This window comes from Pseudophryne corroboree, chromosome 1 (genome assembly GCF_028390025.1).
Source record: "Pseudophryne corroboree isolate aPseCor3 chromosome 1, aPseCor3.hap2, whole genome shotgun sequence".
NCBI lineage: Eukaryota > Metazoa > Chordata > Amphibia > Anura > Myobatrachidae > Pseudophryne > Pseudophryne corroboree.
In genome coordinates, this window is record NC_086444.1 from 1,015,230,662 (window position 1) to 1,015,302,750 (window position 72,089).

Here is a 72,089-nt window from a genome sequence, read left to right on the forward strand (position 1 = left end):
CAGCCATTTGACACAATTTAAGACCCCCAAATTCATCTATTCATTCACAGCTTCTCACCTATGTCTTCGTGAGGATCTGTGTTGAATGAATTGATGAATGTCTACCTCTGATGGTCATTGCCAGTTGTACCTATAAAAAAATAAAATAAATAAACCCAAAAAACAAGCAGCAAAAAAAAAAAAAAAAAAAAATTAGCCCCCAAAAAAGTCTCAAGCAACCATCAAAAAAATAAAGCAACTTGAAAAAAACAAGCCCAATTCCGCTTGTTATAAACTGAATTGGCAACTATGGCAGTAACCAAGCGTCCGTTATAGCCAGGCTATGGACATTTAGCCAGTAACAAACATGTCCACTTCTATCAGTTAAGGCGTTCTCCCCTTCTCACAACGCATTTGCCAGGCCGGGTCACTTCCTCTTCCTCTCTGGAAGTGACGTGTTATGGAGAGCCGCTAGGGCCAGACAGAGACAGCTCAGCATTAGCAGCAGTTCCGCTTGCTTCGGATTTTGTCCCCGGGCACCGCTACATCTGACAGCCGCTCTCCGCGTTCTGCTCGCTGCGGTCACCATGAACACCGCACTGTCCCGGGCCAACTCCCTGTTCGCCTTCTCGCTGAGTGTTATGGCCGCGCTCACCTTCGGCTGCTTCATCACCACCGCCTTCAAAGACCGGATGGTGCCTGTGAACATCCATGTGTCCCGGGTGACTCTGTGAGTGTTGCCGGCTACCCAGAGCTCTGTGTGCGGTCACCCGACATGACCAGTGCCTGCAATAGTGATTACACCGAGCCAGGGTCACTGCATCCTCATGTGTGCCTGTTCCAGGCACATAGCATAATACAAGGGTGCCAGTTGGCTAGTATCCGGCATGCTATGCTGGGCATCTGGAGGGCGCACATCACATATTCCGTATTTGCATAACATTTATGCATTGTTAGGTTACTCTCCATTGAGCACACCACATATTGCAGTTATACAGTAACCAGGTTTTGCATGTTTGCAAGAATACATCATTCTATTTGGGCTATTCAGTTGTTTTTTCCTGCCTGTAGATCCAGTCTGAAGTAGGGTGCTATTGAATTGTTTGTGTTACTGGTGCATGTTACTAGGCGCCCATCACGCATGTCGCACCAAAAATGCAGTTGGCTCAGATGCCTAAAGCGGTTAAACCTGTGCAAACTGCGTTCGACTCGCCTCAGGACAGTGCTGGGCACAAACGTTTGAAATGGCACAACGGGGAGCTGCGGCCACAGTGAAACAATTGAATGCCCCCCCCCCCCCCCCCCGAAATTATCACTGAAAAAGTAAATTCCCTCCTCACTGCCATTTATATAATTGAAATACATAAGAGCGGATATCCACCAAAATGGCCACATTCACGACTGAAAGCTTATTTGTATAGTATCGGTTGAGTAATGTAGACAGGAGGAAGCCCTCAGTTCCTGATAAGGTTACCAGATCAGCCATTTAATTCAAACACATATGTGCTGCACTGCAGTTCATTCAGATGGTTGTAAGTCGCTGTCAGTGCAGCCATGCAGCCTCTCCAATTCATGGGGCTGATGTAAGTTAGGAGCAAATAATAAAGACTTTGGGCCAGATGTAATGACACCCGAGATTGAGGGATGCCAGCTGATCTCTGAATGTTTTTTTTTTTTTTAAAGGGTCAATCACAAGGCTAAACCATGCCTTTTAAGTGATTGTCCCTTTAAATAACGTCAGATCGACCGGCATCCCGCACCTCTGGTGATCTCCGGCCCTTTGTTTTAACACTGCAAAGAGCATAGAAGTGGGCTAGTGGAGAAGTTGTTCATAGCAACCAGCCAACTTTGAAGTAGCATTTACAAAGTACACTCTAGAAAATGTTAAACCTACTTCTCCACTTCACTGCTTCATATATCGCCATTTAGCTTGGACACATCCTCTCCCAGCTCTAACGCTCTCTGCACATTTTAAATCTGCCCTACCAACAGTGCAAGTTGCTGATGAAATGCTGACATGATGGTAATGTTGACGGTCAGTGATCTGGTTGTGAACCGAAGTACCCGAAGCTTAACCCGGCAGCTGTGTATTTAGTCATATTTAGGGCTAATTGTGCAAAACTGCAGTTGTGGCAGTAAGTATGTCCCAAAACCTAACCCAGACCTAATGTCGGCATTTTGCTTAATGCAGATGTCAACATGTGTGGCCGTCAACATGCTTCCTGGTTTTTTTTTAACACATGTGCAACTGATTATATTTGTATAATGCTGTACAGATAACAGGCTTCTGCAATTCACAGGATATATAAACTGGTCATTGTTGATTCTGTTCTAGTACGAGTGGGTATTTATGTGTGTAAAATAGAGAAATGATCACAAAATTGCTTGCTCCCAACTTTCTGAGAAAGGTAAAAAAATATTACAATGCGTGTTTTTCACATGTTACAGCAGCATGTTGATGCGGCAGCAGCATATTCCTATTTCTTTGCACTCATATGGGTAAGGGGTGCTTGCTTGGAAACAAAAGGCGTTACTGTGTTACTTTAACAATTGCAAGTTGTTGGTTAATGAGTTTATATTGGCACATTATACAGATGGGAAGTTAACATTAATTCAATAAAGCACATTTTGAATTAATCTAACAGTTTAAAAAAATTATTATATTCCTAGGTGAGTTGTTCTTAGATATTTTTATTTACCCCTTTATCTTATGTGGTGAAGCTGGGAATAAGTAGTGTAGTGACATGAGGAATACAGTACAAATGACTATAGCTGATGGCTGTTTCTACAGTTATATAGATGGTATCCAGTCTCTAGGTCGACCACACATGTTCTAGGTTGACATGACAAAAGGCTGACATGAGTTATTCACAATTTTATTTTATTTTTGAACTTTTTCATACTTTACGATCCACGTGGACTACAATTGGGGACGGTAACCTGTGCTGAGCGCAGCGGTAGCAATAATTGAGTTTCCCGGTCACTCTACGAAGAACACACCAAAAAAAAAAATTTCATGTCAACCTTTTGTTATGTCGACCTTGCTCATGTTGACCTAATGCTTGTGTTGACCTATTTTAGGTGTCTACTTAGTTACTGTCGACCAGTAGTGGTCGACCTAAACACTGTCAGCCCTATGAACCACACCCGTACAGATACTAGCATTGCAGCATCACTGCACAGTGTATGTGGATACATTGGTGGTGGTGGGGTATTTATCAAAGCACAGAGTGATAATGTTGTGAGAGATAAAGTATCAGGAAATCAGCTGCTGCGTTACATTTTACAGGTTGTGTTTGAAAAATGGCCGTTAGGAGCTGATTGGTTGGTACTTTCTCTCACAATTTTATATCTTTACAAGCTTGATAAATACCCCCAATAGTGTTTTATGCACTATTTTTGGGAAAGGTATGAAGCAGAAGATAGAATTGTGTATTTGCTACGTAGATTGGTAGTGTTCACTCTAGGAATTTTTTAGGGCAGGGTGCTGATCACGGGTAGGGCACATTTTTCATTCGTGAGGGCACATTTTTAAGTTAGAAGGGCAAAAATAGGTACATACTATATCGCTTGGTGCGCCCATTCCTATAGGTGAAAGCATGGACAGTGCGCACCGGAATTTTTTTAGGGGTGTTGTTTCGTGGGGAAGGGGCATGACGACATAATAGTACTAAATAACATTATACCACACAATAGTGCCGCTCATACACATTGCACCAGGTAGAATCTCCTATACACACTGCGCCAGGTAGAGCACGTTCTACATATTGCGCATACTGGAGAGAGCACTGGGGCACACTGCACAAGGGAGAGATAGCAGTTGGGACAGTGCTGGGGGGCAAGGGGATTAGGAGCAGGTAGTACTGTAGTCAGTGTTAGGGGTATGGAGGCATTAGTACCCAGGATACCCACTCCCCAATTACCTTTTAAGATCAGCTCCTCTCTGAGATGTGTGTATGCTGGGCACTATGTGTGGACATAGGATTGTATGTATGCTTGGCACTGTGTATGGGAGAGGTGGGGTGTATAATGAGCATTATGTGGGTATGGAGGGTGTAATGGGCACTGTGGGGTGTGTATGCTGGCAATGTGGGAGTGTACATATGCTGGGCACTGTGTGGGCATGAAGGGTGTAGAATAAGCACAGTACGGGTATGAAGGGTGTTATAGGCACCGTGGGGGTGTACATATGCTGGGCACTGTGGGTGTATAATGAGCACTGGGTGGGTATGGAGGGTGTTATGGGCACTGTGGGGTGTGTATGCTGGGCACTGTGGTGGTGTGCATATGCTGGGCACGTGTGGGTGTATGTTGTCCACTGTGGGGGTATTGGGTGTGTTTATGTTGGGCAGTGTGGTGGCATGGGTGAAGTAAATAATGGGCACTGCCCCAGCCCCGACCATTTCTATCATTAGCCGAATTACGCCCCCCACCCCACTCTGTTAGTTGCTTACAAGTTTAACTTTGGCTACATGCGGCTGTACTCCATGGGGACAAAGTTAAACTTGTAAGCAACTAACGGAGCGGGGTGGGGGGCGGCTGTACTCCATGGGGACAGAGACATGGCTACAAGATGGTGAAGCTCAGTAATAGATGCATTGGGTGAGGGCGCGCGTTGCTCACAAGTGACATACAGTATCTACCAGAACAGTCTCCCAGCCCTGCCGTACCTTTAGTAACAGCAATGTTACCCGCTGTCAGTAGGTTCCGGAGGGCGGAAGCAGAGAACCTAACCCGTTCCAGCGTCTCCGCTATTTTCCAAGCGACCTCGCACCAGCAAACAAGTAGTGTAGTCAGTCCCTGGAGCAGCATGCGGGCAGGGAGGAGGGAGGGACGTCTCAGGCGGGCTTCGATAGCGAGACACTGCAACTGGATGGGGAGACGCTGCCGGCACCGATTGGATGATGAGACGCTGGCGGCGATTGGATGACGCGGCGCTGCCGGCGGTGATTGGATGAGGAGGCACTGGCGGTGATTGGATGAGGAGGTGCTGCCAGCGGCGATTGGATGAGGAGGCGCTGCTGGCGGCGATTGGATATAGCAGCGCGTATTTTGCGATCACATGGGGGGAGAAGTGACAGCGCGGCGGGGGGAGAAGACAGCTCTTAGCAGGGCGGGCGCAAACGGGCAGGGCGCATTCTGTCACTCAAAAAAGGGGCAGGGCGCAGCGCCCTGCGAAAGAAGCTTAGAGTGAACACTAGATTGGAGGTCTAATGGGTTGTATAACCAGCTCTTCTTCTTTTTTTTTTCTTCTCATTTTTTAATCATGAATTTAATTCGGAAACTTATTGGTTACCCATGGTTGGTATGTGCGTAGTGTGAAGGGAATGGCAGTCTAATTAGTCATATAGAATTGTTTGAAGTTTTGGTAAGAATATTAAATACAGGCACTTCAGTATATTGTAGTAGTAAAGGTAGATTGCCAAAAAAAAAAAAAAGACGTTTTATCTGAAAACCGTCTTGTAGCTTCAGACGTGATGAAACTAAATTAATGTTAAATGTTCGATAATGGACACTTATATAAAACCGTCCTATTCCTATAGTATAGGACGGGATGCAGTTATGTGACTGGCGGTCAGGAGACCACCGGTCACAATACCTCCCCTGCTGAAGGCCCAGGAAGATACAATAGTGCCATTGGTGACCTGACATCTGGATTTAATGCTCTTTTGTTCTGAAACATTCAGTATTAATTACTAAAGAGGTTATCCACTTTGCACACCCTTCTCCCTTTTCACCCTGCTTGTAGAAAATAGGGAATATCTACCTGCTGCAGCTCTCAGCAAACAGTGGCTCTGTAACTGACATACCTCTCTGTAGTGTATATGCTGCCAGCCATTAGAATTAATTGGGGAAAAATACTCATCATAGTGTTCATTCTAGCACCCTGCACCTGTCACCATATGTGCAATTCCTCTTTCCTGCCTGGGTTGTCCCTCTCTGCTCTGGTGCTTATAGCACACTCTGATCTGTATCTCGGCACTGAGATAAAGACCATAGTATGATAGAAGCACCAGAGCAGACAGCGACACCCCAGGCAAGTAAGAGGAACTGCATGGGTTGTGAAAGGTGCAGGGTGCTAGAATGAAAACTACATAAGATATTTGAATCCACACATATCACAGCTCCCCTCCCTCCACAATGCGGGGGACTGAGAGGAACTGTACAGAGTAGACCAGTTCAGCGCCGTCACTGCATGTGTAAGCACACTTGCATTAAACTTGTCGTTTCTCTTACAATAGTATGTTTTGAAAAAGGGAAGTTAAAGGGCTGTTTTCAAAAATTGCTTTGCCCAGTTACTGGTGAGCATTACTTGTAGGATTTACTGCTTTCTTAGTATCAGAATGCATCTTATTAGGGTGTCAAATGAATGTAATTGATCTTCAACACAATAATGGATACAAATATCTTGGGAGTGTAAAGAAAGCATAATGACATGATACTGTGAAGGATCCTAACGGTAGGATGAGTGTTAACAAGGCCAACGTGTTATGCTGCTCGGGATTAAGTCCCATTGCTACTATTATTATTACCAGTTATTTATATAGCGCACACATCACATCAGTCCCTGCCCCAGTGGAGCTTACAATCTATATTCCCTATCACATGTACACAAAGACACATTCACGCTAGGATTCATTTTATTGGGAGCCAATTAACCTACCAGTATATTTTTGGATTGTGGGAGGAAACCGGAGTACCCGGAGGAAACCCACGCAAGCAAAGGGAGAATATACAAACTCTGCAGTTAGGGCCATGGTGGGAATAGAACACATGACCTCAGTGCTGTGAGTCAGTAATGCTAACCATTACACCATCCGTACTGCACATTACCTTGTTTATCGCCATTATTGATAAAGTAAACACTATTTGCAACCTTAATGTGCATCTAAATTCATAAGAACATACTTTTACCATCTGTAATGTATTCTAACTTTGTCTTGCAGAGAGAATGTTGAAGATTTTACTGGTCCCAGAGAAAGGAGCGACCTCGGATTTATCATATTTGATTTAAATGCCGATATCCTTTTATGAACAAAATGAAATATTACACATTTTTCTCTTATTCTATGTCTGACTGCTGATAAACCTAATCCCACTGATAGCGTGTTCTGCAGGCACAAAATCCCAAGGTTATGTTTACTTTTAATATCGGTGCCAAAAGTAGTTTAGTAGAAGCGGTTGTTGCTGGAACGTTGACTTTAGCCTGAATATCTGTGCGATTGCCAGAAGCGTGACTTTTCCCATATTAAAGCATTGTTTTCTTAAAGGGATTATAGATGTTAGTACCACAGTAAATTTAGGCACAAGTAAAATCTCTCTGAGATCCTTGAACGTGTTTTTTTTTTTCTAGTTTAAAGATTATATATAAAGTCTTATCGTGGCAGATGTGTTCTGTGGATCTCTCAGGGATTATTTTTTTTATATTGCTAAATTTTGAAAAAGTTATGTCATATTTTTAAAATGCAGAGGATACAGTATGTTTATGAATACAAAATATGCCTACTTTAATTAGGAAAGAAGAGACGCGACAAAGATCAGGGTGGAATGACGGCAACAAGCGTGGGAGAGATGCTTATTTGCATTAAGTCCCTGGTCATAAACCATGTATTATTGGTAAATAAGATCTGTGCAAGTTGGCAGACTTGATACAAATGATAATACAGCTAAAAAGCATTACGTTTATACAATCAAATTTCGGAAAGGGGCAGAAATCAATACTTAGGATTATTTGTAGGTTTAAACATAAACGTTAATGGTAAAGTATAAATGCTTTTACATTTAGCGCCTGAATCTGTTGTCTCTTCCACTGCTGTCAGGCATATTACCCGGCTTGGACCCGGAACACAGAGCATGGGTTGAAGCCAGGGTTACCCCTTTCACAGATAGGTGACGACCTGGGTTATTCGTGTGAAGGACACCGGGTATTCCGGCATTCAGTACACGCTTGGAGATGATCTGATCTCCAAGTGCTATGGTCCCCAGCCAATCAATTTCTTTTAGGTGTTTTCTTTTAGGCAACTTTCAGACCTAAGCCGGGTCTTCTACCTGGGTTGCAAGTCCTGGGAAACGCCCTGCTAGTGAGCAGGGTCACAGACCTAGAACTCTCAACATGGGTAGACTCTTTCAGACATAAGCTGGACCCAGGTTGATGCACGTTCATACGTAAAAACCCAGGTTTTAGGCTTATGTCTGGGGAAAAAAAAAGATTTAGATACAAATTAATGCTCCTCTAGATGAAGCTGCTAAACTCTGCTAAACTGTACCAGAGCTACATTTACAGAAGCTACAGACATTTGTCTCCTGCCTCTGTACCGTTCTCATTTTCCAAACTTATGCTTGTGATCACCCTTTAGATATGAAAAACAATCTGTATTTGTATTTATATGATTCTATGTGATGGTGTTTTCTAACCATGAGTCAGAGCTGATGGTAACACAAGAACCTTCAAAATCTTATAATTATAGAAGAATAATCATTAAGTTTATGGTAGACTTTGCAGACAATGACTCAAGTTAAAATATTTAAAATATGGTTAAAGTCCTCAGACCGAGTAGGATTGGTGTGAGAGAAGTCATGATGCTTGCCAGAGTCTATCTGATTAGGCATATGGTAACCTCTACGTCAGGCCTATAGAGTGTGTAAATGCCTGGAGAAATGGGATATTTATATGCATGGTTTGTCATGAGTGCAGTCTGCTAAATATTCCCGTCACTTCACCATGGTAGGTTAGCAGATTTGCATAACCATCTCGCAATCAGTAACGCTTGTCAAAAAATGAAAATAAAAAAAGATATTTTTTTTTCATGAGCAAGTTGGGAATCTTGTATGTCAGAGGCCTTACATACTTTTATGTGCCTCTGTGGGGTAATATTTACGCTTTCATTAGCATAGCAGAAACATTCAAAATGTGAGAGTAACCAGGCAGCATTTTTGGTTGAACATCCTTTGCGATCTGTTTTTACTTTAAACTTGTGTGTATATTATTTGTGCATGAACATGTATTCGCTATATTATGCTAGGAGCTCTATAGTTGGATGCTGCTCACATAGGGCAGATCTCTTTGTGAGTAAAGTTACTTTTTTCATTCAATATAAAGCAAGAATGCCAAAACCATGAATTGTCTTTCTTAATTAATTTACATTTGCAGCCAATATTTGATTGGAATGTTAAGCAACTATTCATATACCTATCAGCGGAATATTCCACCAAGAGCAATGTAAGTATGACCTTTTATTTGGTTGTTTGGCATGGAATAAATATTAGTCAGTAACAGACTTATTCATTAATGTGAACTGCCTCATTAAGTTTCCCATACATTTATGCAACTTCTCCGAGGGGAGAAGTCGCATAGGATTCCCTTGAGCTCACCGGCAGCTTCCCATGCGGCAGGATCACATACGATACATCGTATGCGGCCCTTTCGTATTCGATCCCAGCCAAGGCTCTGGGATCCGACAGTTGTGTAGTGCAGCATTTGCGATCTCCAACTCCAATCGATGAACATGGGGCCGTGCATCGGATCTGAATTGGAGTTAAAACACCTGCGATTTGCCACTTTTCATCCGATGAAATCGGCCCAAATCGCACAAGTGTATGGGCACCTTTACACTTGCCATAATACTGGTTTCTGCATGTTCTAAATAACCGGCCCATTAACGGTTAGATTACTTTTTAGGTTGCCTGATACTCATGTAAATCTGAAAACTGAAAGTCTTCTTCAAAGTTTGACTGTAGTAACTGATGCTATCTTCAGATGGAAGGAGGGCCAGGTTGCGAATAGGGATTTATTAGAATCCCCTGCCCCTGTTGACCATGTGCCTCCTCAGGCTCAGTGCATACATGTAAAAGTTATAATGCTGTCAAACTTGGCACTGTAAACCTTTGCCACCAGTGATTAGCAGTGAAAGTACTATGATAGAGCTTGCGGGGACAACTGCTTTACAGAACAATAGCAAAGAGATGTGACCACTCCCTAGTAGACGCTAGATCCGTGTAGATATGATATCTCCAATATAGATGTCAAATGAGGTATCAAAATATGATAACATATTTAATAAAATAAACATAAAATGAGACCAATATATAGAAATATAAAACACGTGGTGAATCACAAGGCAGGAAGGTGATAGTACCCGTATATTTGGTGGGAGCCGCAGGTGTTGAGAAAGCAGAGTACCCCGGGAAATACCCTGCTAAAGGCTCCAGAGATTTGAATCCCAAATGACCGTTCACGTGACCCACAGCATGTAGAGGATGTCCGTCTTGATAATGGAATATGGCACAGCAGGGCAAACCAACGCGTTTCGGGACTATGCTGTCCCTTTTTCAAGGCTGATTGCCCCCTGTGCAGTTGTCTGTGCCTTTTTCTCTGACGTCCTAGTGGATGCTGGGTACTCCGTAAGGACCATGGGGAATAGACGGGCTCCGCAGGAGACTGGGCACTCTTTTAAGAAAGATTAGGTACTACATCTGGTGTGCACTGGCTCCTCCCTCTATGCCCCTCCTCCAGACCTCAGTTAGAATCTGTGCCCGGCCAGAGCTGGTTGCACACTAGGGGCTCTCCTGAGCTCCTAGTAAAGAAAGTATTTATTAGGTTTTTTATTTTCAGTGAGATCTGCTGGCAACAGACTCACTGCTACGTGGGACTGAGGGGAGAGAAGCAAACCTACCTGCTTGCAGCTAGCTTGTGCTTCTAGGCTACTGGACACCATTAGCTCCAGAGGGATCGAACACAGGGCCCGACCTCGATCGTCCGTTCCCGGAGCCGCGCCGCCGTCCCCCTTGCAGAGCCAGAAGACAGAAGAAACCGGAGAAAATCGGCGGCTGAAGACTTCGGTCTTCATTAAGGTAGCGCACAGCACTGCAGCTGTGCGCCATTGCTCCCTATGCACACCACACACTCCGGTCACTGATGGCTACAGGGCGCTGGGGGGGGGGGGGCGCCCTGGGCAGCAATTAGAGTACCTTACATGGCAAAAAGCACATAATACAGTCTAATAAACTGTATATGTGCATAATCTCCCGCCATAAAAGTATATAAAAAAGCGGGAGAAGTCCGCCGAGAAGGGGGCGGGGCTATCTCCCTCAGCACACCGGCGCCATTTTCTCTTCACAGCTCCGCTGGAAGACAGCTCCCCAGGCTCTCCCCTGCAGTTTCCAGGCTCAAAGGGTAAAAAAGAGAGGGGGGGGCACTAAATTTAGGCGCAAACTGAGTATATTAGCAGCTATAGGGAAAATTCACTTTTGTTAGTGTAAATCCCTGTTTATATAGCGCTGTGGTATGTGCTGGCATACTCTCTCTGTCTCCCCAAAAGGACTTTGTGGGGTCCTGTCCTCAGTCAGAGCATTCCCTGTGTGCGGTGTGTCGGTACGGCTGTGTCGACATGTTTGATGAGGACGCTTACGTGGAGGCGGAGCAGGTGCCGATAAGTGTGATGTCGCCCCCCCTGCGGGGCCGACACCTGAGTGGATGGATATGTGGAAGGTATTAACCGACAGTGTCAACTCCTTACATAAAAGGTTCGATGACGCAGCTTTGGGACAGCCGGCATCTCAGCCCGCGCCTGCCCAGGCATCTCAGAGGCCGTCAGGGGCTCAAAAACGCCCGCTACCTCAGATGGCAGACACAGATGTCGACACGGAGTCTGACTCCAGTGTCGACGAGGATGAGACAAATATACAATCCACTAGGGCCATCCGATGCATGATTACGGCAATGAAAAATGTGTTGCACATTTCTGACATTAACCCGGTTACCACAAAAAAGGGTATTATGTTTGGGGAGAAAAAGCAGCCAGTGACTTTTCCCCCATCTGATGAGTTAAACGAATTGTGTGAAGAAGCGTGGGTTTCACCAGATAAGAAACTAGTAATTTCTAAGCGGTTACTAATGGCGTACCCTTTCCCGCCAACGGATAGGTTACGCTGGGAGACATCCCCTAAGGTGGACAAGGCGCTCACACGCTTATCAAAAAAGGTGGCACTGCCGTCTCAGGATACGGCCGCCTTAAAGGAGCCTGCAGATAGAAAGCAGGAGGCTATCCTGAAGTCTGTGTATACACACTCAGGTACTATACTGAGACCTGCTATTGCTTCAGCATGGATGTGCAGTGCTGCAGCAGCGTGGTCTGATTCCCTGTCTGATAACATTGATTCCCTTGACAGGGACACTATATTGCTAACCATAGAGCATATTAAAGACGTAGTCTTATATATGAGAGATGCACAGAGGGACATTTGCCGGCTGGCATCTAGAATTAATGCGATGTCCATTTCTGCCAGGAGAGTATTATGGACTCGGCAGTGGACGGGTGATGCTGATTCTAAAAGGCACATGGAAATTTTGCCTTATAAGGGTGAGGAATTGTTTGGGGACGGTCTTTCGGACCTCGTATCCACAGCAACAGCTGGGAAGTCGACTTTTTTACCTCCGGTTCCCTCACAGCCTAAGAAAGCACCGTATTATCAAGTGCAGTCCTTTCGGCCTCAGAAAGGCAAGCGGGTTAGAGGCGCGTCCTTAATGCCCAGAGGCAGGGGTAGAGGGAAAAAGCTGCACCATACAGCCAGTTCCCAAGAACAAAAATCCTCCCCTGCTTCCACTAAGTCCACCGCATGACGCTGGGGCTCCACATGTGGAGCCAGGTGCGGTGGGGGCCCGTCTCCGGAACTTCAGCGACCAGTGGGTTCGCTCACAGGTGGATCTCTGGGTTCTACAAGTGGTATCTCAGGGATACAAGCTGGAGTTCGAGACTTCTCCCCCTTGCCGTTACCTCAAATCAGCCTTGCTAGCTACTCCCCAGGACAGGGAGGTAGTACTGGCGGCAATTCACAAGCTGTACCTCCAGCAGGTGATAATAAAAGTTCCCCTCCTTCAACAGGGACGGGGTTACTATTCCACAATGTTTGTGGTACCGAAACCAGACGGTTCGGTGAGACCCATTCTAAATTTGAAATCCTTGAACACTTATATAAGGAAGTTCAAGTTCAAAATGGAATCGCTTAGGGCGGTTATTGCAAGCCTGGAAGAGGGGGATTACATGGTATCACTGGACATCAAGGATGCTTACCTACATGTCCCCATTTACCCACCTCACCAGGTGTACCTCCGTTTTGTGGTACAGAACTGCCATTACCAATTCCAGACGTTGCCGTTTGGTCTGTCCACGGCACCGAGGGTATTTACCAAAGTTATGGCCGAAATGATGATACTCCTTCGAAAGAAGGGAGTTATAATTATCCCATACTTGGACGATCTCCTTATAAAGGCGAGGTCCAGGGAGCAGTTGTTGGTCGGAGTAGCACTATCTCAGGAAGTACTACAACAGCACGGCTGGATTCTGAATATCCCGAAGTCGCAGCTGGTTCCTACGACGCGTCTGCTGTTCCTGGGTATGATTCTGGACACACAACAGAAGAAGGTGTTTCTCCCGGAGGAGAAGGCCAAGGAGTTGTCATCTCTGGTCAGAGACCTCCTAAAACCAAAACAGGTGTCGGTGCATCACTGCACGCGAGTCCTGGGAAAGATGGTAGCTTCTTACGAGGCAATTCCATTCGGCAGGTTCCATGCACGGATCTTTCAGTGGGATCTGTTAGACAAGTGGTCCGGATCGCATCTTCAGATGCATCGGCTGATCACCCTGTCCCCGAGGGCCAGGGTGTCTCTGCTGTGGTGGCTGCAGAGTGCTCATCTACTCGAGGGCCGCAGATTCGGCATACAGGACTGGGTCCTGGTGACCACGGATGCAAGCCTCCGAGGTTGGGGGGCAGTCACTCAGGGAAGAAACTTCCAAGGACAATGGTCGAGTCAGGAAGCTTCCCTACACATAAACATTCTGGAACTAAGGGCCATTTACAATGCCCTAAGTCAGGCAAAACCCCTGCTTCAAAACCAGCCGGTGCTGATTCAGTCAGACAACATCACGGCGGTCGCCCATGTAAACCGACAGGGCGACACAAGAAGCAGGATGGCGATGGCAGAAGCCACAAGGATTCTCCGATGGGCGGAAAATCACGTGATAGCACTGTCAGCAGTGTTCATTCCGGGAGTGGACAACTGGGAAGCAGACTTCCTCAGCAGGCACGACCTCCACCCGGGAGAGTGAGGACTTCATCCAGAAGTCTTCCAGCTGATTGTAAATCTTTGGGAAAGGCCACAGGTGGACATGATGGCGTCCCGCCTCAACAAAAAGCTAAAAAGATATTGCGCCAGGTCAAGGGACCCTCAGGCGATAGCTGTGGATGCTCTAGTGACACCGTGGGTGTACCAGTCGGTTTATGTGTTCCCTCCTCTTCCTCTCATACCAAAGGTACTGAGGATAATAAGAAAGAGAGGAGTAAGAACTGTACTCATCGTTCCGGATTGGCCAAGAAGGGCTTGGTACCCGGAACTACAAGAAATGATCTCAGAGGACCCTTGGCCTCTGCCTCTCAGACAGGACCTGCTACAGCAGGGGCCCTGTCTGTTCCAAGACTTACCGCGGCTGCGTTTGACGGCATGGCGGTTGAACGCCGGATCCTGATGGAAAAGGGCATTCCGATTGAAGTCATTCCTACGCTGATAAAAGCTAGGAAGGATGTGACAGCAAAACATTATCACCGCATATGGCGAAAATATGTTGCTTGGTGTGGGGCTATGAAGGCCCCAACAGAAGAATTTCAGCTGGGTCGATTTCTGCACTTCCTACAGTCAGGAGTGACTATGGGCCTAAAATTGGGATCCATTAAAGTCCAGATTTCGGCCCTGTCTATTTTCTTTCAAAAAGAACTGGCTTCACTGCCTGAAGTTCAGACGTTTGTTAAGGGAGTGCTGCATATTCAGCCCCCTTTTGTGCCCCCAGTGGCACCTTGGGATCTCAACGTTGTGTTGGATTTCCTAAAATCACATTGGTTTGAGCCACTTCAGACCGTGGAGTTGAAATATCTCACGTGGAAAGTGGTCATGCTTTTGGCCTTGGCTTCGGCTAGGCGTGTGTCAGAATTGGCGGCTTTGTCATGCAAAAGCCCCTATCTGATCTTCCATATGGACAGGGCAGAATTGAGGACTCGTCCCCAATTTCTCCCTAAGGTGGTATCAGCGTTTCATTTGAACCAACCTATTGTGGTGCCTGCTGCTACCCGGGACTTGGAGGCTTCCAAGTTGCTGGACGTAGTCCGGGCCCTGAAAATCTATGTTTCCAGGACGGCTAGAGTCAGAAAAACTGACTCGCTGTTTATCCTGCATGCACCCAACAAGCTGGGTGCTCCTGCTTCTAAGCAGACTATTGCTCGCTGGATCTGTTGCACGATTCAACTTGCACATTCTGCGGCTGGACTGCCGCATCCTAAATCAGTCAAAGCCCATTCCACGAGGAAGGTGGGCTCTTCTTGGGCGGCTGCCCGAGGTGTCTCGGCTTTACAACTTTGCCGAGCTGCTACCTGGTCGGGATCAAACACGTTTGCAAAATTCTACAAGTTTGATACCCTGGCTGAGGAGGACCTTGAGTTTGCTCATTCGGTGCTGCAGAGTCATCCGCACTCTCCCGCCCGTTTGGGAGCTTTGGTATAATCCCCATGGTCCTTACGGAGTACCCAGCATCCACTAGGACGTCAGAGAAAATAAGATTTTACTCACAGGTAAATCTATTTCTCGTAGTCCGTAGTGGATGCTGGGCGCCCGTCCCAAGTGCGGAATTCTGCAATACTTGTATATAGTTATTGCTTAACTATAGGGTTTTTTGTTCTGAGCCATCAGTTTAATGAGGCTCAGTTGTTGTTCATACTGTTAACTGGGTATAGTTATCACGAGTTGTACGGTGTGATTGGTGTGGCTGGTATGAGTCTTACCCTGGATTCCAAATCCTTTCCTAGTAATGTCAGCTCTTCCGGGCACAGTTTCCCTAACTGAGGTCTGGAGGAGGGGCATAGAGGGAGGAGCCAGTGCACACCAGATGTAGTACCTAATCTTTTCTTTAGAGTGCCCAGTCTCCTGCGGAGCCCGTCTATTCCCCATGGTCCTTACAGAGTACCCAGCATCCACTACGGACTACGAGAAATAGATTTACCGGTGAGTAAAATCTTATTATCTTGGTGTAGATCCTATCAGAGGTTGCCACATGTGCATTTCCTACTCACTTCCGGTCCGGAAGTACCAAGTTCCGGTGTGTATTTCTCTCTGTGATTTTTAGTCACCATATACCTCTTGAATTCCCTGTTTGTGCTCATACACTGCACAGGGGGTTCTTGTCAGGTATTGTGCTGATAATATTGTACTGTGTTGCCTGGCATTGAGCTTTTGATTATGTCTGCTACAAAGGGGGACGGAGCTGGGGCTGATCCCACATTGCGTAGTGTTGACGCTGCAGACACATTTGAGGTTAACATAGCAGCTGAGGGTTCAGGTTCTGGGGGTTCCTTACCCCCCAGTGGGACTGTAGCACCTGTGCCGGTACAACCGCTTATGGTCCCCGCGGTTAACCTACCGTGGGCAGATCAACTGTCCAATCAGTTACAACAATTGAACCAATCACTGACTGCTCAAAAGTCTAACCCTCGCCCGCCTAAGACCAAGGGGTCCTCAAAGCGGGCAATTACTTCCTCACAATCCACCAACGTCCGAGACACCTCGTCTGATGAGGATGGCGTTTATACGGACCCCACAGATTCTGATCCTGATGCTTCTGATGGGGAAGTTGTTTCGCAGGTGGATGTTCCTGACTTGTTAGAGGCGATCAGGCTCATTCTTCAGGTTGATGATGAACTGGAGCCTGACGCTGCCCCTAAGAAACCGGACAGGTTTAAACGTCAGAAGGTGGTTAAACAAGTTTTACCTCACTCTGATCATTTAGTTGACATACGTCAGGAGTCCTGGGAAAATCCTGGAAAGAAGTTCACGCTTCACAAGAAGATGCTGGCTTGCTACCCCCTCGCTGCGGAGCTAAGTAAAAATTGGGAAACACCTCCGCCAGTGGATTCGCAAGTGGCGCGGCTAGTAGTGTCCTCAGCTCTGCCTGTAACTAGTGTCACGTCCTTGAGAGAGCCGACGGACAAGCGTGTGGAGGGTTGTTTGAAGGCAATCTACACCTTAAACGGTGCGGTGCATAGGCCCACTATTGCAGCGACATGGGCTGCTGAAGCTGTGGAAGCGTGGGCTCAGGAGCTGGAGGCGGAGTTGCTTTCCAATGCTTCTGATCATGCTAAACAATGCCTGTCGTATATTGTTACAGCGTCTCATTACATTAAAGAGGCGGCTTCTGATGCCGGTATTCTGGCGGCCAAGGCTTCTACTACGTCCATTTTGGCTCGCCGAATTCTCTGGTTACGGTCCTGGTCTGTGGACATGGACTCTTAAGAAAACCCTGGAGGTACTCCCCTTCAAAGGAGACATTCGTTTTGGAGAAGACCTCAACAAGATAGTGGTTGACTTAGCGTCTGCTAAAACAGCATGTCTTCCGTGTACTGCTCCTTAGAGTACTTCCTTTCGCGCCTTTCGTCCTTCTGGGAAAGCAAAAGGTCAGGCGTACCCAAAACAGGTTCGCACTTCCAAAAATGGGCCTGGGCTGCCCGTCCGCCTGCTTCCTAAACTGACAAGCCTGCTGCATGACGGGACGGGCCTCCCTCTGGGGAATCCCAGAGTGGGGGACCGACTTCTAGGGTTTACCCAGGAAAGGTCGAAGACCACTTCCGATGCCTGGGTACGGGAAGTCATCACTCGAGGTTACGCCGTATCCTTCAAGAATCGTCGCCCTCATCGATTTTGCCTGACAGACGTCCCTTCGGATCAGGTGAAGGCAAAAACTCTTCATTCGATGATACAGTCTGGACACAGGAGTGGTAGTAAAGGTGCCTCTGGCTCAGAGAGGCAAGTGGTACTATTCACCTCTGTTCCTAGTCCCGAAACCGAATGGGTCTTACCAGCCCATTCTCAACCTCAAGTCCTTGAACAAATTTGTGAAGGTCTCCAAGTTTCGTATGTAAACTCTTCGCTTTATTGTTCTGGCCTTGGAGCCTGGGGACTATATGGTGTCACTGGACATACAGCATGCTTACCTGCATATTCCCATTGCAGTGTTGCATCAGCAGTACCTGAGGTTTGCGGTTGGCAACTTCCATTACCAATTTCGGGTGTTACCTTTTGGTTTGACCACGGCTCCGCGAGTCTTCACCAAGGTCATGGCGGTAATGACGGCTGTACTCCGCCGTCAAGGGGTCAGGATCCTACCGTACTTGGACGACTTGTTGATCCTGGCAAATTCCCCAGAGATTTTCCTACGCCATCTGGATCTGACTATCCAGCTTCTGTGAGTCCACGGGTGGCTCATCAACTGGAAGAAATCCTCCCAGGTCCCTGCTCAGAACATGGTGCACCTGGGGGGGCACTGACACTCTCACTATCTCGTCCGCAAGCGTCGATACATTGGGCAATGCAAGTGCTAGGTCTCATGGTGTCTGCTTTCGACATGGTGGAGTACGCTCAATTCCATTCCCGCTCTCTCCAGAGGCTGATTCTTTCCAAGTGGGATGGCCTGCCTCACTGGATCAGGTCTCAAATGATCTCATTGTCTCTGGAGGTCCGTCTGTCACTGAGCTGTTGGCATCAGGACCAACGATTGAGCAGGGGTCGTCCCTTCTGGATCTCCAACTGGGTTCTTCTTATGATGGACGCCAGTCAGAGGGGTTGGGCCGCGATGTTGGAGCAAAACTCCCTTCAGGGTCGCTGGACTGAGGAGGAGTCTCTCATCCCGATAAACATTCTGGAATTGCGGGCGGTGTTCAACTCATCGAACTTGGCCCAGCATCTAATATATGACGGACCTTTTCAAGTACAGTCGGACAACGTCACCACGGTGGTGTACATCAATCACCAAGGCGACACTCGAAGCCGCATGGCAATGAAGGAAGTATCACTGATTCTTCAGTGGGTGGAGCGCCATCTGCCTGCCATATCGGCAGTATTCATTCCGGGGGTCCTAAACTGGGAAGCGGACTTTCTCAGTCGTCAGGACGTAGACGCTGGAGAGTGGAGCCTCCATCCAGAAGTGTTTCAACTCCTCGTGGACAGGTGGGGCCTTCCAGATGTGGACCTGATGGCGTTTTGACACTATCACAAGGTTCCGGTCTTCGGAGCAAGGACAAGGGATCCTCAAGCGGCGTTCGTGGATGCACTGGCAATTCCATGGAACTTTCGTCTGCCATACGTGTTCCCTCCGGTGTCACTCCTGCCCAGAGTAATAAGGAAGTTCAAGCAAGAAGGAGGAATCCTACTTCTGATGGCTCCAGCTTGGCCCAGACGGCATTGGTATTCAGACCTTCAGGGTCTCTCGATAGAGCGTCGCCTTTTACTTCCGCAGCGCCCAGATCTCCACGTTCAGGGCCCCTGTGTATATCAGGATTTAGCGCGATTGGCTTTGACAGCGTGGCTCTTGAAGCTTCCGTCTTGAGGGCCAAAGGATTTTCTGAGGCGGTCATTAAAACCATGGTGAAGGCCCGGAAACTGGCTTCTGCTTGGATTTATCATAGGGTCTGGAATTCTTACTTTGCTTGGTGCGCATCTAACAATCATGACGCTTACAAGTTTAGTACGGCCAAACTTTTGACCTTTCTACAACAAGGTCTGGACTTGGGCCTTCGTCTGGCCTCCATCAAGGTTCATATTTCTGCCTTGTCGGTTTGGTTTCAGAGAAAAATTGCGACTTTACCTGATGTACGTATGTTCACTCAGGGTTTGTTGCGGATTCAACCTCCTTATGTCCCGCCGGTGGCTCCTTGGGACTTGTCGGTGGTTCTGGAGGTGTTGCAAGGGTCTCCGTTTGAGCCTCTTGAATCTGCAGACCTTAAGTGGCTTTCTCTTAAGCTATTGTTTCTGCTGGCTATTGCCTCTGCTAGACGGGTGTCGGATTTGGGTGCCCTGTCTTGTAGGTCACCATGTCTGATTTTTCACCGTGATCGGGCGGTTCTTAGAACACGTCCCGGGTATTTACCTAAGGTGGTGTCTTCTTTCCACCTTAATCAGGAGATTGTGGTACCGGCCTTTGCCTCTCCTGATTTGTCTTTCAAAGAACGGTCTTTGGATGTGGTACGGGCTCTCCGTATCTACATGAAGAGAACTGCCTCCATCAGGAAGTCGGATTCTCTTTGTTCTGTTTGGTTTTCACAAACGTGGCTGGCCTGCTCACAAGCAGACCCTAGACAGATGTATTAGAATGGTGATTGCACATGCTACCATAAAGGCCCATTCTACTCTGTCGGTTGGACCTTCTTGGGCGGCCCGCCGTGGTGCGACCCTTGAACAATTGTGCAAGGCAGCTACGTGGTCCTCAGTGAACACGTTCATTAGGCCTTTGATACTTCTGCCTCCCAGGATGCTTCCTTTGGACGCCGGGTTCTTGTGCCCGCTACAATGAGTCCCCTCCCATAAGGAACTGCTTTAGGACATCCCCAATGTCATTCCCTGTGGAGCCCAGAGTACCCCGCAGCAGAAAACAAGATTTATGGTAAGAACTTACCGTTGTTAAATCTTTCTGCGAGGTACACTGGGCTCCACAGGGCGCCCACCCTGACGCACTTAGCTTCTTTGGGTTGGTATGGCATTAGCCGCTGACACCCTCTCCTGTCGTGAGTGTTTGATGTATGTGGCTACTAACGATTGTCGTCTCTTTTACCTGCTACTGCATTGGACTGGTTAACAAAAACTGAGCTCCTCTGCACGGAGGCGGGGTTATAGAGGAGGCGGCGCTATGCTTCTTGGGAAGAAGGTCAAAGCTTTTAGCCTGTTGGTGCCTCGGATCAAGATCCTACTCTACACCCCAATGTCATTCCCTGTGGAGCCCAGTGTACCTCGCAGAAAGAGATTTAACAATGGTAAGTTCTTACCATAAATCTTGTTATCTCCTCTATGAAATGACCAGCTGTATTTTATACAGATATGCATTGCTGCCATAACTTGAAATTAAACTTTCATGCACAATATTTCTTCCCAGGATGCCGTGATTTTGTGATTTGCAATTCATAAGGAATTCCACAAAACAAAATGTTTCCATTTTGGGTGGTTTATCCTCTGCTCACCCAGGTACAAAACAATAACGGTTACTGAAAACTTTTTAAATACTGTTACAACAGTTTTTTTTGAATGAAGATGATGCATATTTTGAAAATACTCACACTAAAAAAAAATTTAAATTAAGTTTTTTTTCTCGAGAGAGAATAGGCAATTGAAACTTTTTTTTTTTGTATGTGTTTAAGTACGTATTGCTATTGAATCAAATGTGTCAACTTTTGGGATTCCCTGAAGGGGATGTCCAATTAGCAAGTGATGATGCAATGTGTGCCATCATGGCCGACCCCTTGTGGCATTGTGCTGCAAATATTGGCAGCATGCCTGGTGGGTGGCAGACCATGTTGATGTAGTTTGCTGGGAATCGCATCAACCCACTACTCACTCCAGATCCAGTAGGGTCTGCTGCTGTTCAGGGACTGAGAATGTCCTAATATCCAGGACCATCATTGTCGGTCTGGGAGAGTAGCTAAGCATGCATGGAGAGTGCTTCTGTCAGGGTCTTAAACTTTTATGGGAATATTCCATTTTGTTCGCTTATCCTAGCTTACACATTGTTAGTGTATATTTTGTTCTTTGATATGTTACAAAATTAATATTATGGCTGAATATCTTTTGGTTTCACTTTTAGGCTTTGAATCAAGTTGTGCTATGGGACAAGATCATTCTCCGGGGCGATAACCCAAAGTTGTCTTTAAAAGAGATGAAATCAAAGTATTTTTTCTTTGACGATGGAAACGGTCTGAAGTAAGCATCTGGAAAAAATATATTGTTTTTATTAAAATGTGCTCTCTTCAAGGGGCGAGTGCAAGAGATAAAATTTATAAGGTGGAACCTGACAGAAATGCTGATGTCTGTTTACTCTTTGGCGCCAGAATGTTTCATGATTGATTTGTGGTGACAGAGGAGCGTGTTCTGTGAAGGATCAAGATGTCAAGAGCACTTCAAAGTTGTGCTATTTAATTATCACTGTTTGATATTACTCGTACCACAGTTTCCTGAAATCTACTAGCACTGTATTATTTTTTAATATCTTTTGAGACCAAGCAATCTGTGTCTCTGGTATTTTCACTGAGAAAGGGACAAGCAGTCTTCCAAATAGAGAAGCTGTTCTAGTCTTGTTATAGTTTCAGTGCTGGTTGTTTCAAAGCGGACAGACCAGCGACACATCATTGTTCTGCTTTGTTGGTTGCTGTAGACCTTCCTATTTACCTAGTGTTGTGGGTACACTGTATAGAAAGTTAGAGGGAAGGTCTGTTTTAAAAAAAAAAAAAAAAAAAAAATTACTCCTAGACCTGCATTGAATCTGCTCTGCTGTGGCATTACAAGGTAGCTGATGCTGACTGCAATTAAAACGTGGTTGAAGGGCTAATGGCCTCATCATTGCCCCTATGCAATATAATAGTTTGTGTTCACCAGAAATAATATATTCAGTGTTTGCATAAAACAGAATTACTTCCCAATTGTAAGTCAAGTGTATGTTAATTGCAGTTATTATGACCACTAGGTGGCAATGTTGTTTTACTTATGAGTGACTGATATTGCTCAGCAATAGGACTAATAAATATGAAATTGCTGAGATTGCAGCGACCTTCTGTTATACCTTACTCACAGTAACGTGGGTGAAAAACTGTACTTGGACTTTTTATTTTATTAATCAGAGCTACATTTTCATAGAACCCCTTCTGGTTTATGCATACAGTGCTTGGTGTGTGCTTAAATGGTCTGTAAGAGGTTGTTATTTTACCAAAATTCCTCTGATAGGTTTATTTTTTTAAATATAGTTTAAAAAACAGAATGAGATGACAAATACTGCGTAGGGACCAACTAGCAATAAAGAGTCATAGCACTCTCCTGTTGAATGGTTTTTATTGTTAAAGGCTGACCCACTTAAATTTCATTTCTAAGTGCGCAATCAGACGATACCCAGCAAGTTTCCTTATAACTAATCTGCTCTTTCTGTACATACATACTGGAAAAGTAGAATTTACGTTCCCAGCAATAAAATGATTTGAGTGATGGGTTTCCCTCTGTCTTGCAGCTTACACCACAGCATTTTCCTATATACAGTAACTTGAACTGCCGTGTGAAGTACTTTAGACCATGTTTTTAGTGGTGCAAAAATGTCCAAATACTAAATACATACAGTAACATACTACTGGGTTTATTACCTCAGATTAGGAGTTTTCATGAAATGTTATTTTTGACAGATGTTATTAAAGTTTGTTACATTCACATTCATGCTACATTCTAAGGCAAGCCTGACCAACCTATGGCTCTCCAGCTGTTGCGAAACTACACATCCTAGCATGCCCTGTCAAAGTTTTAGCATTCCCTAATAGCAAAACTCTGGCAGGGCATGCTGGAACTTGGTAGTTTCACATCAGCTGGAGAGCCACAGGTTGGCCAGGGCTACATATAATGGGGCAGATTTATTAAAGCTGGAGAAGTGATAAAGCAGTCATAAGTGGAAGGTGATAACTCACCAGCCAATCATTTACGGATATGAAAAATGACAGGAGCTGACTGGCTGGTGCGTTATCACCTTCCACTTATCACTGCTTTATCACTTCTTTATACCTTCTCCAAGCTTAATAAATCTGCCCCCTTGATTTTATACATTATTGCAGCATTTGTGCCAAACATCCGTTCTTGGTGCGATGGGTCCTGTACGACTTGAATTGCTCCCAGCATCCGTTTCACCCGAATGTGCATCTTGGTTGCAATGGTTTGCAACAAAACCGCTTCACGAGACTGCACTGATTAATTTGGTATATGACACTTGTACATCTGTGTGCAACTGAATCTTATTTTCTACACGCCAAGTTCCGTTTTGCTTCCTATAAAGAGTCAGTCAATTGCACACAGATACACAAGTGTTGGATATTAGATTAATTGGCAACCTTAATCTTTAAAGTGTTAATTTATTGTTTGTGTTAATTTTGTATTCTCTTGTTCCAGGGGCAACAGGAACATTACACTCACCCTGTCGTGGAACGTTGTCCCAAATGCTGGCATCCTACCTCTGGTCACAGGGTCAGGGCACATTTCTATTCCATTCCCTGATACCTACAAAACCACAATGAGCTATTAAATTATTGAAATGTTTGCTACGTTGAATTTTTTATATATATGTATGTTCCTGTACATCTTGAAGTTATCCTGCCTACTTTCCTACCAAAAGAAAGACGTTCTAATTACAAATACAAATCCGTACTTGGCAATAAAACATTTTATTTAAAAAATGTGATGCCCGTGTAGGTAAGAAGACCCTTGTACATACTGCGGAAAAGCCACAACTTTTATTTTTTTATTTTGAGCAGTTCTGTGTGTTGTCTCCCCAATTGTGGGGAGAGGAGCCATTGTATCCACCGGTTCTAAGCAATGCAAGCGTTTTCTTTTTTTGGTAACGGCTGAGCCTTCTGTTTATGGAATAAATGTGGTGGATGTTCTGTTTTTTTTTTTTTTTTTATTATTATTTTTTTAAATTAGGATATTCATTCTAGGAATACATTATGCTGTCATCAATAGACCAATATGAACAGTTCCAACACTGTTTTGAAATAAAAGTATCCAACGTGGTGTACGAGAGACAAACTTGTCATTTTTGTTTTACGTTAGTAATGCACAGGACCAGAAAAAGCAATGAGTACAGGGTGTCTGCAGTGATACAGCTGACAAAACATGTTAAATAGGCATAGATCATACATCAATATGTAATTATAATTTAACAGAAAATTGTGACCTGTATGTTACAGGGTTCCGGTATGAATGGTCGACCATGTTATGGTCGACAGTCATTAGGTCGACCACTATTGGTCGACATTGACATGGTCGACACATGAAAATGGTCGACATATGAAAAGGTCGACATGAGTTTTTTAAACTTTTTTGGGTGTCGTTTTTTGCGTAAAGTGACTGGGAACCCCAATTAGTGCACCGCGTCCGCTCGCTTCGCTCGCCATGCTTCGGGCATGGTGCCTTCGCTTCGCTCTGCACACTTTACCGTTCCAATCGTAGTCCATGTGGATCGTAAAGTATGGAAAAGTTCCCCAAAAGAAAAAAAAAAAGTTAAAAAACTCATGTCGACCTTTTCATGTGTCGACCATTTTCATGTGTCGACCATGTGTCCATGTCGACCAATAGTGGTCGACCTAATGACTGTCGACCATAACATGGTCGACCATGTGAACGGATACCATGTTACAGTAAGGTGCCCTACACACTGGTAGATATTTAAGAATGATATGGACGATATTGGTCAAAAATTAACGAAATATCATTCATCTGTTCAGTGTGGAGGCACCGTCGATGTACAATGCGCGTCCCTGCAGTCGTTCATCGTTGGTCTATCATCGTTTATCATTGCAATTTGGACGATATCGTATGCAATGTGCAATACGCTCAAATCGTTACTAAAAACAAACTACCTGCAAAATCATTAATTGCTCATATCCTTCATATCGTTCAAATCTCTGTGTGTAGAGCCCTTAATACCCCAAATCAGTCAACACTAGATCTTACTTGTCAGAATTATTTCCAACACAGCCCTTTTGTTCATTTCACAAGCCTTGTTGCAATTAGATGGATGTATTGCTGATTTCTCTGACGTCCTAGTGGATGCTGGGAACTCCGTAAGGACCATGGGGAATAGACGGGCTCCGCAGGAGACTGGGCACTCTAAAAAAAAAAAGATTAGGCACTATCTGGTGTGCACTGGCTCCTCCCTCTATGCCCCTCCTCCAGACCTCAGTTAGAATCTGTGCCCGGCCAGAGCTTGGTGCTCCTAGTGGGCTCTCCTGAGCTTACTAGAAAAGAAAGTATTTTTAGGTTTTTTATTTTCAGTGAGTTTCTGCTGGCAACAGACTCACTGCTACGTGGGACTAAGGGGAGAGAAGCAAACCTACCTGCTTGCAGCTAGCTTGTGCTTCTTAGGCTACTGGACACCATTAGCTCCAGAGGGTTCGAACACAGGCACCTGTCCTCGATCGTCCGTTCCTGGAGCCGCGCCGCCGTCCCCCCTCGCAGAGCCAGAAGAACAGAAGCTGGAAGACGTCAAAATCGGCGGCTGAAGACTCCTGTCTACATTAAGGTAGCGCACAGCACCGCAGCTGTGCGCCATTGCTCCCAGCACACTTACACACTCCGGTCACTGTAGGGTGCAGGGCGCTGGGGGGGGCGCCCTGGGCTGCAATTGAGATACCTTTGGCACAAAATCATACAGTTATACAGTCTAGCACTGCATATATGTAAAACCCCCGCCATTATTATACACTGAAAGCGGGACAGAAGCCCGCCACTGAGGGGGCGGGGCCTTCTTCCTCAGCACACCAGCGCCATTTTCCCTTCACAGCTCCGCTGGAAGCACGCTCCCCAGGCTCTCCCCTGCAGTATCCAGGTACAAGACGGGTTAAAAAGAGAGGGGGGGGCACATAAATTTAGGCGCAAATCGATACAGACAAGCAGCTATTGGGAAAATCACTTATTAGCAGTGTAAATCCCTGTGTTATATAGCGCTGTGGTGTGTGCTGGCATTGTCTCCCCAAAGGACTTTGTGGGGTCCTGTCCTCAGTCTGAGCATTCCCTGTGTGTGTGCGGTGTGTCGGTACGGCTGTGTTGACATGTTTGATGAGGAAGGTTACGTGGAGGCGGAGCAAGGGCAAATAAGTGTGGTATCGCCCCCGTCGGGGCCGACACCTGATTGGATGGATATGTGGAAGGTCTTAAATGACAATGTAAACTCCTTACATAAAAGGTTTGATGACGCTGCAGCCTTGGGACAGCCGGGGTCTCAGCCCGCCCCTGCCCACGCGACTCAGAAACCGTCTGGGGCTCATAAACGCCCTCTAGCTCAGATGGTTGACACTGATGCCGACACGGAGTCCGACTCCAGTGTCGACGATGATGAGGCACATTTACAGTCTAAAATGATTAAGGCCATCCGATACATGATTATTGCAATGAAAGATGTATTACACATTTCTGAGAGTAACCCGGTTAATGCCAAAAGGGTTTATATGTTTGGGGAGAAAAAGCAGCCAGTGACTTTTCCCCCATCTGATGAATTAAATGAATTGTGTGAAGAAGCGTGAAGTTCCCCTGATCAGAAACTAGTGATTTCTAAGAGGTTACTGATGGCGTACCCTTTCCCGCCAACGGACAGGTTACGTTGGAAAACATCCCATAGGGTGGACAAGGCCCTGACACGCTTATCTAAAAAGGTGGACCTGCCGTTTCAGGATACGGCCGCCCTAAAGGAGCCTGCGGATAGAAAGCAGGAAGCTATCCTGAAGTCGGTGTATACACACTCTGGTACTCTACTGAGACCTGCTATTGCTTCAGCCTGGATGTGTAGTGCTGTAGCAGCGTGGACAGATACTCTGTTAGACGACATAGATTCCCTCGACAGAGATACTGTTTTGCTAACCCTGGGCCATATCAAAGACGTCGTCTTATATATGCGAGATGCTCAGAGGGACATTTGCCTGCTGGGATCTAAAATTAATGCTATGTCCATTTCTGCCAGGAGGGTCTTATGGACTCGGCAATGGACAGGAGATGCTGATTCTAAAAAACACATGGAGGTTTTGCCTTATAAGGGTGAGGAATTGTTTGGGGACGGTCTGTCGGACCTCGTGTCTACAGCGACAGCTGGAAAGTCCACTTTCTTGCCTCAGGTTTCCTCACAGCCTAAGAAAGCACCGTATTATCAAATGCAGTCCTTTTGTTCCCAAAAAGGCAAGAGGGTCAGGGGTGCATCCTTTCTTGCCAGAGGCAGGGGTAGGGGTAAGAAGCTGCACCATGCAGCCAGTTCCCAGGAACAAAAGTCCTCCCCTGCTTCCACTAAGTCCACCGCATGACGTTGGGGCTCCACAGGCGGAGCCAGGTGCGGTGGGGGCGTGTCTCTGAAACTTCAGCAGCCAGTGGGTTCGCTCACAGGTGGATCTCTGGGCTATACAAATTGTATCTCAGGGATACAAACTGGAATTCGAAGCGACTCCCCCCCGCCGTTACCTCAAATCAGCCTTGCCAGCTTCCCCCATGGAAAGGGAGGTAGTGCTGGCGGCAATTCACAAGCTGTACCTCCAGCAAGTGATTGTCAGGGTCCCCCTCCTTCAACAGGGAAGGGGTTACTATTCCACAATGTTTGTGGTACCGAAACCGGACGGTTCGGTGAGACCTATTCTGAATTTAAAGTCCTTGAACACTTATATAAAGAAATTCAAGTTCAAAATGGAATCGCTCAGAGCGGTGATTGCAAGCCTGGAAGAGGGGGATTTTATGGTGTCGCTGGACATCAAAGATGCTTACTTGCATGTCCCCATTTACCCACCTCACCAGGAGTACCTCAGATTTGTGGTACAGGACTGTCATTACCAATTCCAGACGTTGCCGTTTGGCCTGTCCACGGCACCGAGAATATTTACCAAGGTAATGGCCGAAATGATGATACTCCTTCGGCAGAAGGGAGTTATAATTATCCCGTACTTGGACGATCTCCTCATAAAGGCGAGGTCCAGGGAGCAGTTGTTGATCAGCGTAACACTCTCTCAGGAAGTGTTACTACAGCACGGTTGGATTCTAAATGTTCCAAAGTCGCAGCTGATTCCTACGACGCGTCTGCTTTTCCTGGGCATGATTCTGGACACAGAACAGAAGAAGGTGTTTCTCCCGGTGGAGAAGGCCCAGGAATTAGCATCTCTGGTCAGGGACCTCCTGAAACCAAAACAGGTATCGGTGCATCACTGCACGCGAGTCCTTGGAAAGATGGTGGCTTCATACGAAGCCATTCCCTTCGGCAGGTTCCATGCGAGGATCTTTCAGTGGGATCTGTTGGACAAGTGGTCCGGATCGCATCTTCAGATGCATCGGCTGATCACCCTGTCCCCAAGGGCCAGGGTGTCTCTTCTGTGGTGGCTGCAGAGTGCTCACCTTCTCGAGGGCCGCAGGTTCGGCATGCAGGACTGGCTCCTGGTGACCACGGATGCAAGCCTCCGAGGGTGGGGGGCAGTCACTCAGGGAAGAAACTTCCAAGGGCTGTGGTCAAGTCTGGAGACTTCTCTACACACAAATATACTGGAACTAAGGGCCATTTACAACGCCCTGAGTCACGGAGAATCACGTGAAAGCACTATCAGCAGTTTTCATTCCGGGAGTGGACAACTGGGAAGCAGACTTCCTCAGCAGACACGACCTCCACCCGGGAGAGTGGGGACTTCATCAAGAAGTTTTCCAACTGATTGCAAACCGATGGGAACTGCCACAGGTGGACATGATGGCGTCCCGCCTCAACAAAAAGCTAAAACGTTATTGCGCCAGGTCAAGGGAACCTCAGGCGATAGCTGTGGACGCCCTAGTGACACCGTGGGTGTACCAGTCGGTATATGTGTTTCCTCCTCTTCCTCTCATACCAAAGGTGCTGAGAATAGTAAGAAAGAGAGGAATAAGAACAATACTCATTGTTCCGGACTGGCCAAGAAGGACTTGGTACCCGGAACTGCAAGAAATGCGCACAGAGGACCCATGGCCTCTGCCTCTCAGACACGACATGTTGCAACAGGGGCCCTGTCTGTTCCAAGACTTACCGCGGCTGCGATTGACGGCATGGCGGTTGAACGCCGGATCCTAGCGGAAAAAGGCATTCCAGATGAAGTTATTCCTACGCTGATAAAAGCTAGGAAAGATGTGACAGCAAAACATTATCACCGTATATGGCGTAAGTATGTTGCTTGGTGTGAGGCCAGGAAGGCCCCTACGGAGGAATTCCAGCTGGGTCGATTCCTGCACTTCCTACAGTCAGGGGTGACTATGGGCCTAAAATTGGGGTCCATAAAGGTCCAGATTTCGGCCCTATCCATTTTCTTTTAAAGAGAACTGGCTTCACTGCCTGAGGTTCAGACTTTTGTAAAGGGAGTGCTGCATATCCAGCCCCCTTTTGTGCCATCAGTGGCACCCTGGGATCTTAACGTTGTGTTGGATTTCCTGAAATCACACTGGTTTGAGCCACTTAAAACCGTGGAACTAAAATATCTCACGTGGAAAGTGGCATCGGCTAGGCGGGTGTCGGAATTGGCGGCTTTGTCATGTAAAAGCCCATATCTGATCTTCCATATGGACAGGGCAGAATTGAGGACTCGTCCCCAATTTCTCCCAAAGGTGGTGTCATCGTTTCATTTGAACCAACCTATTGTGGTGCCTGCGGCTACTAGGGACTTGGGGGACTCCAAGTTGCTGGATGTAGTCAGGGCTTTGAAGATATATGTTTCCAGGACGGCTGGAGTCAGGAAGACTGACTCGCTGTTTATCTTGCATGCACCCAACAAGCTGGGTGCTCCTGCTTCAAAGCAAACTATTGCTCGCTGGATCTGTAGCACGATTCAGCAGGCTCATTCTGCGGCTGGATTGCCGCATCCAAAATCGGTAAAAGCCCATTCCACGAGGAAGGTGGGCTCTTCTTGGGCGGCTGCCCGAGGAGTCTCGGCATTACAGCTTTGCCGAGCTGCTACTTGGTCGGGTTCAAACACATTTGCAAAGTTCTACAAGTTTGATACCCTGGCTGAGGAGGACCTTGTGTTTGCTGATTCGGTGCTGCAGAGTCATCCGCACTCTCCCGCCCGTTTGGGAGCTTTGGTATAATCACCATGGTCCTTACGGAGTACCCAGCATCCACTAGGACGTCAGAGAAAATAAGAATTTACTCACCGGTAATTCTATTTCTCGTAGTCCGTAGTGGATGCTGGGCGCCCGTCCCAAGTGCGGACTCTCTGCAATACGTGTATATAGTTATTGCTTAACTAAGGGTTATTGTTATGAGCCATCCGTTTAGTGAGGCTCAGTTGTTGTTCATACTGTTAACTGGGTAAGGTTATCACAAGTTGTACGGTGTGGCTGGTATGAGTCTTACCCTAGATTCAAAATTTCCTTTCCTTGTAATGTCAGCTCTTCCGGGCACAGTTTCCCTAACTGAGGTCTGGAGGAGGGGCATAGAGGGAGGAGCCAGTGCACACCAGATAGTACCTAATCTTTTTTTTAGAGTGCCCAGTCTCCTGCGGAGCCCGTCTATTCCCCATGGTCCTTACGGAGTTCCCAGCATCCACTACGGACTACGAGAAATAGAATTACCGGTGAGTAAATTCTTATTTTCTTTTACAATACCTTGATAGCATGCCTGGTTGCTGCAAGACTGTTGTACTAAGGCTGGGTACACATCAGGCAATATATTGAACAATATATTGTTCTGAATTGGAACAATATAGTGTTCATATCGCTTAGTACGTACCAAACATTGGGGGTGATTCCGAGTTGCTCGCTAGCTGCTTTTAGCAGCATTGCACACGCTAAGCCGCCGCCCTCTGGGAGTGTATCTTAGCTTGGCAGAATTGCGAATGAAAGATTAGCAGAATTGCGAATAGAAATTTCTTAGCAGTTTCTGAGTAGCTCCAGACTTCCTCAGCCATTGCGACCAGCTCAGTCCTTTTTGTTCCTGGTTTGACGTCACAAACACACCCAGCGTTTGCCCAACCACTCCCCCGTTTCTCCAGCCACTCCTGCGTTTTGCAACTCGAACGCCTGCGTTTTTCAGCACACTCCCATAAAACGTCCAGTTTCCGCCCAGAAACACCCACTTCCTGTCAATCACACTACGATCAGCACAGCGATGAAAAAGCTTTGTTATGCCGTGAGTAAAATACCTAACTTTTGTGTAAAATAACTAAGCGCATGCGCTCTGCGAACCTTGCGCATGCGCAGTAAGCGACTAATCGCAGTATAGCGAAAATCGGCAGCGAGCGAACAACTCGGAATGACCTTCTTTGCGCGCTATTGCTCATCGTCACTGGGCCAGTCTCATCTGATGTACTGCACGTCGGATGGGCTGACCCCACTGATGACTGTGTACAGGTGAATGTGGCGGTTAGCAGTGTATCGCGCAGCCGTACACCGGATCGTGCAGTGTGTACAGCAGCACAGTATATCATGTCAATGGCCCTCTTGTCGGCTGGAATAAACATTGGGGGTAATTCCAAGTTGATCGCAGCAGGAAATTTTTTAAGCACTTGGGCAAAACCATGTGCACTGCAGGGGAGGCAGATATAACATGTGCAGAGAGAGTTAGATTTGGGTGAGTTATTTTGTTTCTGTGCAGGGTAAATACTGGCTGCTTTATTTTTACACTGCAGTTTAGATTGCAGATTGAACACACCCCACCCAAATCTAACTCTCTCTGCAGTGCACATGGTTTTGCCCAACTGCTAAAAAATTTGCTGCTGCGATCATCTTGGAATTACCCCCATTGTCCTGATGTGTACCTAGCCTGAGGTTTTGAGTCCCAATAGCTTGTCTTGCTGCAATAAATAATAAAGGTTGTACTAAGGTTTTGATTAATACTTTTTTCCTCTTACCCCTAATTTTAGCTAGGTTTACCTACTGTCTAGTTTTTTATTGTGATAGGTTAGTCAGTACTGTTTCTCACTAGTCGGAAGGGATTTAAACTTACAGATTTTTTTGTGAATACTTATATTACCAATTGCATTTTGTTCATTCTGGATTAAACTAGTAGTGAGGAATGAGTTGTGTTGGAAATTTCATGGACCAGTAAGATCTGGTTGTGACTGATATTGGTTTTTACTGTAGTAGTTGTAATTTCTCCTGCAGGGTCCACAGATTATCCACAGGATAAATATTGGGATATGAGGTAGCATCAGCGGATTGGCACCAACTATCAAAAGCTTTTGGCCTCCCAGAATGTAACAGGCCAGTCCCCTATATCCCTGCCTCCTGGCTCAGGCAATTCAGTTTTATGTTTGGTTCGGCAGGAGCCGGACCATGGTCAATGGGCTGCTGGTTTTTAGCAGCCATAAGATTTTTATTATTCTATTTTTATAGTCTTATTCTTTCTGAGCGATCTTTCTAAAATGCGTCTTATACGTACCTTAGTCACTCCAACAACTCCCCGCTGGGTCGCGACAACGCTTTCCCACGTGTACAGTGCTGTTTTGGCGGGCGTCTGTTGTGTAGGATGTACTAGCAAGTCCAGCAGACGTTACCAGGCTGTAACAGGAGCACGAGGAAGAAGGTAAGGTGTCTGTTCTGCTTAGCGTGGAAGACGCGAGACACAGCCGCACTGTTTTCGGGATGAAAACTACTGAACAGTCGGTGACGCGGCTACCACCTCGGGTGCACCAGCGCTAGGCCCCAGGGATCATAGGCTCCAGGGATTACATAGTTAGTGAGGTTGAAAAGAGGCAAAATGCGCCTATCACAGAATGGTGGGATGGTTCCTTCTGATCTGGACTGCTAGTGAAGATTTTATACTCGTGTCCAAGTTGTTTTAAGTGCAATTTCTTGGGTATTGGATTGTTACATGTAATCCAAAATATGAATCATGGTTGTGATCTTTACTGTTGTGTTGCGATTCCTAATCGCTCCTTATTGCACATTTACTAACAATCTTTTATTTGTGTATTGTCATTTGATGGTGTAAAACTAGTCTCTTTTCTCTAACGTCCTAAGTGGATGCTGGGGACTCCGTAAGGACCATGGGGAATAGCGGCTCCGCAGGAGACTGGGCACATCTAAAGAAAGCTTTAGGACTAACTGGTGTGCACTGGCTCCTCCCCCTATGACCCTCCTCCAAGCCTCAGTTAGATTTCTGTGCCCGACGAGAAGGGTGCACACTAGGGGCTCTCCTGAGCTTCTTAGTGAAAGTTTTAGTTTAGGTTTGTTATTTTCAGTGAGACCTGCTGGCAACAGGCTCACTGCATCGAGGGACTAAGGGGAGAAGAAGCGAACTCACCTGCGTGCAGAGTGGATTGGGCTTCTTGGCTACTGGACATTAGCTCCAGAGGGACGATCACAGGTTCAGCCTGGATGGGTCCCGGAGCCGCGCCGCCGGCCCCCTTACAGAGCCAGAAGAGCGAAGAGGTCCGGAAAAATCGGCGGCAGAAGACGTTCCTGTCTTCAATAAGGTAGCGCACAGCACTGCAGCTGTGCGCCATTGCTCTCAGCACACTTCATACTCCGGTCACTGAGGGTGCAGGGCGCTGGGGGGGGCGCCCTGAGACGCAATAAAACACGATAAAAATACCTTACATGGCAAAAAATGCATCACATATAGCTCCTGGGCTATATGGATGCATTTAACCCCTGCCAGAATATACAGAAAAACGGGTGATAGGCTCCGCCCCCTTTTCGGCGGCCTTATCTCCTCAGCACACTGGCGCCATTTTCCCTCACAGCTCAGTTGGAGGGAAGCTCCCTGGCTCTTCCCTGCACTACAGAAAGGGTTAAAAAAAGAGAGGGGGGCACTAATTAGGCGCAGTATTAAAACATACAGCAGCTATAAGGGGAAAAACACTTATATAAGGTTATCCCTGTATATATATATATATATATATAGCGCTCTGGTGTGTGCTGGCATACTCTCCCTCTGTCTCCCCAAAGGGCTAGTGGGGTCCTGTCCTCTATCAGAGCATTCCCTGTGTGTGTGCTGTGTGTCGGTACGTTTGTGTCGACATGTATGAGGAGAAAAATGATGTGGAGACGGAGCAGAGTGTCTGTAACAGTGATGTCACCACCTAGGGGGTCGACACCTGCGTGGATGTACTGTTGAAACGTTACATGATTGAGACAATGGAAAATGTTTATACATTTCTGATAATACGAGTACCACCAAAAAGGGGTATTATGTTCGGTGAGGGAAAAACTACCTGTAGTTTTCCTGAATCTGAAAAATAAAATGAGGTGTGTGATGATACGTGGGTTTCCCCCCGATAACAATTGATAATTTCTTAAAAAGTATTGGCTGTATACCCTTTCCCGCCAGAGGTTAGGGTGCGTTGGGAAACACCCCCTAGGGGGGATAAGGCGCTCACACGCTTGTAAGAACAAGGGCTCTACATTCTCATGAGATGGCCGCCCTTAAGGATCCTGCTGATAGAAAGCAGGAGGGTATCCAAAAATGTATTCACACACATACTGGTGTTATACTGCGACCAGCAATCGCCTCAGCCTGGAGGTGCAGTGCTGGGTTGGCATGGTCGGATTCCCTGACTGGAAATATTGATATCCTAGATAAGGATAGTATATTATTGCCTATAGAGCATTTAAAAGATGCATTTCTATATATGCATGATGCACAGCGGAATATTTGCCGACTGGCATCAAGTATAAGTGCGTTGTCCAATTCTACCAGTAAAATGGTCAGGTGATGCGGATTCCAAACGGCATTTGGAAGTATTGCCTTTAAAAGGGGTCATCTTTTAGACCTGGTGGCCACGGCAACAACTGGGAAATCCACGTTTGTACCCCAGGTCGCCTCTCAAAATAAGACGCCGTATTATCAGGCGCAGTCCTTTGTTGGCAAGCGGACAAAAGGTTCCTCTTTTCTGCTCGTGACAGAGGGAGAGGAAAAAGGCTGAAGAGATTACCCAGTTCCCAGGAACAGAAATCCTTTCCCGCCTCTGCAAAAGCCCTCAGTATGACGCTAGGGCCTTACAAACTCAGGCACGGTGGGGGCCTGTTCTCAATGAATTTCAGTGCGCAGTGGGCTCACTCGCAAGTAGACCCTTGGATCCTTCAGGTAATATCTCAAGGGTACATATTGAAATTCGAGACGTCTCCCCCTCGCCGTTTCCAAAAGTCGGCTTTACCGACGTCTCCCTCTGACAGGGAGGCAGTTTTGGAAGCCATTCACCCAGCAGGTGATAATTAAGGTACCCCTCCTGCAACAGGGAACGGGGTATTATTCCACACTATTGTGGTACCGAAGCCAGACGGCCCGGTGAAACCGATTCTAAATCTAAAATCTTTGAACACTTACATACAGAGGTTCAAATTCAAGATTGAGTCACTCAGAGCAGTGATTGCGAACCTGGAAGAAGGGGACTACATGATGTCTTGGGACATCAAGGATGCTTACCTTCATGTCAAAGTTTACCCTTCTCACCAAGGGTACCTCAGGTTATGGTACAGAACTGTCACTATCAGTTCAGACGCTGCCGTAGGGATGGTCCACGGCACCCCGGGTCTTTACCAAGGTAATGGCCGAAATGATATCCCTTCGAAGGAAGGGAATTTTAGTTATCCCTTACTTGGACGATTCCCTGATAAGGGTAAGATCCAGGGAACAGTTGGAAGTCGGTGTAGCACTATCTCAGGTAGTGTTGCGGCAGCACGATTGGATTCTCAATATTCCAAAATCGCAGCTGGTTCCGACGACTTGTCTTCTGTTTCCTAGGGATGTTCCTGGACACAGTCCAGAAAAAAGGTGTTTCTCCCGGAAGAGAAAACCAGGGAGTTATCAGAGCTAGTCAGGAACCTCCTAAAACCGAACCAAGTCTCAGTGCATCAATACACAAGGGTTCTGGGTAAAAATGGTGGCTTCATACGAAGCAATCCCATTCGTTAGATTCCACGCAAGAACTTTCCAGTGGAACCTACTGGACAAATGGTCCTTGGTCGCATTTTCAGATGCATCAGCGGATAACCCTGTCACCAAGGACAAGGGTATCCATCATGTGGTGGTTGCAGAGTGCTCATCTTCTAGAGGGCCGCAGATTCGGCATTCAGGACTGGGTCCTGGTGACCACGGATGCCAGCCTGCGAGGCTGGGGAGCAGTCACACAGGGAAGGAATATCCAGGGCTTAGGGTCAAGCCTGTATACATCACTTCACATAAATATCCTGAAGCTAAGGGTTATTTACAATGCTCTAAGCTTAGCAAGACCTCTGCTTCAAGGTCAGCCGGTGTTGATCCAGTCGGACAACATCATGGCAGTCACCCACGTAAACAGACAGGGTGGCACAAGAAGCAGGAGGGCAATGGCAGAAGCTGCAGGGATTCTTCGCTGGGCGGAAAATCATGTGATAGCACTGTCAACAGTATTCATTCCGGGAGTGGACAACTGGGAAGCAGACTTCCTCAGCACGACCTCCACCCGGGAGAGTGGGGACTTCACCCAGAAGTCGTCCACATGATTAAAAAACTCGACAGGTATTGCGCCAGGTCAAGAGACCCTCAGGCAATAGTTGTAGACGCTCTGGTAACACCGTGGGTGTACCAGTCAGTGTATGTGTTCCCTCCTCTGCCTCTCATACCCAAGGTACTGAGATTGATAAGATGGAGAGGAGAAAGCACTATATTCGTGGCTCCGGATTGGCCAAGAAGGACTTGATAACCGGAACTTCAAGAGATGCTCACGGAGGATCCGTGGCCTCTACCTCTAAGAAGGGACCTGCTCCAGCAAGGACCCTGTCTGTTCCAAGACTTACCGCGGCTGCGTTTGACGGCATGGCGGTTGAACGCCGGATCCTGAAGGAAAAAAGGCTTTCCGGATGAAGTCATCCCTATCCTGATCAAAGCCAGGAAGGATGTAACCGCAAAAACATTATCACCGCAATTGGCGAAAATATGTTGCGTGGTGCGAGGCCAGTAAGGCCCGACGGAGGAAATTCAACTGGGTCGATTCCTACATTTCCTGCAAACAGGAGTGTCTAGGGGCCTGAAATTGGGGTCCATTAAGGTTCAAATTTGCGGCCCTGTCAATTTTCTTCCAAAAAGAACTAGCTTCAGTCCCTGAAGTTCAGACGTTTGTAAAAGGGGTACTGCATATACAGCCTCCTTTTGTGCCTCCAGTGGCACTTTGGGATCTCAATGTAGTTTTGGGTTCCAAAAGTCACATTGGTTTGAACCACTTAAATCTGTGGAGTTAAAATATCTCACATGGAAAGTGGTCATGCTGTTGGCCCTGGCCTGGGCCAGGCGCGAGTCAGAATTGGCGGCTTTATCCTGAAAAAGCCCTTATCTGATTTTCCATTCGGACAGGGCGGAATTGAGGACTCGTCCTCAGTTTCTCCCCAAGGTGGTTTCAGCGTCTCTCCTGAACCAACCTATTGGTGGTGCCTGCGGCTACTAGGGACTTGGAGGCCTCCAAGTTGCTAGACGTTGTCAGTGCCCTGAAAATATATGTTTCCAGGACGGCTGGAGTCAGGAAATCTGACTCGCTGTTTATCCTGTGTGCACCCAACAAGCTGGGTGCTCCTGCTTCTAAGCAGACTATTGCTCGTTGGATTTGTAGTACAATTCAGCTTGCACATTCTGTGGCAGGCCTGCCACAACCAAAAATCTGTAAATGCCCACTCCACAAGGAAGGTGGGCTCATCTTGGGCGGCTGCCCGAGGGGTCTCGGCTTTACAACTTTGCCGAGCAGCTACTTGGTCAGGAGCAAATACGTTTGTAAAATTCTACAAAATTAATATCCTGGCTGAGGAGGACCTGGAGTTCTCTCATTTGGTGCTGCAGAGTCATCCGTACTCTCCCGCCCGTTTGGGAGCTTTGGTATAATCCCCATGGTCCTTACGGAGTCCCCAGCATCCACTTAGGATGTTAGAGAAAATAAGAATTTACTTACCGATAATTCTATTTCTCATAGTCCGTAGTGGATGCTGGGCGCCCATCCTAAGTGCGGATTGTCTGCAATACTTGTACATAGTTATTGTTACAAAAATCGGGTTATTATTGTTGTGAGCCATCTTTCAGAGGCTCCTCTGTTATCATACTGTTAACTGGGTTCAGATCACAGGTTATACGGTGTGATTGGTGTGGCTGGTATGAGTCTTACCCGGGATTCAAAATCCTTCCTTATTGTGTACGCTCGTCCGGGCACAGTATCCTAACTGAGGCTTGGAGGAAGGTCATAGGGGGAGGAGCCAGTGCACACCAGTTAGTCCTAAAGCTTTCTTTAGATGTGCCCAGTCTCCTGCGGAGCCGCTATTCCCCATGGTCCTTACGGAGTCCCCAGCATCCACTACGGACTATGAGAAATAGAATTATCGGTAAGTAAATTCTTATTTTTATTTTTTTTTGTGGCGTGTGCTAGATCAGCCATATCTGTTGTTTTCTGCAACGGAAATTGCAAATCGTGGTTACGACGAAACTTGGAGTAAATCATTGAAAATCACAATCCTATTCCAATTGTACCGAATCAGCACATGCTAGTGTTGTCACCATGTTATAAAAATGCCCCCAAACTGCCGAAAAACGTGCATTGGTGGCGTTTCTTCAGTCCATGGGACTGAATAGTCTGCCTCAGCCATGCTTGTCAGGAGAGTGCGAGAGTGCTACTGCTGAATTGGTGGCCTTTTATACGCATCCTGATTGTGAATGTGCTAATTAAAATGGATTTTACATGCAAACATGATTTTTAAAATGTGTGTTGATTTTGTGCATTGTGTAACGATTTTGGTGCGAGTTTGGACAATTTCACAAACACTTAATTATTTTGTGATTTCCATTGGTACCAATGTTATTTTATTGATGTTTGGTGCAATGGTGATTTGCCCTAATTTGGTCTGTGTAGTCATGTTTGACATGCGATTTCCATGCGAACTGGCCAATGGTAAATTTGCAATGTGCAAAATCGCATCTTTATTGCTGAAAAAAACGCAAAATGGACCAAACACAGTTCTTAATAAATATTCCCTTTTGTGTTTTCAGAAAATATCATTAATACTAACAAAAATGTTACCAAAATCATCAAAAAGTTTTTTTATGTTTTAATATAAATAAATTCAAGAAAGTGAACCAAAAGCCAACGTGTTCTGATTGACAGGCAGCAACGTTGAGGGGGTGGAGGCAGGGTTGCATTTCTGGAAGGGGAGAGCCAAGGGTCTGCGTGTCACCATGCAGACTTCTTGGCCTCCCAGTCCACGCTTCTGTTGACTAGCTGCACAAGTTGAGGCTTCCTCAGATGGCCATCTGCGTGGTCTGATGGTTGCGATGTTGGATCCCAGCTTACGATGTCTGTTGCAGTGCTGGGATCGCAGTTACAGGAGGTGTCTCTTCTGCTGAAATGTCACCTGCATGTCCCTTCTTCAAATGGGATGGAAATTCAAGCTGCTTGCCAGCGGAATTGAACTTCCGTTCACCTCTGAATCAGGCCCTCAATTCACTTGTTCCAAAATAATTGGCACCCAATCCAAAGCAATACTGAAGGTATTTCTAGCCCAGAATTCTCATTTTAACAGGAAAACCAAGAAAATAAACAAGTACATTACTAGATATTATGGAGTACAATATAAAGACATTTTCCTCACCTCTTTGTTAGAATAACATTTGAATGACAAGTGTTATGAGAGCACATGGTCTCCTGCTGAAGGATTGTTGCTGTGCAAAGGAATATTTTACCGAAAATTCTTTATTTCGTGCAGACCATTCCTGTGTGCATCTCTACCGAGACACTTTGCCAACAGAAATGTATTTCTAAGTTTGTCTGGTTAGTCAAGCCTCTTAGACTTCAATTTTTAACTTACTTGAGGCTTCAAGAATGGAGAAAGATGTCTGACAGATATTTAAAATTATTATTATGCTTAAATCAAGTACTAACATGGTCTGCCTGGGTGGTATTATCAGATCTACACTAAAAAGGTCTACAGTCAATAGGTCTACCACGAATGGTAAACATGCATTTTGGTTTTTTTTTTTTTTGGGGGGGGGGGTGTTATGTGACTTCCCACCACAAACAAGCCCCATTAGTGTACTGCTTCGCTCGCCATGCTTCGGACAAGGTGCCTTGCTATGTTACTATTCATAGTCCATGCGGATGGTAAAGTATGAAAAAGTAGAAAAAATGAAAACAACTTGTCTACTATATGTGTATCGACCTTTTTACCCTGTCTACCTTTTACTTGTCGATCTTTTGACCCTGTTGACATAATGCATGGCTACCATTAGTTGTTGACCTATTGACTAGACCTTTTTAGTGTAGATCTATAGCCCGGATACCGATTTGCCTTATCAGGACTTGTCCTGGGTACAAATGAAAACTGATGAAGCAGAGGTCCTATCTCTGGTTCCTACCTCGGTTCCACCACACGAGAAAAGATAGATTGCTTATCTTGCTATTTATGTGGCCCATGGTTTAACTTAAATATTTACTCCTCTCCTTTAACTCCTATCTAGGACAATGTAAACCCCACCCCAGACCCATCATTATGCCATATACACAATACACATAATAACCTGCAGAGGAAAGCTGTTATCATGTGATAATGTAAGACACATAGGGGGTAATTCAGAGTTGATCGCAGCAGCAAATTTGTTAACAGTTGGGCAAAACCATGTGCACTGCAAGTGTGGCAGATATAACATTTGCAGAGAGAGTTAGATTTGGGTGGGTTATTTTGTTTCTGTGCAGGGTAAATACTGGCTGCTTTATTTTTACACTGCAATTTAGATTTCAGTTTGAACACACCCCATCCAAATCGAACGCTCTCTGCACAAGTTATATCTGCCCTCCCCCCCCCCCTCAGTGTACATGGTTTTGCCCAACTGCTAACAAATTTGCTGCTGCGATCAACTCTGAATTAGGCCCATAGGGTGGCATGTACTAACACTAAAATGTGATCAACTTCGGAAGAGTGCACTTTACTGAGGTTTTCCGTGATCCCCATATGTATCAAGCTCTGGAATGCAAAACTTTCAGAGCTTGTACCAAATAGGCAAGATCATCATCTATAGATGGTATTAACCTCCATGCACAAATCCCCAGAGAGATATCCATAGGATCCCTCTACATGTCCCCCATGGCATGTGCTGGCTGATCCCCGCTAATGCGCAATAGGACTCCCAAGTGCACAGTTACAGTATACAAATAAAAACTGTCTTAAATATGTCTAAGACAAGTTAAAGTAAAAGTCTAACTATTAGTAGCCTATCAAATCATCTAGAATGACTCAGATAAATGTATTAGGCAGACAGTTATTAAGAAACTCACAAGCAACAGCTTTACATTTTGGTGCAAAGCAGAGTCCTGGTTGCAGTTACTCTGAACAGCTACAAAATATGTTCTTCATGACAACTGATCCCCTGAAGGGAATTTCACAGCCTAAAAAAGCTTCAGCTTCTTCTATATATTTTTTATTAATTAGTTAGAAATTACCTAGATTTGTCACTTTTTTCAAAATCTCTGAGCAAAAACTGAATTACTTAACCAATTTATTGTGTGAAGGTCAGGAGGAGATATTTGCAGCTTGCCTTAGGTGCCCATGCAGAAGAATCCTGAATATCCTGACTGCTATGCGCACAAGGAATGAGACAGAACTCCTGTGTTACTCTTGGGAAGGGGAATCGGGTTTTCCGAACCCCAGAGACTCATCAAAAAGGTGTCATATCTTTATATTTCTAATAAATAAATATACATTTCTCTTACGTCCTAAAGGATGCTGGGGTCCACATAAGTACCATGGGGTATAGACGGGTCCACCAGGAGCCATTGGCACTTTAAGAGTTTGGGAGTGTGGGCTAGCTCCTCCCGCTATGCCCCTCCTACCAGACTCAGTTTAGAAAATGTGCCCAGAGGAGTCGGTCACAGCTAGGGGAGCTCTACAGAGCTTTTCTGGAAAAGTTTAACTTAGATTTTTATTTTACAGGGAGGCTGCTGGCAACAGCCTCCCTGCAGCAAGGGACTAAGGGGGGAAGCAGTGTCTGCCCTGCGGGGTCTGAGCCACTGTCTCTGCTGACTGGACACTGAGCTCCAGAGGGGTCTGATCATTCTACATAGAAACATAGAATTTGTCGGCAGATAAGAACCACTTGGCCCATCTAGTCTGACCCTTTTTTTTTTTTTTTTTTTTACATTATTTTTATCTCTAACCTTATTTGATCCCTATTTCTTTGTAAGGATATCCTTATGTCTATCCCATGCATGTTTAAATTGCTCTACTGTCTTAGCCTCTACCACCTCTGATGGGAGGCTATTCCACTTGTCCACTACCCTTTCTGTGAAATAATTTTTCCGCAAATTTCCCCTGAACCTCCCCCCCCTCCATCCTCAGTGCATGTCCTCGTGTCCTATTGCTTCTCTTCATTTGGAGAATGTTTCCCTCCTGGACTTTGTTAAAACCCTTGATATATTTGAAAGTTTCTATCATGTCCCCCCTTTCCCTTCTCTGCTCCAAACTATACATATTGAGATTTCTTAGTCTTTCCGGGTATGTTTTGTGATGTAGGCCATGCACCATTTTAGTTGCCCTCCTTTGTACAGTTTCTAATGTATTAATATCCTTTTGAAGATATGGCCTCCAGAACTGAATACAGTATTCTAGATGAGGCCGTATCAATGACCTATACAGTGGCATTATTACTTCTTTCTTTCTGCTGCTGATTCCTCTCCCAATGCAGCCAAGCATCTGACTAGCCTTCCTCATTGCCTTGTTACATTGCTTACCTGCCTTTAAGTCATCTGAAATAGTGACTCCTAGATCCCTTTCCTCCTCAGTAGTTTCCAGTATAGTGCCATTAATAATATATTTAGCTTTAGTATTTTTGAGACCCAAGTGCATGATTTTGCATCTTTTGGCATTAAACTGTAATTGCCAGACTCTTGACCATTCCTCTAGTCTACCTAGATCCTCAATCATTTGTTTTACCCCACCTGGTGTGTCTACCCTGTTGCATACCTTTGTGTCATCTGCAAAAAGGCATGCTTTCCCTTTAATGCCATTTGCAATGTCACCAATAAAGATATTAAAAAGCACGGTACTCCACTGGTAACATTTCTCTCCTGTGAATGCTCTCCATTTACCACAACTCTCTGTTTTCTATCCTTCAACCAAGATCTTATCCATTCAATAATCCTAATATCCAATCCCAAACTTTCAAGTATATTTAGCAGTCTGCGACTTGGAACAGTGTCAAAAGCCTTACTAAAGTCTAGATAAGCTATATCCATGGCTCCACCTTTATCCATCACTTTAGTCACACAATCAAAAAAGTCAATAAGATTTGTTTGACATGATCTCCCCCCAGTGAATCCATGCTGTTTGGGATCCTGTAAATTGCCGGATTTGAGATAATCTACAACTCTTTCTTTTAAGAGTGTTTCCATCAATTTCCATACTACTGATGTAAGACTCACTGGTCTGTAGTTGTTTGCCTCTTCCTTGCTTCCACTTTTGTGCAGTGGGACTACGTTTGCACTTTTCCAGTCCTCTGGAATTACTCCTGTAGCTAATGACTGGTTGAATAATTCTGTCAATGGTGCTACCAGCACCTCTTTAAGTTCTTTTAGTATCCTTGGATGTATCCCATCTGGCCCCATAGATTTGTCCACTTTCAGCTTTGAGAGTTCTGTTAGGACCTTCTCCTCTGTAAATGTACTTGTTTCATTTTCCTGAATATCCCTGCAACTTAACTGTGGCCCCTTCCCCTCTCTTTCAGTAGTAAATACTGAGCAAAAATAATCATTAAGATGATCTGCTATTAAATTGTCTCCTTCAACAAAACTCCCAGTGTCCGTCTTTAGTTTTATAATTCCGCCTTTTGTTTTTCTGCTTTCGCTTATATACCTAAAAAAAGTTTTGCCTCCTTTACCCACTGACCTGGGCCATTTTCTCCTCAGCTTGTGCCTTTGCATATCTGATTACCTTCTTAGTCTCCTTCTGTGTAACATGATATATCTCTTTGTCTTCATTATTTCTTTATCATCCACTAGGGGTCACTGGAGTACTCTTGGGATATGGACGGGCTTCCGTAGGAACAGCACTGAATATTTAAATTTAGAACACTCCACCCCTCCATATCCCAGAGTACCTCAGTGTACTACCTCAGTGTTTTTTCTGTGCTCGAAGTAGTAACAGCTCTGTGGCTAAGAGTCACAATTACTTTGAATATTTTTATTTTTATTTTTATATTTCTCTATTTTTATACATCCCTTTCCCCCTTCCAAAAGGCAGGGTCAGGGATAGTACAGCTGCTGACAGCAGCAGGGGCGTGTCGGGCCTCTCTGAAAGAGCTCCCTCACAGCCACACACAGATCCTGCACAGGCTGGCCGGCGCTTACTAAGAAGCCCCGTCGGAGCCTCCTCACAAGCTGCAGGACTGAAGGTATGTGAACGGGGCGGTCAGCTCCCGCTGCCGCCCCGAGGTGTGGGGACATTGTTAAAGAACTCGGGGACAGACTGCCTCCGGCCGCCGCCGCACACGGCTCCGGCCGCCGCTGCTCTCCCCACTCACAGCGGCTCCGGCCGCCGCTGCTCTCCCCACTCACAACGGCTCCGGCCGCCGCTGCTCTTCCGCTCACACGGCGCCGCCCGCCGCTGCTCTCCCGCTCACGGCGCCGGCCGCCGCTACTGCTCCGGGTCCCACCGCTGTGTTACGCGCTGCTCACCCGGGCTCACAGGCGATCCGCTCGGCGATACCCGCTGGGGCCCCACACGCTGCGCTGCCGCTGCTCTGAATCTGAAAGAGCATGCAGGCATTACCAAAAGGGTGAGGCAGAGGGGGGGGCAATAAATAAGGGGGCAATAGAGCGGCATAAGAAATACTGCAGCACCAGCAGATGCTAGGCTGCAGGGATATTTGCAGAATTATAATCAGTGAAAGTTTGTAACCAGCACTAGGATTATATGTGTAAGCATAGCATGGGGGCCATTTTAACATGCTTCCTGTGTCTTCCTCTGTGATTCCAGAACGTTCCAGTACTACATCTCTACTCCACCGGAGGCGCAGGGGTGTTAGTGGGAATTTGGGATCACATTTCATAGTACTGGCCACGTGTACTGCACTTGGCCAGATATATATATAGAGACACCTTACTGCTATTTTACTGAGTCGTGCAAGTGTCTGTTTTTGTGTATTGTATTGTCTGTCGCCATAATGAGTAAGGCACCAGCAAAAACTAAAAAGCATAATTGCAGAGTCTGTAGCAGTGTGTTACCGGATGGATCTACCACATGTACAGTATGTTTGGTGGATTCGGTTCAGAATACCATTTCTGCTCCAGTTTTACAACCAATGTCCTCACCGGACCCTCCGTGGGGTATGTTTGTAAATGTACTAGATAGGTTACAATCAGAATTGACCGCCGCTCGTCAGGAGCGGGAAACGGCAAGATCTGAGTCTAGGGTGAGACCGCCAGAACTACCGGAGGCGTCTCAGCCTTGCGTAAGGTCCAAATCCATTTTGGGTAAAAATTTCATATGTCTTATGATTTTCAAGTTTCTGCTATGTTGCACTCTGACGATTCCATGCCAGACCTCACGAAACAAGAGGAGGGTGAGGATGGCGAAGTGGAGTCAGATGGCGAGGATTTTAACCGTTCCGGCATTGATGATCTCATCAGAGCGGTACGTCAGTCTCTGAAGTTTACTGAAACTGAGGAGCCTCTCACAAATGATCAGGTCGTATTTACTAAATGACAAAAAACTCCGAAAAGTTTTCCTGTGTCGGAATCTCTTAATCAGATGTTAGTAGAAACACGACGTAATCCAGATAAACGGTTTTCTATACCTCGCAGATTTAAGTCTAGTTACCCGTTTCCAGACTCCGTAACATGTACATGGGAGAATCCACCAATAGTTGATTCTTCAGTGTCAAAACTTACCAAGAAATTAACCATACCAGTGCCAGCAGCTACTACGCTTAAGAAACTATGCTAAAATCCATGTATGTAGCAGCAGGTTACAGAACTCAAATCTGCTTTACATGACGAAAACCTGATACTACTTGTAAATCAAATGAGTGAGGCTGTAGAGTATCTCTGCACAGCGTCTACTGACGTCTGTCAGCTCACTTCTCGTATTTCATCGTCGCTAGTAACGGCACGAAGAGCACTCTGGCTGCGTGCTTATCATGCGGAGGCAGAGGTCAAATGAGGTATAGAGGCGTTGCCTTACAATGGCAAGAAGTTGTTTGGTCCTGAATTGTACACATGGATTGTTGAGGCTACGGGAGGTAAGTCTGTGTTCTTACATTGCCTCCACCGGTATCAAGAAGAAGGTACGCTGGACCTTCGGTCAAATCTTTTAGACCTCAGCCCTTTCGATGACGTGGCAGAGGAACAGCCACGCCTGCTAGACGTGGTCGAGGACGTGGTTTCCAACAAACCAACACAACTCGCCAGGACGCTAAGGCAACAAGCCAGTGGCATGACATCTCCGATTGTGGGAGCACGCCTTCAGACGTTCCATTTGGCGTGGTTCCACACATCCGCGGATGGGTGGATCCGCAATTTAGTGTTAAAAGGTTACAAAATAGAGTTCGACTGTCTTCCGCCTCTGCGGTTTTTCAAGACAGGATTGCCTCTGTCGGACGACGACGAGGACGGTTCTGCAAATTGCCATTCAGTCCCTACTGGATTCGGCAGTTTTGATTCCGGTCCCTGTACACCAACAGGGTCAGGGTTATTATTCAAGTCTGTTTGTGGTACCAAAGCCGGATGGCTCAGTCAGACCAATATTGAACTTAAAAAGGGTCTCAATCAGTACGTAACTTACTACAGATTCAAAATGGAGTCTCTGCGCTCGGTGATTGCGGGTTTAGAGCCAAAGGAATTTATGATTGCGCTAGATCTCAAGGATGCGTACTTACACATTCCAATTTGGCAGCCTCATCAGAAACCATTACCAGTTTCAGGCTCTACCGTTTGGCCTGTCATCAGCGCCTCGGGTATTCACCAAAGTGATGTCTGTGATGATAGCTCATCTCAGATCCCTGAGAGTGACAATAGTTCCGTATTTAGACGATCTGCTCATCAAAGCACCGTCTCAACAGATACTTCTCCAACATGTGCTGCTAACATACGATGTACTGGTTCACCACGGTTGGATTGTCAACTTCAAGAAATCACATCTAATTCCGTCTCAACGCCTTCAATTCCTAGGTATGATTCTCGATACGGTCAATCAAAGAATTTACCTACCACAGCAGAAAGTACAAATTCTACGCCATCTAGTACAATTAGTGCTCAAGCCACGCACAGTGTCGGTACACTTGTGCATTCGCCTCTTAGGCACAATGGTGGCAGTTTCGAAGCGCTTCAGTTCGGAAGTTTTCACTCGCGTCCTTTTCAACTGAATGTGCTCGCCCAGTGGTCGGGCTCGCATCTGCAGATTCACCACAGGGTGAGGTTGTCGCCAAGGGCAAGAGTATCTCTGCTCTGGTGGCTTAAGGAACACAATTTAACCGCAGGAAGACGGTTCGGAGGCTGGAATTGGATAATTCTAACTACGGACGCCAGTCTCAGAGGTTGGGGAGCGGTAATTCAAAATTGTCAGCTCCAGGGTCTCTGGGCGGATCACGAAAAATTGCTGTCTATAAATGTCCTGGAACTCCGCGCAATTTACAATGCGCTACGACAAGCAGTGCACATGCTTCGCTCTCAGCCTGTCCAAGTGCAGTCAGACAATGCGACGGCGGTCGCATACATCAACAAACAAGGAGGAACGAGAAGCCGCATGGCAATGCGGGAAGTAGCTCGAATCCTCAATTGGGCGGAATGCCACCAGGTGATGTTGTCGGCCGTGTTCATTCCGGGAGTGGAAACTGGGAAGCGGATTATCTCAGTCGTCGGGATTTTCATCCAGGCGAATGGCCATTAAATCCAGAAGTGTTTCACATGTTGGTTCAGCGATGGGGTTATCCTCAGGTGGACCTGATGGCGTCTCGACACAATCACCAAACGTTCCAGTATGTGTCCAGAACAAGAGATCCAAAGGCAGTGGCGGTGGACGCTCTCACTGTCGCGTGGCCGTACAGTCTTGTGTATCTGTTTCCACCGTTTCCGTTGCTCCCTCTGGTGCTAAAACGGATCAAAAGAGAGTCTGTCACAGTCATACTAGTGGCGCCTCATTGGCCTCGGAGAGGTTGGTTCTCGGATCTCCGAGGACTACTCGCAGACGATCCTTGGCCGCTCCCACTACGTCCAGACCTGTTACAACAGGGTCCGTTCCTTTACCCCGATTTAGCGCGTCTGCGTTTGACGGGGTGGCTGTTGAGACTGCCCTCTTAAGAAGAGAGGGCATTCCAGATTCGGTTATACCAACCATGTTACGAGCTAGGAAACTGGTTACGGCAGCTCATTATTACAGAATATGGCGTGCCTATATAGGTTGGTGTGAGGCGCAGAAGTTTCCGACATCATCTTTCAAGTTATACCGCCTTTTGTTGTTTCTACAAACAGGGTTAGATGAAGGACTGCGTTTATCTACACTAAAGGTGCAGGTATCTGCTTTGTCAATTTACTTTTAAAGACGATTGGCTCTATTGCCGTCTATACGCACTTTTCTCCAAGGTGTCCTCAGAGTACAGCCTCCATTCATTCCACCTACAGCGCCATGGGACTTGAATCTGGTTTTAGAGTTCTTACAGTCTTCATATTTTAAACCCTTACAGCAAGTGGATATAAAGTTTCTCACTTGGAAAACAATTTTTCTTCTAGCCTTAGCTTCGGCAATGCGTGTTTCGGATTTGGGTGCCTTGTCATGCAAGTCACCGTATTTGGTGTTTCATGATGACAGAGCGGAACTTCGGACGAATCCCGCTTTCTTACCAAAGGTAGTGTCATCTTTTCACATCAATCAACCAATAGTAGTTCCTGTGTTGACAGCACATTCTGGAACTCTGGATGTGGTATGCGCATTACGCGTTTATGTATCCCGAACGTCTTCAGTTCGTAAGACGGATACGTTGTTTGTTCTCTATGATGCTGCCAAGATGGGTTGGCCAGCGTCTAAACAAACCTTATCCAGATGGATAAAACTAACCGTACGTCAGGCTTACCTTCATGCTAGGTTACAACCACCTACATCAGTAACCGCTCATTCCACACGTTCTGTGGGAACTTCATGGGAAGCTGGTCGAGGAGCTTCTACGACGCAGCTTTGCCGTGCGGCTACATGGTCTTCAGTGCACACGTTTGTGCGCTTTTACAAGTTTGATACGTTTGCGGCATCAGCATCTAGCTTTGGCCACCTACTGTTACAGGTGCCAAACAGCTCTCCCGCCCACGGGGGAAGCTTTGGTACGCCCCAAGAGTACTCCAGTGACCCCTAGTGGATGATAAAGAAAATAGGATTTTGGTACTTACCAGGTAAATCCTTTTCTTTGAATCCATAGGGGGCACTGGACGCCCACCCAGAGCAGTTTTACCTGGGTTGTATTAAGCTCAGAGGAGCTTATGGTAACACATTTTCACCGATTGGTCCAAATTATAAAGGTCTATCGGTTATGGTGTCAACTGTTTAGTTGTCAGTAACGTTATGTGTCAACTTTGTTGTTGTCCGTTATGTTATAGGAATTCTCCATTGTCAACCTCTCTATAGTTCCTGTTCGGCTCAGTAAAAAACACTGAGGTAGTACACTGAGGTACTCTGGGATATGGAGGGGTGGAGTGTTCTAAATTTAAATATTCAGTGCTGTTCCTACGGAAGCCCGTCCATATCCCAAGAGTACTCCAGTGCCCCCTATGGATTCAAAGAAAAGGATTTACCTGGTAAGTACCAAAATCCTATTTTTGTGTCTGCTTATATTTCCTAAAAGCCATCTTTTTTGCTCTCACAATATTTGCTAATTCTTTTGCAAACCACACTGGCTTTCTTTTCCTTGTGTTTTTCCTAACAGTTTTGATACAAAGGTCTGTTGCCTTCAATATTGCACATTTTAATGTTTCCCACCTCTCCTGCACTGCTTCCAAGTTCCTCCACTCTGCCAAAGAATCGCTTACACATTTTCCCATCCCTACAAAATCAGCCTTCCTAAAATCCAACACCTTTGTTTTTGTATGGGACGAGTCAGTCTCTGTCTTAATGCTGAACCATACTGCTTGATGATCACTGGATCCCAGGTTTTTACCCACTTTTACGTCCGATAATCTGTCTCCATTTGTAAGTATTAAGTCTAATATTGCGTCTTTCCGAGTGGGCTCCCTCACCAATTGGTGGAGGGATGCTCCCTGAAGGGAATTTAAAATGTTCCTACTTCTAGTGGAACTAGCAACAGACACCTCCCAGTTTACATCAGGAAGATTAAAGTCTCCCATGATTATTACCTCTCCTTTTAATGCCATTTTAGTTATGTCCTGCAATAGGTTCTTGTCGAGTTCCTCTTCCTGACCTGGTGGCCTGTATATCACGCCAATACGAATAATCAACTTTTCCCCTGTTTCTATGGTCACCCAAAGGGCCTCAGTTTTTTCTTCAATACTTTGTATTAATGTAGTATTTATGGTATTTTTTACATACATTGCTACCCCTCCTCCGATTTTTCCAATTCTGTCCTTCCTAAATAAAGTATATCCCGGTATAGATATGTCCCAGTCATGATTTTCATTGTACCATGACACTCTAATTGCCACAATGTCTAGATCATCCCTTGTCATTATTGCAGTTAGTTCTGGGATTTTATTTCCTAAGCTCCTAGCATTTGCACACATAGCTTTTAGAGTCTTGTTTGTGCTTTTCCTGTTGCTAGCTATGTTCTTATCTCTGCCTATGTTTATTTGGTTTTGATGTGAATTATCTTCTGTTGCTGTGGATATGCTTTCTATTCCCTTTGCCTGCAGAAACAATACCTCTGTGTTGGGGGAGCAGATTTCTTTATTCCTGTTTGGTTCACTGCCCCCCTTTGTTAGTTTAAATAGTTCTTGATGAAGCATCCAAACTGTTCAGTTAGTATTCTTGTTCCCCTTGAAGATGGGTGCAGGCCGTCACTTTTGTATAAGCTACTATCTTGCCAGATGGTGTGACTGTGGCCTATAAATCCAAATCTCTCCTCATTGCACCATGTCCTTAGCCAAACATTGAAGTTTCTGATGCAATGAGTTCTGTCTTCCTCTCTGTGTACTGGCAATACTTCTGAAAAAGTTACAGTGGTTGCCACCTGCTTCAGAGCAGTCCCTAACTTCCTAAATGCATCTTTTACGGCCATGAGTTCAGCATTTGCCAGGTCATTTGTCCCTAGGTGGACAATGACATCCACCTCCCCATCTTTTCTTGCAGCCTTTACAATTCTTAGCATGCACTCTTTATCCCTTGGAGCTGTGGCTCCAGGTAAGCACCTTACTTCTTTCTCTACTTCATTTGCATTTCCCAGATGTATTCCTCTAATAATGGAATCTCCCAAGAGAAGTGCAGTCCTTTTTGGAGATGCAATTTTCCTGTTCCATTTCCTGTTCCTATAGTTGGTAGAAGTCCCCATATCCTCCTGTTCTTTAGTGCCTCTATTAGTTGTATCTTCCAGCCCTGCAAGAGTAGCATACGAGTTTTGCAGTGTGAGGTGTCTGTGTCCCTCGGGAAATCTCTGCCCTTGAGAGCCCACAGTAGTCCAGGCAGAATGTCTTCTGGTGGCTCTCTGAGGCACAGGGGACCGCTCCGCGGCATGCTGCCAACCCCTTACAGAGCTGAAGAAGTGGTGAGTGAGACACCGACCCCCCTAGCAAGCGGGGGGCCGGTGTGAAGATGTAGGCAGCGGAGAGGGAGTGCAGTATTAACTGCACTCCTGGGAAGGCTCAGCGGTACATGGTGCAGCGCTGTGAGGGGCACCCTGGGCCAGCGCTTACCCCCTACACTGGTCCAGAAGCCTGTCGGGGTCCTTGGACCTCAGCCAACACTAATTCCTCATGCCAGTATAATCCATGAAGAGCGGGAAGACAGCGCCATTAAGGGGGTGGAGCTTCTCAGAGCAGACCCAGCAGAGTTTCAGCGCAATATTCCTGCCTGCACAGCGCTAAGAGGAAGAACAGGTCCCTCCACAGCAACTCCAGCTATCTGTACATGGTACCAGGGGATTGTAGAAGGGAGGGGAGGCTGTAATAAGACTGTGTGTCCTATTAAGGTGCACAGTCAGCGCTGACAAGGGGTCTCCCTTTGCTAAAAGCGCTGTGTGTGGGTTGGCTCCAATCTCTGTCTTTCTCTTGCCATTCTTGGGGGGGGGGGACGGGACACACGACTCTGCCCTCACCTGTGTGTGTGTGGAGTGTTTGGTGGTCTCTTAGCTATGTTCAGGCTATGTTCAGGGACACTGTGTCATATACTGCAGAGGATGATCCCATTCCATGTAATCAGGATAGCACTGGTTTAGCACAGATACTAGCAAGGGAACCAGAGAGGTTTTCCTCTATCAAATCTTTGATTTCTGACAGGGTTGCAAGTAATGAATCTGCAACCCAGGTATTACAGAGCTCTGTGGCAGTATGGCCTTTTTCTGGTACCGCAGGACGCCCCTCTATATAACCCCACAAACGTGCGCTTGGGCATGTCGCACAAGACAACACGGATACTGATTCTGATACCACAGACTGTGATGGGGATGTGTTGCGGGGGTCCGCATCTCTTGCAAAGGGGGTGCAATTGTTGATAGAGACAATCAGGGATGTGTTGAATGTTAATGATACCACACCTAAGCAGGTTGAGGAGGCTTTTTTCACTGAAAATAAAAAAGCCTCGCTAACCTTCCCTGCGTCAAAGGAATTGAATGCTGTATTTGAAAAAGCATGGGTAAACCCTGAGAAAAAATTCCAGGTCCCTAAAAGGGTCCAGGTGGCGTTTCCTTTCTCTGTGGAGGATAGGAAAAAATGGGAAAACCCGACGATTGTTGACGCATCTGTGTCCAAACTCTCAAAGAAGGTGGTTTTGCCTGTTCCAGGATCTACCGCTTTAAAGGAGCCGGCTGATAGAAAAATTGATAACACGCTTAAATCAATGTACACTGCTTCAGGGGCCATATTATGTCCCACTATTGCTACCGCATGGATTGCAAAGGCAGTAGTAAAGTGGTCGGCTACCTTACTTGAGGATTTGGATACGATGGATAGGGATGATGTTGCATTATATTTACGCAATATATATGATTTAGCAGGTTTTATGGTAGAATCCATGTAAGACCTGGGTTCCATGGCTGTGGGAATATCTTCCATGTCTGTTTCAGCTCGTCGGGGACTGTGGCTGCGCCAGTGGTTGTCCGACGCGGAATCCAGAAAAAGTGTGGAGTCCCTACCCTATACAGGTCAGGCTCTCTTTGGGGAAACTCCAGACACGTGGATATCCACTACACAGCGGGTAAGTCTCCGTGTCTTCCCTCAGCAGCACCTGCTCCGAAGAAATCCTTCTCTTCATCTGCAACGCAGTTCTTTCGGCCTAGAAGGGCCAAAACGTCCAATTCCTTCTTTAGGGGAGGTCGAGCTAAGTCCAAGAAACCTGCAGCTGCATGTTCCCAGGAACAAAAGCCTGCTTCAGGTACGCCAAAGTCCTCCGCATGACTGTGGACCGCGCGACCTGGAGGTGGGGCCAGTGGGAGCAAGACTCGGACACTTCAGTCAGGTCTTGGTATCGTCCGGCCTGGATCCCTGGGTGATAGATATTGTATCCCAGGGATACAGGCTGGAATTTCAAAGTCTCCCTCATCGTTTATTCAAATCAGGCTTACCAACTCTGTTGGCAGACAGCACTGTACTACAAGACGCTGTCCAAAAACTGGTGGAGACACAGGTCATTGTGCCAGTACCACCTCACATGCAGAACAAAGGTTACTATTCAAACCTGTTCGTGGTACCGAAACCGGATGGTTTGGACATGCCCATTCTGAACCTAAAATCATTGAACCCCTTTCTAAAGGAGTTCAAGTTCAAGATGGAGCCTCTCAGGGCGGTGATATCAGGTCTGGAAGAGGGGGAATTCCTGGTATCACTGGATATCAAGGACGCGTACCTCCACATTCCGATCTGGCTGCCGCATCAGGCTTATCTCCGTTTTGCATTGCTGGACTGTCATTTCCAGTTCTAGGCCCTGCCATTCGGCCTCTCCACAGCACCAAGGGTGTTTAACAAGGTGATGGCAGAAATGATGGTTCTCCGCAAACAGGGTGTGAACATCATTCCATATCTGGACGATCTGCTGATAAAGGCATCGTCCAAGGAAAAGCTGCTGCAGTCCATTGTTCTCACAACACTCCTCCTCAGGAGTCATAGTTGGATTCTGAACCTTCCAAAGTCACATTTGGAACCAACCCAGAGGTTGTCCTTTCTGGGAATGATCCTGGATACTGAAGTGCAGAAATTGTTTCTTCCGCAGGAAAAGGCGTTGGTGATACAAGCTATGGTCCGGGATGTCCTGAAGCCAGCCCGGGTGTCGGTTCATCAATGCATTTGCCTATTGGGAAAGATGGTGGCCTCTTATGAGGCTCTCCAGTACGGGAGTTTCCACGCTCGGACCTTCCAACTGGATCTCCTTGACAAGTGGTCAGGATCTCATCTCCACATGCACCAGAGAATTCGTCTGTCGCCAAAGGCCAGGATTTCACTCCTCTGGTAGCTCCAATTGCCTCACCTTCTGGAGGGTCGCAGGTTCGGGATTCAGGACTGGGTCCTTCTAACCACGGACGCGAGCCTTCGGGGCTGGGGAGCAGTCACTCAAGGAGTAACCTTCCAAGGACGGTGGTCAAGCCTGGAAGCTGGCCTGCCCATCAACATCCTGGAACTAAGAGCCGTCTACAACGGTCTTCTTCAGGCGGCCCCTCTTCTAAGAAATTGGGCCATTCAAGTGCAGTCGGACAACGTAACAAAAGTGGCTTACATAAACTGACAAGGCGAAACGAAGAGCAGAGTGGCAATGTTAGATGTGACAAGAATACTCCTCTGGAGAGAGAAGCACGCGTTGGCGCTATCAGCCATCTTCATTCCGGAAATAGACAACTGGGAAGCAGACTTCCTCAGCAGACACGATCCCCATCCAGGGGAGTGGGGTCTCCATCCGGAGGTGTTCAAGGAAATAACACGTCTTTGGGGATTACCCCAAATAGATTTGATGTCCTCTCATCTCAACAAGAAGCTTTGGCGTTAATGTTCCAGGTCGAGAGACCCACAGGCAGTGGCAGTGGACGCCCTGGTGTCTCCGTGGGTGTTCCAGTCAGTGTACGTGTTTCCACCACTCCCACTCATCCCAAGAATCCTAAAGCTCATAAGGAGAACAAGGGTTCAAGTGATCCTCATTGCCCCAGAGTGGCCAAGAAGGGATTGGTATGCGGACCTTCTGAATCTACTGCAAGAAGATCTCAGGCCTCTTCCTCTTCGGGTGGAACTGCTGCAACAGGGGCCATTCGCCTATCAAGACTTACCGCGGCTACGTTTGACGGCATGGAAGTTGAGCGCCTGATACTTGCTCGGAAGAGCATTCCGAAGAAGGTCATTCCTACCCTGATACAGGCTAGGAAAGGGGTAACGTCTAAACATTACCATCGTATTTGGAAGAAATATGTCTCTTGGTGTGAATCCGAGAAGTTTCCTACGGTGGAGTTTCAACTCCATGGTTTCTCCTCTTCCTGCAAGCAGGTGTGGATATGGGCCTGAGGTTAGGATCTGTGAAGGTTCAGATTTCGGCCCTGTCCCTTTTCTTTCAGAAACAATTGGCTGCCCTCCCTGAGGTTCAGACTTTTTTGAAAGGAGTTCTGCACATCCAACCTTCCTTTGTACTGCCTACTGCGCCTTGGGACCTTAACGTGGTGTTGCAGTTCCTCCAGTCGGATTGGTTTGAGCCTCTACAGGAGGTTAAGGTCAAATTTCTTACATGGAAGGCGGTCACGTTGTTGGCCTTAGCTTTTGCTAGACGCATGTCCGAGTTGGGGGCTTTATCCTGTAAAAGCCCTTACTTGATCTTCCACGAAGATCGAGCTGAGCTCCGGACATGTCAGCAGTTTTTTCCGAAGGTTGTGTCGGCATTTCATATCAACCAACTTATTGTGGTACCAGTGGCTACTGACTCCTCAATTACATCAAAGTCCTTGGATGTTGTAAGGGCTCTGATGATATATGTGAAGAGAAGTCGGATTCTGTTTGTCCTATATGATACCAAGAAAATTGGGTGTCCTGCTTTTAAGCAGACTATTTCTCGCTGGATTAGGTTCCCTATCCAGCACGCTTATTCTACGGCAGGACTGCCGTGTCCAAAATCTGTCAAGTTCCACTCTACTCGTAAGGTGGGGTCTTCCTGGGCAGCTGCCCGGGGTGTCTCGGCAGTGCAACTTTGCCGAGCTGCAACTTGGTCTGGGACGAACATGTTTGCAAAGTTTTACAAGTTCGATACTATGGCCTCTGATGATCTGAAGTTCAGTCAATCAGTTCTACAGGAGCCTCCGCACTCTCCCTCCCGTTCTGGGAGCTTTGGTACATCCCCATGGTACTAATGTGGACCCCAGCATCCTCTAGGACGTAAGAGAAAATAGGATTTTGGTTACCTACTGTTAAATCCTTTTCTCGTAGTCCGTGGAGGATGCTGGGCGCCCGCCCAGCGCTTCGTTTTCCTGCAAACGTTGTTTGGTTCAGTACAACTTCGTTTTTGTTGGGTACTGTATTGTTACTTGGTAAGTAATGTTGCAGCAGTTGCCGAGTGTTCAAGCTTTGTTGGCTTGACGTGCCTTGTATGTGTGAGCTGGTATGAATCTTACCACTATCTGTGAATAATCCTTCTCTCGAAGATGTCCGTCTCCTCGGGCACAGTTTCTAGACTGAGTCTGGTAGGAGGGGCCAGCCCACACTCTCAAACTCTTAAAGTACCAATGGCTCCTGGTGGACCCGTCTATACCCCATGGTACTAATGTGGACCCCAGCATCCTCTACGGACTATGAGAAAAGGATTTACCGGTAGGTAACCAAAATCCTACTATTTTTATATATATATATATATATATATATATATATCCATCATACGGCGGCACTCCAATAAATCACGCTGACATCGGCACTTGCCGGTGTCAGCGTGATTTATTGGAGTGCCGCCGTATGTATGCTATAGTTGGAGTTCCCTGCACAGGACCCTAACGGAAGGCACCACTTGTGTTGTATTTACTTGGAGTGCTGTCTATTTGGAAACATATATATATATATATATATATATATATATATATATATATGATGAAGGCATTGATGCTATGGACTGGCCCGCCCGTTCCCCAGACCTGAATCCAATTGAGCACATCTGGGACATCATGTCTCGCTCCATCCACCAACGCCACGTTGCACCACAGACTGTCCAGGAGTTGGCGGATGCTTTAGTCCAGGTCTGGGAGGAGATCCCTCAGGAGACCATCTGCCACCTCATCAGGAGCATGCCCAGGCATTGTAGGGAGGTCATACAGGCACGTGGAGGCCACACACCCTACTGAGCCTCATTTTGACTTGTTTTAAGGACATTACATCAAAGTTGGATCAGCCTGTAGTGTGTTTTTCCGCTTTAATTTTGTGTGACTCCAAATCCAGACCTCCATGAGTTAATAAATTTGATTTCCATTGATAATTTTTGTGTGATTTTGTTGTCAGCACATTCAACTATGTTAAGAACAAAGTATTTAATAAGAATATTTCATTCATTCAGATCTAGGATGTGTTATTTTAGTGTTCCCTTTATTTTTTTGAGCAGTATATATATATATATATATATAGCGAGATAAAAAGCTATTTTTTTTTATTAGGTGGAGTTACTAACAAGTGTTCAGTCAGTAAGCTGTAGATTTTGTCTGTCAGAGGCTAGGTCAAGCTTCAGGTATCTGATATGATGATGTCACTCCCTCCCCTATCAATAGATGTTTTAATTATTATTCAATAAGGGAATGTCAAGTACATTTTATGAGCTTTCAACTCAGTGTAGAATTTTTCAAGACTAGAAGTTATACATACGTGTCATACTTGCCTTCTCTCTTAGAATGTTCCGTAGACTCCAGAAGTGGTGATTCCGGGGGCTTGGTGACACTTTTTTTGTTGAATCATGGCCATATACCCCACTTTACAATGCTGCCAATCACAGCTTTGTATAGTAGGGGGTAGGCATGATGTCACCACATATGATAGGTATTCATGCTCTTTGGAACACAATGTAAATGAAAGTAAAAGTTGAAGCTTGCTCGTCTTATGTATTTAGGCTGATTATTACAAATGGTGTTCTGCATGTATTAGGGATACATTTATCCGTAGCTACATTCACAAAACATCTCCTGAGGAATAGAGGGCACTAATATGACTAAAGAATCACACTCAGTGATTTTGAATGTTGGGAAGATCATTGCCGCTACTAGGTGTATGTCTTCACAATGATTGAACAGGCAGCCCACAGGTGCCCACATGGTAACTACAGTACATTCCGCAAGTGTCTAAGTGTAGTTCAGGCTGAATGTGCCATGGGTACATGTCTGGCACAAGCTTTCAAACATATACAATACCAACCATTACCAAGGAACAAAGTCAGACCTGGTTTCACAAGCGGCTAGTGTTTTTCTTTTTATTTACTTGAAATATTAGCATCCTACAGAAAATTTACGTTAAAGAACAGATACACCAGGGACACTTAATAGTGGTTTAAACTGCTAACTTAAAAACAAAAAACAATCTCTCATATATATATATATATATATATATATATATATATATATATATATATATATGTGTGTATGTACAGTATGTGAATATTATAAATGTGCTCACCCACTACCTAGATGTTGGAATTCGGCAAAGTGACCAGTAGATGGCAGTGTTCCCATGAAACTGCATTGGTTAGGATTATACATTTTAATGATTTTACAAAAGACTGAAAACTAATTACCTATGTCTAATCACCTACTGAAGTTCCATAGAGCCACCAATGACTTATAATTTGTATAATGTTACATTTACAGTAGTTATATGTGTGCTATAAAATTACAAAGACATAACGCTTAAGTGTATGTTAAAATGATAAAGGGAAATTTTTTTTACATGATAGAAAATCATTTTAAATTAGCACCTACAATTACATATACAGTATTAAAGTTAAACAATACATACGTAAATGGCAAAATAGCAGTAGGGCAGTTTAAAAGCAATTTAAAAAAATGTGTGCTGATTGTTTTATTATTATTGCTGCAATCTAGCCATTGAAGTCTCACATACACAAAACAATAATGATAATAGTTTTACTTATAATAGGGCTAATTCAGAGCTTGACACTTTTGCAGTAGTAGCCGATGGGCGTCCTCTTGAGTTGCCCACTGACCGCGACTTGTATCTGTTTGTGTGCAGAGCAAAGCACCATTGATGGAACAATGGCAGCACCATCGCACAATATAGCTCAAAATGTCCATTGCATTAAGGCTGCTTGTGCCAGTGGAACTGCTTATTTTGCTGCAGTCCCTGGCACTGATATTCTGCTAATATGCCTGCTGCCGTTAGCCACCCCCAGTCACCGCTAAGGAGCACCTATGGGACAGGGACGTGCGTTAAGCTAAATGGCTCACGAGGCACTGGCTAACCCCAGAGCCAGAATTCCATGCAATATATGAGCCAAAGGGTACATCTGGGCATTATACACAGGTGCTGCAGTATAAACTCCTGGAAATTTGGTGAGTTTTGATCAGCGATGTGCAGAAAAGATAAGCAGGCGAGGCACTGCCTCATCTGCCATAGACTTTTTACTCCAGAGTTTGGGCTATTAAAATTATTAGAATAATGCAAAGAATGTATTTCAAACAAATTATTAGTATTTTTCATATACTTTATTCAGTCAAAACTCTGGTTTAAACGTAAGTATGATAGGAAAGGCTCTGCCTCATCCCACCGCACATCACTGCTATGGGAATTGCATGGATCTTCTGCTATTCCAATATGCCTACCTTAGCAGTAGCCATTGGGACACATGTACAAGGGGCCTAATTCTGAGTTGATCGCAGCAGCAAATTTGTTAGCAGTTGGGCAAAACCATGTGCACTGCGGGGGGGGGGGGGGCAGATGTAACATGTGCAGAGAGAGTTAGATTTGGGTTGGGTGTATTCAAACTAGTATTTACCCTGCACATCAACAAAATAACCCACGAAATCTAACTCTGTCTGCAGATGTTATATCTGCCCCCCCCCCCCCCCCCCCTGCAGGGCACTTGGTTTTGCCCAATTGCTAACAAACTTGCTTCTGCGATCAACTCAGAATTACCCCCCAATGTGCCTGGGATGCATGTGCATAATTAAAAAAACATGTTTTAATTCCACCCAGGGCCGGAGCTTCCACTAGGCAGCTTTAGGCAGCTGCCTAGGGGTGCCGGGACCTGAAGGGGCGGCCTGCTACAGCTGCATGAAAAAGGTAGTGAGGTCCTACATCTCATAGCAGCCACAATCCCCCTGGCACAATTTTCTACAGTAACCGCGACTGCCAAGCTCCTGTATTGCAGCATCCAACTCCACCTTGCACAGGCAGTAACTTTGACAGCTCCTGGAGTCCTGGCAGGGGGTGACATGCGGTGCTGCTCTTCATTCCAGGCTCTTTCACAGACTACTCAGTCCCAACTCTGCATCGCAGCCTGCAGGTAAGGCGCCTGCACAGTGCACTCTCTGCATTTAATAAGAAAAGAGGGGGAGAGCAGCAGTCTGGAGAGGGGGAAGGGTGGGGGGGAGAGGAGCAGTTGGCATGCACACAGATGGTGGAGGGGATAGAACAGACGACATTTAAAAGAGTGGGGGGGGGGGGGGGGCAGCAGGAGCCCACACAGACTGGGGAGAAGGGAGCAGCCATACAACAGACGGGGTGGGGGTGAGCAGCAGTATGCCTTTCTCCTGAAGGGCAGGTAGGGGGAAGGGGCAGTAGGCAGAAGTTTTGCCTAGGGTGCCAAGAGACCTTGCACCGGCCCTGATTCCACCCACCTCTAAATAAGACTGTTGAGGTCGAAGGGACACTTGCTGTTCTGTCTACTAACTTACTGAAGTCCTTTTGTGGAATGTAGGACTTCTGTACACAGGGTCATTGCAGCGGTGGTCTGGATGCCGGTGGTCAGGTGACTGACGCTTAGCCGCCCCAGGCAGGTTAGGGAAGGGGTCAGGGGAAGGTTAAATTAATTACCCTATCCCCTGTCGGCATTCCAAAAGTCGGGATACCACAGTTGGTCATGTGATCGCCGGCATCCCGAATGCTGACATTTGCTATCACACCCCATTGCAGCTTATGCTGATGAAGGATCAGCACATGCATCCTGAAAACAATAATCTTTATCAATAGCTTTATTTCAGTAAGTGCATAACAATATATCATTCAAGCTGTAACTACAACTGCAACTGATGAAGTTCTATTCTAAAGTACAGAGTTATAATAACTAATTGAACTCACATGAATTAAGACAGAATAATTTATTTTTGCATATTAGCTTCATACGCCAACATTTTTTCAGTCACCCTATTATTGAAATCGGGTATTGTTTTCCATCAGCACAGACTTTTCTATAGACAGCGTTGCAACAGCTGAAAGTATTTCTTCTTTCATAGCATTTTTAAAATGTCTTTTAATGAAAAAACTCGAGCCAAACATTGAAATCTGGGCCACTGAGATTGCGAATTAATGTAGAGATTTATTGTGGCATTGCCTAAAGTCTCTGTTTCCATAAGTGTTTTCAAACATTCCATAAAAGTGTATTTCTTTTCATGAACTACATTAACTGTCTATGATTTGAAAGTCCATCTTGTCAGTCCCGAATGGTACACAAGTATAAAGAACGAATAATCTATTAAAAGAAAGTTTGATTATTAGACAAGTTCGAGAAAGGTAATCTGCATTTGTTTTGCCATTGCGAATTTTAGTTGACGCACAAAATAGTGTACAATACTGCATGATTGCTGGTTTGTCATAGCTCTGTCTATTAGTGTGTTTTTTGCTTTTCAAAATGAGATTAATCTGAGAGAGAATACAATCAGGTATCACATTCACATCAGGCCCAGCTAAAATTAAGAATCCCCAGAACCTTTCAACAGGATTTCCATTTTTGTGTCACAGTAACAGAGAGCATGCACATGCTGGAAAGTTTTGGCAATGTCCATCGTCTCATCTCTCATACACTCATTTTGCCTCTATAAGCTCCTCCCAAATGTATTTCCTGTACATGTCTAGCATGTATAATAATAACATATTCTGGTTTTGTCAATTTGCATGTGGAAGAACTCTAAGGGGCAGATGTACTAAGCCTGGGAAAGTGATAAAGTAGAGAGAGATCAACTACCAGCCAATCAGCTCTTAATTGCCATGTTACAGACTGTGTTTGAAAAAATAGGAATTTTATACCAACCGGTAATTCCTTTTCTCGTAGTCCGTAGGGGATACTGGGATGGTTTTAGTACCATGGGGTATAGATGGGGTCCATTGGAGCCTTGGCTCTTTGAAAATTCTTCAGAGTGTGCTGGCTCCTCCCCGCTATGCCCCTCCTGCAAAGTCAGTCTAGGAAAACTGTGCCCGAGGAGACGGACATACTTTGAATGGAGGAAAATAGATAAGAAAACGGTGAGTAAACGAACCAATGCACTACGCAACAAGAGGAGAGCAATGCTAATCACAACAGGAAAACAGGGACAGCAACAGCAGACCCATAAAAGAAACACAATAAACAATGCTTGCAGGAAACAAATGAGGCACAGAGGCGGGCGCCCAGTATCCCTTACCGACTACGAGAAAAGGAATTAAAGGTAATTATTAAATTCCTATGTTCTCTAACATCCTAGGGGATACTGGGAGGGTCTTAGGGGGTCATTCTGACCTGATCACACGCTGCTGTTCATCGCAGTGCAGCGATCAGGTCAGAAGTGCGCATTCGCCGGCGCATGGCTGACAGCCGACGGCTGTCGTTGCCTAGCGACCGCCTCTGCCTAATTGACAGGCAGAGGCGGTCGTAGGGCGGGAGGGGGCGGCATTTGGCCTTCGTTTTGTGGGCGTGGCCAGACCGGGGGCGGGACACAGCGGCTGCGTGACGTCACACACAGCCGCTGCGACCCGGGCAGCGACGAGTAGCTCCCGGCCAGCACGCAAAAGCTGCGCTGGCTGGTAGCTGTGCGATGCTTTTGTACTTCTGCGGGCCTGACATGCGGGGCGGACTAGCCCTGTGCTGGGCATCCCCTCGCATGTCAGTGTGCCTGATCGTAGCCCTGCAAAATTTTGCAGGGCTACGATGAGGTCTGAATTAGACCCTTAGTACCATGGGGAAGTCCCAAAGCTCCCAGACCAGGTGGAAAAGTGCTGAGACCCCTGCAAAACTGATTGACCAAACTGAAGGTCCTCTGTAGGCACGGTATCGAACTTGTACAACTTAACAAACGTGTTAGAACCAGACCAAGTACATACATAGTAGCATAGTAATTGAGGTTGAAAAGAGGCAAATTGCCCATCGTGTTCAACCTGTATTAAGTTGTGATGATTCTACATACCCGCTGAATAATGTTTTATGACTAGTTAACTACTATAACTCATATTACCCCCGGATTAACCACGTTGATATTTTAAATTTTAAGTAGCTGCTCCGCATAACTGCAAAGCCGAGACACCACGGGCAGCTGCCCAGGAGGAACCCACCGACCTTGTGGAGTGGTCTTGGATAGAACTCGGCAGCGGCAAGGCTGCTGAAGAGTAAGCTTGCTGGATTGTAAGGCGGATCCAACGAGCAATAGACTGCTTTTAAGCAGGACAACCAAACTTGGCAGCATCATAGAGAACAAAAAGCAAGTCAGATTTCCTGTGACGAGACATCCTCTTGACATAAATTCTTCAAAACCCGAACAATGTCCAGGGACTTAGACGTAACCAACGTGTCAGACACCACCAAAACCACTATCGGCTGATTGATGTGAAACACCGACACCACTTTAGGCAAAAACTGCGGACAAGTCCTGAGCTCCGCTCTATCCTCGTGAAACACCAGATAAGGGCTTTTACAGGATAAGGCCCCCAATTCCAAGATGCACCTCGCTGAGGCCAAGGCCAACAACATGTCTTCCAAGTCAAATACTTCAAGTCCACCCTGTGCAAAGGTTCAAACCAATCCGATTGGAGAAAAGTCAGAACCAAATTGAGATCCCGCGGGGCTGTGGGATGCACGATGGGTGGTTGAAGACGAAGGACTCCCTTCAAGAACGTCTGGACTTCCGGAATGAGAGCCAGCTGGGAGAAAATAGACAAGGCTGAAATATGGACTTTAATGGAGCGTAAACATAGGCCCAAATCCACTCCCATCTGTAAGAAGGGCAAGAAACGTCCCAGATTAAAATCTAAAGTAGAATACTGTTAACCCTCACACCAAGAGACATACTTCTTCCAATTGCGATGGTAATGCTTCGACATGACCATCTTCCTGGCCTGGACCATAGTCGAGATAACGTTGCCGGGAATCCCCTTTCTGGCTAAAATCTCCCTTTCAATTTCCATGCTGTCAAACATAGCCATGGTAAGTCTTGATAGATGAACGGTTTTGCAGAAGAAGATCTTCCTGAAGTGGCAGAGCCGACAGCTCTTCGAGTGACATGGTTAGGAGATCCAGATACCAGGCCCTGTGTGGCCAATCTGGGGCAATCAGAATTGCCTGAACTCTTTCCCTTTTTAGTCTTTTTAGAATTCTGGGAAGGAGAGGAATTGGAGGATACAGGTCAACTTGTAAACCCACAGTGTTGTCAGAGCGTCTACCGCTGCAGCCTGTGGATTCCGTGTCCTAGAACAGTAACGACGCAGCTTCTTGTTGAACCAAGAAGCCATCATGTCAATCAGTGGGCAGCCCCGCCGTTGAACCAATAGCTGAAACACTTGCGGCGATCACCCACCTGAAAGTCCCCCTGAAGCTGGGGCCAACCGTCACGCGGAGGACTTGGCTGAGAAAGAGCTGGAACTCTGTTCCAGTGATCCAGCGGCCGCAGGTATGTTTGGTTTACCTCGATTTCCTCTAGCTGCGTTAGACGCACCTCTAGTCCTGCCCCTAAATCTGGCCACACGAAAAGACTGCTGAGATGGGCTGGGGTAAGCACGTCTAGCCGGAGGAGCTGCAGATGGCAGACAGGTGTACTTACTGTCCGTTGCTTGTGAAATCCACTTGTTTAGTTCTTCACCAAACAAAGCCTACCCAGTAAAGGGAAGATTCTCAAAGCCCCTTTTGGAATCAGCGTCTGCTGTCCATTGTTGCAGCCACAGCGCCCTGCGAGCTGACACAGCCATAGCCGTAGAGCGTGAATTGATCAGACCAATCTCCTTTATAGCCTCACTCATAAAGTTAGTGGAATCCTGAATATGTCAAAGGAGTGTGAGAAGCTCATCCTGAGGCATAATGTCAAAACCCTCAATTATATTACCAGCCTATTTAACAATGGCTCTTGTGATCCAACCACAGGCAATGGTGGGTCCCTGTGTGACTCCCACTGCAGTGTAAATGGATTTGAGCGTAGTTTCAATTTTACGATCAGCAGGGTCCTTTAAGGAGATAGCTCCAGGTACAGGCAGTACAAACTTTTTCCAGGTACAGGCAATACAAACATTTTACATTGAAAAATGACTCCTCATCAAATTCTGTCTCCTTATCAGGGATATTCAGGACCTCCCTAATAGAATATATAAGGGCTTCCACTCTCTGAGACAGAGTACTGTCTCCCTTATCAACCTCCACTTCCCCCTCCTCCAAATCTGGCATCTCATCAGAATCAGACTAGAGCACATGGGGCAGCATGCGTTTCTGTGAAACCAGCAGGGGGGTGTTGAGAAGCAGGTCTGAGATCTGAAGTGTGAACCAGAAAATCATCCATAGATTTTTTAAACACTTGTCTCTCCTGCCTGGCAGTAGCCAGTTCAGATGATATGTTAAAAATCATCACTTTAATCGAATCCAGCCACTCTGGTTCCTGATTGCTGCTTCCCTGAGAAGGGATGCTGCACTGAGTACACAACAGAGACACGCCTGGAGTAGGGGAAAACTTTGTGCTACAGGACTGACATACAATTTTTTTTGCCTGACATACTGCACATCAGAACATACACACAGGAACAGTTAAATAACACAGTAACCCAGAGAGCCTGGATGGAGTGAGACAGAGAGGGAGAAACCAGCACACCTTTGCCTCAACAGCTAAAGCAGTGTTTGCTGGGCAGTAACTAGAACTTTAGATAAGGTAACTAGATATAACACACAGTATATTGCTCGCCCCCTTCTGCAAACCCCCTTGGTACTGATTTCAGGTGTTTTTGAGGGTCCTGGAAGGAGCAGCAATTCCCTGCATGCAGCCTGGAGTGTGGTACAGCAGGAAATGGCGCCTTGAGCAGCTGGTCCCACTCTCCAGGAAGCCCTGCCCCCTGAATGGTGTGCGGTCCCTCCTGTGAATTTTATACTGACAATGCTCTCAACTACACAGAAAACGGGGTTAAAACAACTTTTCAGTGTCGGCGCCAGTGTGGCTATATGCAGCAGGCACCACAGCCTGTGCAGAGTGCCCGCCACGCCATTATGCCGCCATCTGAATCGGGGACCCGCTAACCATGACCCCGATTCCTGTACTCACCAACCCAGCATCTTCAGCTGTGTAAGACGTGTCGGCATGCTGACGGAGTGAGCCCTCACCCTGCGGGCGAGCAAAACAACACCTTAGGAGCTAGCGTCCTCTCAGCAGGGATCTGGACAATTAACCCTTCAAGAGGTTGGAACCGACCCCCCCCCCCCCCCCCCCAAGTCCCCAAGTCCCATAACACAGGCAAACTGGTGCTAACCAGTGCTGTCTGAAAATAATAAACTAAAATAAAGATTTGAAGAAAACTCTCTGGAGCTCCAGAGAATGCACCCAGCTCCGTGAGCACATTTTTCTAAACTGAGTCTGAAGGTGGAGCATAGAAGGGAGGAGCCAGTATACTCTGAAGAATTTTTAAAGTTACAAGGCTCCAATGGACCCCATCTCAGCCCCATGGTACTAAGACCATCCCAGTATGGCACTCGTCAGGGCTGCCCGCTATCTCCCCTTATTTTTGCGCTGGCGATAGAACCCTTGGCTGCTTGCATTAGATCCCGGGACTCGATTAGTGGCCCTGTTATAGGGGGCATTTCTCACAAAATTAGCTTGTTTGCGGACGATATTCTACTGTGTCTTTCTGACGCTGAGGCTTCCTTGCCAGTTCTTCATGACGTTCTTCAAGGCTATTCGGATGTTTCTTTTTATAAATTAAATACTAATAAAACTGAAGCCCTCCCACTCAATATATCTCCGACTGTGGTCTCTAGGTTGAATGATTCGTACAAATATGCCTGGAAGTCCTGCTCCTTGAGATATCTAGGGATTAACTTAACCAGAGAAGACAATTTGATTGAGTGTAATTATTAGAGATGAGCGGGTTCGGTTTCTCTGAATCCGAACCCGCCAGAACTTCATGTTTTTTTTCACGAGTCCGAGCGACTCGGATCTTCCCGCCTTGCTCGGTTAACCCGAGCGCGCCCGAACGTCATCATGACGCTGTCGGATTCTCGCGAGGCTCGGATTCTATCGCGAGACTCGGATTCTATATAAGGAGCCGCGCGTCGCCGCCATTTTCACACGTGCATTGAGATTGATAGGGAGAGGACGTGGCTGGCGTCCTCTCCGTTTAGACACTTGATTTACTAATTTTGGGGAGCATTAGGAGTACTCAGTAGTGTACAGTGCAGAGTTTTGCTGATAGTGACCAGTGACCACCACTTTTATTTATAATCCGTTCTCTGCCTGAAAAAAGCGATACACAGCACACAGTGACTCAGTCACATACATACCATATCTGTGTGCACTGCTCAGGCTCAGGCCAGTGTGCTGCATCATCTATATATATTATATATCTGTCTGACTGCTCAGCTCACACAGCTTATAATTGTGGGGGAGACTGGGGAGCACTACTGCAGTGCCAGTTATAGGTTATAGCAGGAGCCAGGAGTACATAATATTATATTAAAATTAAACAGTGCACACTTTTGCTGCAGGAGTGCCACTGCCAGTGTGACTAGTGACCAGTGACCTGACCACCAGTATATAATATTAGTAGTATACTATCTCTTTATCAACCAGTCTATATTAGCAGCAGACACAGTACAGTGCGGTAGTTCACGGCTGTGGCTACCTCTGTGTCGGCACTCGGCAGCCCGTCCATAATTGTATATACCAGTGACCTAACCGTGGTTTTTTTTTCTTTCTTTATACATACATACTAGTTACGAGTATACTATCTCTTTATCAACCAGTCTATATATTAGCAGCAGACACAGTACAGTGCGGTAGTTCACGGCTGTGGCTACCTCTGTGTCGGCACTCGGCAGCCCGTCCATAATTGTATATACCAGTGACCTAACCGTGGTTTTTTTTTCTTTCTTTATACATACATACTAGTTACGAGTATACTATCTCTTTATCAACCAGTCTATATATTAGCAGCAGACACAGTACAGTGCGGTAGTTCACGGCTGTGGCTACCTCTGTGTCGGCACTCGGCAGCCCGTCCATAATTGTATATACCAGTGACCTAACCGTGGTTTTTTTTTCTTTCTTTATACATACATACTAGTTACGAGTATACTATCTCTTTATCAACCAGTCTATATATTAGCAGCAGACACAGTACAGTGCGGTAGTTCACGGCTGTGGCTACCTCTGTGTCGGCACTCGGCAGCCCGTCCATAATTGTATATACCACCTAACCGTGGTTTTTTTTTCTTTCTTTATACATACATACTAGTTACGAGTATACTATCTCTTTATCAACCAGTCTATATATTAGCAGCAGACACAGTACAGTGCGGTAGTTCACGGCTGTGGCTACCTCTGTGTCGGCACTCCGCAGCCCGTCCATAATTGTATATACCAGTGACCTAACCGTGGTTTTTTTTTCTTTCTTTATACATACATACTAGTTACGAGTATACTATCTCTTTATCAACCAGTCTATATATTAGCAGCAGACACAGTACAGTGCGGTAGTTCACGGCTGTGGCTACCTCTGTGTCGGCACTCGGCAGCCCGTCCATAATTGTATATACCACCTAACCGTGGTTTTTTTTTCTTTCTTTATACATACATACTAGTTACGAGTATACTATCTCTTTATCAACCAGTCTATATATTAGCAGCAGACACAGTACAGTGCGGTAGTTCACGGCTGTGGCTACCTCTGTGTCGGCACTCGGCAGCCCGTCCATAATTGTATATACCACCTAACCGTGGTTTTTTTTTCTTTCTTTATACATACATACTAGTTACGAGTATACTATCTCTTTATCAACCAGTCTATATATTAGCAGCAGACACAGTACAGTGCGGTAGTTCACGGCTGTGGCTACCTCTGTGTCGGCACTCGGCAGCCCGTCCATAATTGTATATACCACCTAACCGTGGTTTTTTTTTCTTTCTTTATACATACATACTAATTACGAGTATACTATCTCTTTATCAACCAGTCTATATATTAGCAGCAGACACAGTACAGTGCGGTAGTTCACGGCTGTGGCTACCTCTGTGTCGGCACTCGGCAGCCCGTCCATAATTGTATATACCACCTAACCGTGGTTTTTTTTTCTTTCTTTATACATACATACTAGTTACGAGTATACTATCTCTTTTTCTTTGCGTCATGTGCTGTTTGGGGAGGGTTTTTTGGAAGGGACATCCTACGTGACACTGCAGTGCCACTCCTAAATGGGCCCGGTGTTTGTGTCGGCCACTACGGTCGCTAATCTTACTCACACAGCTACCTCATTGCGCCTCTTTTTTTCTTTGCGTCATGTGCTGTTTGGGGAGGGTTTTTTGGAAGGGACATCCTACGTGACACTGCAGTGCCACTCCTAGATGGGCCCGGTGTTTGTGTCGGCCACTAGGGTCGCTAATCTTACTCACACAGCTACCTCATTGCGCCTCTTTTTTTCTTTGCGTCATGTGCTGTTTGGGGAGGGTTTTTTGGAAGGGACATCCTGCGTGACACTGCAGTGCCACTCCTAGATGGGCCCGGTGTTTGTGTCGGCCACTAGGGTCGCTTATCTTACTCACACAGCGACCTCGGTGCAAATTTTAGGACTAAAAATAATATTGTGAGGTGTGAGGTATTCAGAATAGACTGAAAATGAGTGTAAATTATGGTTTTTGAGGTTAATAATACTTTGGGATCAAAATGACCCCCAAATTCTATGATTTAAGCTGTTTTTTAGTGTTTTTGGAAAAAAACACCCGAATCCAAAACACACCCGAATCCGACAAAAATAATTCGGTGAGGTTTTGCCAAAACGCGTTCGAACCCAAAACACGGCCGCGGAACCGAACCCAAAACCAAAACACAAAACCCGAAAAATTTCAGGCGCTCATCTCTAGTAATTATGCCCCGTTATTAACAGCGTTTACAGAGCTGACTGGGGAGTGGATGCTACAGGAGGTGTCTTGGCTTGGTAGGATTGCTGCTGCCAAGATGGTCTTATTGCCGAAATTAATGTACCTGTTTTGCGCCATACCAAGGCCCCTTCCCAAACTCCTCTATAATAAATTTAATCAGGTCCTGATCCGATATGTGTGGGGAGGCTCTAGACCGAAAATTGCTAAAAAAATTCTTATTCTGCCCAAACTGTCTGGTGGGGTAGCTTTCCCAGATATAGAAAAGTACCATGCTGCATGTCTGATAAGTCAGTCTAGAGACTGGTTTGACTCCTCAAGTCTGAAACCTTGGATTATTCTGGAAGCTTCTTGTTTGGACTCTGTTTCTCTCCCTGATTTGTTTTGGTTACCATTGTCTGCTGCTCGGAGTAGGTCCGGATCCTGCAAGTCTATTATAACGACCCTAGATTCATGGCATAAACTAGTACTCTCTTCAGAAGAGATTTATTTACCTGCCCCCTGCCTGTCGTTAACTGCTCTTATGTCATTGATTCCTAATGTTTCCCTAGGGGATTGGATTCGGAAGGGGCTCTCCACTGTGGGCGATTTATTTGTAGGAGACGTCTTGATGTCCTTTTCTCAATTGCAAGAGAGATTTGGGATTCGGACTCAACTTTTTCAAATACCTGCAGGTGAGAAGTTGGTTACACTCATTTACTCCCTCACATCTCCACAAACCTTCTCTTCCGGCTTATATTAAAAGCCGATTGGAGACGTCCTCGCATAAATATGGGATTACGTGGTGGTATCAATTTCAATTGACAAACGGCTCACAGACAAAATTAAAAGCTCAGACCTTATGGGAAAGATTTGAATAGGTCCTTTATTGATGCAGATTGGGACAGTATATTTAGATCTTGTTTTAAAGTCTCCAAATGTGTTAACCATTCCGAAATGTTCTACAAGCTTATACAGAGGGCCTACTTCACCCCTGAAAGACAACACAGAATCTGGCCTTCACAATCTAAAACATGTTGGAGGAAATGCGGCTCCACGGGTGATATCTTCCATATTTTCTGGGCTTGCCCTCGTATACAACCACTTTGGAGAGAAGTTTTAAATATGGCTAGCATAGTGTTAGGGCTCAACATCCCCCTGGACCCAGCTCTAGCGCTATTTCATTTGTATGTGGATCGCCTCTCCGTAGGTGATCACTAC

At 46.1% G+C, this 72,089-nt stretch overlaps 1 protein-coding gene across 1 annotated transcript; it reads left to right on the forward strand.

The window, feature by feature from the left end:
* Positions 1 to 381: 381 nt before the first annotated feature.
* Positions 382 to 24,607, forward strand: SPCS3 (signal peptidase complex subunit 3). The gene is made up of 5 exons (XM_063920663.1): positions 382 to 709; positions 6,927 to 7,000; positions 9,123 to 9,199; positions 21,642 to 21,757; positions 23,972 to 24,607. The coding sequence occupies exons 1-5, from the start codon at positions 567 to 569 to the stop codon at positions 24,102 to 24,104; spliced, it is 543 nt and encodes a 180-aa protein (XP_063776733.1). The 5' UTR covers positions 382 to 566; the 3' UTR covers positions 24,105 to 24,607.
* Positions 24,608 to 72,089: the final 47,482 nt, after the last annotated feature.

Coding starts and splice junctions, on each gene's coding strand:
- SPCS3 (XM_063920663.1), top strand. CDS start 567: ATGAACACCGCACTGTCCCGGGCCAACTCCCTGTTCGCCTTCTCGCTG. Junction 7,001..9,122: donor CATATTTGATTTAAATGCCG/ATATCCTTTTAT, acceptor TAATTAATTTAC/ATTTGCAGCCAATATTTGAT. Junction 9,200..21,641: donor AATATTCCACCAAGAGCAAT/GTAAGTATGACC, acceptor TTTCACTTTTAG/GCTTTGAATCAAGTTGTGCT.